At 39.2% G+C, this 72,089-nt stretch overlaps 1 long non-coding RNA gene across 1 annotated transcript; it reads left to right on the top strand.

Moving 5' to 3' along the window:
• Positions 1–30,344: 30,344 nt before the first annotated feature.
• LOC124961885 (uncharacterized) lies at positions 30,345–63,290 on the top strand. Its single transcript, XR_007104355.1, has 5 exons — positions 30,345–30,462; positions 54,224–54,502; positions 55,011–56,719; positions 58,686–58,759; positions 61,923–63,290. It is a non-coding gene; the product is annotated as an uncharacterized LOC124961885 (long non-coding RNA).
• Positions 63,291–72,089: the final 8,799 nt, after the last annotated feature.

The following is a 72,089-nucleotide window of genomic DNA, read 5'->3' as shown; positions in this document are numbered from 1 at the left end:
AAATTGAATAAAGAAACTATAGATCTCAACAACACAATCAGCAATTTAGACTTAACGGACATATATAGAATATACCATCCAACAAAGAACGAATACACTTTCTTCTCAGCAGCACATGGATCCTTCTCTAAAATAGACCATATTTTATGCCACAAAGCTACTGTTAGTAAATACAAGAAGATAGAGATACTACCTTGTACTCTATCAGATCATAATGGATTGAAATTAGAAATAAATGACAGAATAAAAAACAGAAACTTCTCCAATACCTGGAGACTAAATAATACACTATTATATGATGAATGGATAACAGAAGACATCAGGAGGGAAATTAAAAAATTCTTAGAAGTAAACGAGAACAAAGACACATCATATCAAAATCTCTGGGACACTATGAAAGCAGTACTTAGAGGAAGATTTATTTCATGGGGTGCATTCAAAAAAAGAAGTAGAAATCAACAAATAAACGAGTTAACACTACAGCTCAAAGCACTAGAAAAAGAAGAGCAGACCAATACCAAAAGTAGTAGAAGACAGGAAATAGTTAAAATCAGAGCCGAAATCAACGAAATCGAAACAAAAGAAACAATCGGAAAAATTAATAAAATAAATAGTTGGTTCTTTGAAAAAATAAATAAAATTGATAAACCCTTAGCCACACTAACAAAGAGAAAAAGGGAGAAAACTCAAATTACTAAAATTCGGAATGAACAAGGAAACATCACAACAGACACGAGTGAAATACAAAACATAATTAGAAGCTATTTCGAAAATCTATACTCCAACAAAACAGAAAACCTTGAAGACATCAACAAATTTCTAGAGACATATGAACTACCTAAACTGAACGAGGAGGACATACACAACTTAAATAAACCAATTTCAAGCAATGAAATAGAAGAGGTCATCAAAAGCCTACCAACAAAGAAAAGTCCAGGACCAGATGGGTTCTCAGCCGAGTTCTATAAAACCTTTAAAGAAGAGCTCATTCCAATACTCCTCAAACTATTCCATGAAATAGAAGAGGAGGGAACCCTACCAAACTCGTTCTATGAAGCCAATATCACCCTGATACCTAAACCAGACAGAGACACATCAAGGAAAGAAAATTTCAGACCAATATCCTTAATGAACATCGATGCAAAAATTCTCAACAAAATTTTAGCAAATCGCATACAAATATATATTAAAAAGATAGTGCACCACGATCAAGTGGGTTTTATCCCAGGGATGCAAGGTTGGTTCAACATTCGGAAATCAATAAATGTCATTCACCATATCAACAGACTTAAAGTTAAGAATCACATGATTATTTCAATAGATGCAGAAAAAGCATTTGATAAAATACAGCATCCCTTCATGCTCAAAACACTAGAAAAAATTGGGGTAATGGGAACATTCCTAAACATTATAAAGGCCATCTACGCTAAGCCCATGGCTAATATCATTCTAAATGGTGAAAAACTGAAAGCGTTCCCCCTAAAAACTGGAACAAGGCAGGGATGCCCTCTTTCACTGCTTCTATTCAACATCGTCCTTGAGACTCTAGCCAGAGCAATCAGACAAACCAAAGAAATTAAAGGGATACGAATAGGAAAAGAAGAACTCAAACTATCCCTGTTCGCTGATGACATGATTATATATTTAGAGGAACCTGGAAATTCCACCAGAAAACTTTTAGAACTCATAAGTGAATTCAGTAAAGTAGCAGGTTACAAGATCAATGCTCATAAATCCAATGCATTTTTATACATAAGTGATGAATCTTCAGAAAGAGAAATTAGGAAAACTACTGCATTCACAATAGCATCGAAAAAAATAAAATACTTGGGAATCAATCTCACAAAAGAGGTGAAAGACCTCTACAATGAGAACTACAGAACACTAAAGAAAGAAATTCAAGAAAACCTTAGAAGATGGAAAGATCTCCCATGTTCCTGGATAGGCAGAATTAATATCGTCAAAATGGCTATACTACCTAAAGTTCTATACAGATTCAATGCAATTCCAATTAAAATCCCAATGATGTACCTCGCAGAAATAGAGCAAGCAATTATGAAATTCATCTGGAAGAATAAAAAACCTAGAATAGCTAAAGCAATCCTCAGTAGCAAGAGCGAAGCAGGGGGTATTGCAATACCAGATCTTCAACTCTACTACAAAGCAATAGTAACAAAAACGGCATGGTATTGGTACCAAAATAGACAGGTAGATCAATGGTACAGAATAGAGGACATGGACACAAACCCAAATAAATACAATTTTCTCATACTAGACAAAGGTTCCAACAATATGCAATGGAGAAAAGATAGCCTCTTCAACAAATGGTGCTGGGAAAACTGGAAAACTATATGCAATAGAATGAAACTAAACCCCTATCTCTCACCCTACACAAAACTCAACTCAAAATGGATCAAGGACCTCGGAATCAGACCAGAGACCCTGCATCTTATAGAAGAAAAAGTAGGTCCAAATCTTCAACTTGTTGGCTCAGGATCAGATTTCCTTAACAGGACTCCCATAGCACAAGAAATAAAAGCAAGAATCAACAACTGGGATAGATTCAAACTAAAAAGCTTTCTCTCAGCAAAGGAAACTATCAGAAATGTGAAGAGAGAGCCTACAGAGTGGGAGAATATCTTTGCCAACCATACCTCAGATAGAGCGCTAATTTCCAGAATCTATAAAGAACTCAAAAACTCTACACGAAGAATACAAATAATCCAATCAACAAATGGGCTAAGGAAATGAACAGACACTTCACAGAAGAAGATGTACAAGTAATCACCAGATATATGAAAAAATGTTCAACATCCCTAGTAATAAGGGAAATGCAAATCAAAACTACCCTAAGATTTCATCTCACCCCAATTAGAATGGCGATTATCAAGAATACAAGCAACAATAGGTGTTGGCGAGGATGTGGTGAAAAAGGAACACTCATACATTGCTGGTGGGGTTGCAAATTAGTGCAACCACTCTGGAAAGCAGTGTGGAGATTCCTCAGAAAGCTTGGAATGGAAACACCATTTGACCCAGCTATCCCACTCCTTGGCCTATACCCAAAGGACTTAAAATCAGCATACTACAGAGATACAGCCACATCAATGTTCATTGCTGCTCAATTCACCATAGCCAGATTGTGGAACCAACCTAGATGTCCTTCAGTTGATGAATGGATAAAGAAACTGTGGCATATTTATACAATGGAATATTACTCCGCAATGAAGAAGGATAAAATTATGGCATTTGTAGGCAAATGGTCGAAATTGGAGAATATCATGCTAAGTGAGATAAGCCAATCTCAAAAACCTAAAGGACGAATGATCTCGCTGATAAGCGGATGAGGACATATAATGGGGGGTGGGAGGGGCTAGCATTAGGTTTAGGGTTAGGTTTAGAGTTAGGCTAAGGAGAGCAGTAAGAATGAAGGAAAGAAGGACTGTGTAGAGGGAAAAGAGGGGTGGGAGGGGTGGGAGGGGTGGGAGGGGTGGGGGGGAGGGGAAAAATATAATAAACATCATTACCCTATGTAAACGTAAAAATAAATAAATAAATAAATAAATTTAAAAAAAAAAGTATTTCAAAATTTGGAAATATTTGATGAAAAAAAAGTGCTTGTTTCAGAGACCTGGTGGGTTTGTTATCATAGACAATGATAAAGAAGGTTTTACTAAAACAAACACAACCCTTCATATGCAATATTTCTAACTGTAGAAAACATTGCTCAACACCACAGATTAAAGAGAAAAAGAAACCAAAGAGTTGCCTTAAGGTTTACAAAAGATAATTCTTTGTTTCCTAAGTGAGCAGGCTGAATTCCAGGCTGGGTCAAAAACCCAGCACAGGCATTCAAAAACCTATTCAAAAAAGCCACTTGATGACTAAGTCAATCTGAGGCCTGAAATGTCAAACTCTAGACAATTTGTTTAAAAAAATAATAGGTCACTCTGGCCCACAGTTCCAGCAATCCCCAGTACTGGTGCAAGGGACTCCACACAATGCAAGGAGCAGCTGGATGTCCCAGGAGCTAGAAAAATTGGTGAAACGAATTCACCACCACCTCACTGAATGTCCTTTCTCCAACATGTTCCAGCCAGATGTCACAAGTGTTGGGCTGAACATTTTGCGATTGGCCTCCAGAAGGTGTTGTAACTAGCCAACCAACAGTCCCTTGGTCTCTTTTCTGGTCTAGGGTCAGGCTGGCACCATGTGCTCTGAATGGGCAACCAGATGAGTCAACACAGTCACCCATGCAGCCATTTGCCCCTGGCCAGCAGTCGCACGCCCTTTGGCCTGGCCTGAGATGCCCCGGTCAGTGATGTTCCTGGCCAGCATCACTTTATTGCTCCAGGATCCACCAGGTGCCCTGCCTGCAGGCTCTTCAGTCAGAATCCCTGCCCTGGTGTGCCCTGGTTGATGGTGTGGTACAGAGTCCCTCTCATGCAGGCCTGCCTCCCTGGGGATCCTCCCAGTAGGTGTCCTGAGGGGACTGCAGACAATTCCCACCTTCCAGAACTTTAGGATCCCTCCTTCCTTGCACACACCTCATCTCCCGCTTTTGCCACCCATGGGTGTTGGAGCCCATGACACTGGTTCACTTCCGTTTTCCTTGTCCTAAGGAAACAGAGGTGAGGACCCCCCGAAACCCAAAGGAAGGATGGCCAACAAGGAAGCCAAGGAGGAAGATGAAGAGAAAAAGCAGGAATAAGAGGAGGAAAAGGATGAGGACAGTCAGGAAGAAACAGCAGGACAATGACACATCCAGCAAGAGACATCCAGCAGGACAATGGGGAAAGGGTACCACTAGCCATGGGGAAGTAAGTTGCACTAGCCAAGGTCTTGGAGACCCAGGGAGACCTCACTGGGTTGCAGCCCAATCCTGGGCCTCAGGAGGAAAACACCCTCCATGAGAGGGTGCGGTGTCTCCTGGGAACTTGGACCTGGCCACCCTATGGTCCCAAGTTGGCACAGCCCTGCTGCAGGTGTGCTGAGTCTGGGGCAGCCTCATGCAGAGGCAGCAGTGAGCCTGCTCCATGCAGTGTCATGTGTCAGAGAAGTGGGCCAGGGAAAGGCTGGATGGACACCTTCTGCCCCAGGTTCCCAAGGGTCAGACAATGGGGTGCATGGAGAAAAAGTCTTCTTTTGATCCATCTGGGAGCTGTTCTCCATTAACAGTAAATAGATGGAGGTCCACATGAGAGTGAAGCCCATGCCAATGACCATGCTGCTGCCAATACAGAGGAATCTATGTGAGCTGACCTCACTTCCCAAACGTCCTCTTGTTTCTCTGGAGAAAGACTGTGGAAAGCTGCAGAAGAAGGTTCTGAATTCAAAGAAGTGCAGGAACTTGGAGGATGACATAGAGAACTCAGAGTACAGCTGAGGCCATGACAGCCTGAACTGCCACTCGGCCCGGCCCTTCTATCTAACTACCTGTGGTTCCAGCAGGAACCACTGACACTTGCCAGATGCCAGCTATTTCTGCCGCCTCCCAATTGGCAGATCAGGCTGCTGGACCCCGATCCTGTCTGTCTCTTTCCCTTCCCCCACACCAAATAGTGATGGGGGATCCCTAGTTGTCTTCCTTTGCCTCTTCCCACTGGCCCTCATTCTCACATTAGGTCCGGCTTCCAATCAGAGGGTTCTGGCCAGTGAGAGTCAACATCCGACTCATTTGGCAAGAGCTACAGCAACTCCCACTTCCTACCTCCCAACACCTACCCAACACCTATCCCAGAGCCCCTCTCTCTCAAGCTTATGCCCTAAAAAATGGAAACTACAATCCCCATGTACATACATTATCCTACTCTTCCTTTCCCTCCTCCATCTTGAGTTCCTTCCACCAGCAACTCTATTAGAATTTACAAGCCTCTAACTCTGGCAAGGCTCTCTCCCACCACCAGAGCCAATACATCTGGGCTTCAAATCTGGCAGTCAGCTATAGAACTCAAGGTCACTGCCACGGGCACTACTCCATCTTCAAAGGTGGTAATCTTCAGGTCTACCCCAGCTCCAAAGGTACCTGCTGCCTATTCCCCCAGGTGCACCGGCCTAGGCAGCACAGGCAGCCAGCAAAATGACCAATCTCTACCAGCCCACCTACACTTAGGGTCTCCTGCCGCAACGAATCCAATTTTCACATCCCTCTGTCCCAGAAATCACTCCTCAGCCTGCCTCTTGCAGCACATATGGGCAACACGGAAGAGCTTCTGTGCAATGCCCTGCTACTTCTGTTCCCAGTCATGGGCCATGCACTGTCCTCGTTGCCAGTAGGCAGAACCTTTGCACTGCCATCCTCTAATCCTGCCACCAAGAATGCTATGGATGCCACCCCTCCTTCCAAGGTTGTCATCTTCCAGGCTCCTCCTGTCCCCCACACCATTTGAGCCCATATTCCAGGTACTTCTGTTGCTGGGAAGCTCCCACCCAGCATTGGCTTGGTCCCCATCTCCACGAGTTGGCATGCACTATGGGTGCAGGGACTGAGCACACTCTCCACCACCTGAACAACACTGGTTATAGCCTTCAGTTCATAGCTAGGGCTCCTAATGAGCAAAAACTCTTTGGGCACTGGGAACCATAGCAGGGGCTATAGGCTTAACCTCTGCCACGGCTCAACTAGTGATTTGCACAGAGCAAAGCAGCCAGGACTTGGGGATATTAAATTACCAGGGATTCCATTTGGCATGCTGTTCAGACCCAGTCTTGATCACACTGGATCTGAGGCACAGTGGAACACAGAGGAGAGCTTTGTGGGCATTCAGCTTGACCCACCTGACTTGACAGCTAGGCTGGCTGATGGAGCTCTGGGTCATTTTCCCTGGGTTTGGATCTGGCTCAGGTCCTTTTAGCCCGCACCGATTGCCTTGATGATCTTCCTGTTTCTCTGATGATGAATATAAAATTCTATTGTTTCTAATGAATCTCAAATCCTGCATTTTTCTTGCTCTTTGCTGAGACATGGAGAAAGAAGAGGCATGTTTGCAAGGTGACTTGTGGCACCAAACCCCCTGCAAATATTATGTGACCAAGGGACAAAGATGCAAAGTAGCTACATTTAGGACAGCCTGTGCAAATAGATCAGATGGAAGGTCAACCAACTCACAGCAGTGTCTCTATGTGTTTGTTAGAACATATTACTGTTCTTGACTTTTGAAAAATGGTTGTATCAAAATGGAAGGGACCAACCACAAGTTTTATATACTACAAGAATATGGTTTTGTAGGTTTTGTGTGTGTGAATTCCATGAAACCCTTCACACAGTTAAGAAAATGGACCAGTCTCTTACAAAAGGTGCCTCATGCCCCTTCCTGTGTCCTGCCTTCCACCTTTCTCCATGCTTCCTTCCCATGGCCCCAGGCAGGTGCTGATCTAATCTGCTATCACTAGAGGTGTGTCTCTATGCTTTAGAAGTGAATGTCAGTGCATTAAAACAGTATGGCCAGTTTGGCTCCTTTCACCAAACAGAATGATTTGGAGAGGAAGGTACAATTCTGTGTGTATCAAAATCCTGGTCCCTTTTTGGCTGAGATGGGTTCCATAGTTCAGGGATAGGATGGTGAGTTTATTAGCTCAACTCCTGGTGGAGGTCTGTGCTAGAGCTTTTAATGCTCAATGATAAAGTTGGTGTAAATGTTCTTGTGAAAGACTTGGATGAACAAAAAGGCAGAGAAGGATTGTGTCATATGCTCCACAGAGGTGTCACCTTTCAATGTGCACACTTCCTGCCTGCTGGAGGGATGGTACCCCTAACCACTCACAGCAGTTCCAGTCCCTACACTTCTGACCAAAGAGACAGTTGAAAGATAGGCTCTGCCTTAGTTTGACAGGATCTCTCAGTGTTGAAGAGGGACTGTGGAGAAGAAGAACATGATTGGAAAGTCCGGTAATTGGTTCAAAGGTGTGGTTTACTTATATATGTTACTTCCACTGCCTGCAGACACATAGAAGAAATTGGCCAAAGAATGGAGAAGACTAAATGATTGGAAACCTTGCAATTGCCTTCCAAGTGCTTAGAGTAAAACACCTGGGTTGTGGTAGTAGGCCCTCAATGACAATGGAGGGAGGAATGCATGAGTCAATTGTCTGTCGAGAATGTTGTGACGTGACAGTTGTCAGGAAATGTGTATGGATGGCTTCATCCAGACCTTTCCAGGCAATACCATTCCCATTCACCTACTAACAAGTACAGTCTCTTTTTTCCAAATGGTCCACCAAAGAGCACTTTCTCCTGTAAACAATCTCAAGAATAACTCTCAGTGAACTCTGATACGGCAAGAAATGAATGAACAATGATGCAGAACTTTTTGATTTTTTAAATTTCTGGTACTGCTTCATAGTTTAAAAGCCTGTTGTGGGAAGTTTTCTTTTTCACTTCAAACCCACCCCACAGGTAGGGATGATTTCCCCATTGCTTAATACCCTTCCTGAATCCTGAGTGGTTGTTCAAGGAAAGCTGAATGCTGACACCTCTGAATGCTGAGATTGCTCTTCTTCTGCGGAAATGCCAGATTTTGGAATCAATAGGAGTTTTTTAATTTCAAAATGACAGACCAGGGACTGTGTGTTCCTCCAGAAGTCATATTTCTTTTTGTCATTTTAAAATTTGTTCTTTATAATTATACATGACAATAAAATATATTTTGACATATCATAGTTACATGGAGTGTAAATTTCCATTCTTGTGGTTGTACATGATGTGGAGTCACACTGGTCATGTATTCATATATGAACATAGAAAAACTTATGTCCAATTCATCCTACTGTCTTTCCTATTTCCAACCTCCCTCCCTCCCTTCCCTTTCACAATGGACTTCTATTCTTCCTTCCCCCACCATTATGTGTTAGCATCTGCATGTGAGAGAGAACATTTGACCTTTGGTTTTTTGGGACTGGCTGAAATGATACTGCAATAAATCCACAGTCCTACCAAAATGAATAGACTGGGGAAAGCAGGAGATTGTGGAAGTCATCAACCCCTGACAGGTTTCCATCCATTCTTGGAAAATAGTACAGAGAACAGAAAGCTGATGGATAAAATCCTCAAGAACAGACTTGTCTAAGAGAATGCCGCCCTGGAGCAGCCTGAAGAGGTGGCAGAGTGCTCCAGGAGCCACCCCTGGGCAGAGCTGTGCTGCCAGATAAGGGGCCAAGAAAGAACACCATCTGCCCAGCTCTCCCAGAGGTCAGGCAACAAGGTGCAGTGTGAACAGCCTCCTTTAGTTCCATCTGGGAGCAGAGCTCCACACATAGCTGTAGTTGGAGACCCCACAAGAGAAGGAGGCCCATGCCAATGGCCCCGCTGCTGTGGCTGCCAATACAGAGGAATCCACCTTCCCTCCTAAGTACCCTCTTGGTTCTCTGGGCTAAGACTTCAGCATCCTACAAAAGAAGGCTCTGGGTTCAAAGAAGAACAGCAGCTTGGAAGATGACACCATGACACCAAGACCTCAGAGGGTACAGTGAAGAAGGTGGCAAACTACACCACGGTTCAGCCTGTCCCTTCTTCCACACCTGCTACCCCAACCCGTGAAATTTCCCAGATGCCAGCTGTTCCTGCCACTTCTCAATTGGCAGACCAGGTTGCTGAGCCCTACTTCTGTCTGTCTCCCTTCACACACACCCAATAGGTGTGAGGGTTGTCTTCCTTTACCTCCTCCCACTAGCCCTCTTTCTCTTTTTAGTCCCAATGTGGGGATCCTCACCAGGGAGTCAACACCCTACTCATGTGGCAAGAGCTTCAGCACCTCCCATTCCCACCTCCCCACACCTCCTGTCTGAGCCCTTTTCCCTCAAGTCTATGCCCTGCAGAATGGAACCCCAACCCCCCTTGTGTAGATCCTCCTCTTCCTCCTGCTCCTCTCCCCTCTCCCACTCCTCCTCTAGCAAATCTTCCACCAGCAACCCCATGAGCATTGACCACTTCTAAACCTGAGTGTCTCTCCAAACACCAGAGCCAATGCATCTGTGCTCCAAATCCGGCATCCAACTATGGAGCCCAAGGTCACTGCCAGGGGCACTACTCTGCCTTCTAAGGTGGTGATATTCAAATTTCCCCCTGGCCCACAGGAAGTTGCTGCCCTTTCCCCCAGATGCACTGTCCTAGGCAGCATAGGTTGTAGCAAAGGGACCAGACTCCACCAACCCACCTACAACTAGGTTCTTCTGCCCCAACCATGACAATTTTCACCATCCCTCTGTCTGAAGAACCACTCAAATCTGCTTCTGGGAACTTCCATGGATAACAGGGAAGAACCTCTCTGCAATACCCAGGGCTTCTCATGTTCCTGATCATGAATGCTGTGTTGGCCTCCTTGCTAGCAGGCAGAGCCTCTGCACCACCATCTTCCAAGCCTGCCACCAACCCTGCTATGGATACCACCCCTTCTTCCAAGACCATCAACTTCTAGTCTCTTCTTATCCACAACAACCCCTGGGTCCACAGTTCAGGGTGTTTCCTGGTTCTGGGAAGGTCTCACCCAGTAGCAACATTGCCTCAGTCTCATCTCCACCAGTTGGTGTGCACAGTGGGTGCAAGGATGGAGCACACATCTCCACCACCCAAGCAGGACAGGATCCCCCCTCAGTCCATGGCGAGGGCCCTTCATGAGCAGCGACAGCACAATTCTATCTCTTTGGGTGATCTCGGAACTCCAGCACAGTCTATGGATTCAACCTCTGCCATAGCTAAAGTGGTGAATTGAGTAACAAAAGGCAGACAGGACTTGGCAGTATGACATTACCCCAGGTATTGGGTGGCATGCCAATCAAAGGCCAGCTATACTTTTCCCAGAACCCAGCTGCCGTGCACCTGGGCACAGCCACCAAGTCTGGCTAGGTATTTGGTGCCAGGTGGAAATGCTGTGTGGATGGTGCTTCACTCTCTGACAGCATCATGCCCAGCCTGAGGCCTTCTTGGGTCCTGTGGCTCCCAGGAGTGGAGGGAACCTTGGGCCCCAAACTGGAGCCCATCTAGACCACACTGGATCTGAAGCACTTTGTAGTGAATGGCAGGAGGGAGCCTCATGGACACTCGATTTGATCACCCCTCCACATGCTTGAGTGACATGAACCTGAACCATTTCCTCTGGTCTTGGATCTGGCTTGGTTGCCCACTGCTAGTTCCTTTCTCCCTACCCAAATACCTAAATGACCTTCCTCTTTTCCTGATGATGGTCATAAACTCCTGTTGTTTCTAGCTCATGTGTCTCAGTTCCTGAGGCTTCCTTGCTCTTTGACTAGTTGGTGGTGAAAGAAGTAGCATGTTCAATTCACAATAGTTAAGCTATGGACCCAAACCTTGGGTGCCCTTCAGCAGATGAATGGATGAGGAAAATGTGGTACATATACACAAAGGAATATTACTCAGACACAAAAGACAAATGAAATTATGGCATTAGCTGGTAAATGGATGGAATTGGAGAATATCATACTAAGTGAAATAAGCCAATCCCAAAATCTAAAGGCTGAATGTTCTTTGATATGTGGTTGCTAACTCACAAGGGGCATGGTGGGTGTGGAGGGAGAAGGGGAGGTTTATTGGATTGGCCAGGGCAGGGTGGGGGGAAGCAGAGGTTGGGAACAGGAAAGACAGAATGAATCAGACATAACTTTCCTATGTTCACATATACATATACGCCACTGTAAATGTACATCATGTACAAACACAAGAATGGCAAGTTACACTCCATGTATGTATGATATGTCAAAATACATTCTACTGTCATGTGTAACTAAAGAATAAAAGGAAAATGAAAAAAAAAAAGTAGTGGCATGTATATGAGATGTGTGGAACCAGACCTTCTGCTAATATTCTTTGTCCAAGGGAGGAGGACTTGAAATGGCCACCTTTATAACAGCCTGTAGAGATGGGCCAGAGAGGACTTCAACCAACCAACACACAGAAGACTCTGTTCTTGAGTGGTGCACTTTTGTTGAAACACACTGCTGTGCCTGAGGGTTTTTTTCAGGGGTGGGGGGAGGTACCAGGGATTGAACTCAGGGGCACTTGAACACTGAGCCATATCGCCAGTCCTATTTTGTATTTCATTTAGAGACAGTGTCTCATTGAGTTCCTTAGTGCCTCACTTTTGCTGAGGTTGGCTTTGAACTCTTGATCCTCCTGCCTCAGCCTCCGGAGTCAGTGGAATTACAGGCATGTGCCACCACAACTGGCTGTGCCTGAGTTTTGAGAAAAGGTTATATCAAAAGAGAATGGACAGTTCCACAATCTAGCAACTGTCAACTCAGCAGCTATGAACATAGATGTGGCTGCATCACTGTAGTATGCTGAGTTTAAGTCCTTTGGGTTATAAACTGAGGAGTGGGATAGCTGGAACCAACCAAGATGCCCTTCAATTCATGAATGGATAAAGAACTGTGGTATATATACACAATTGTATATTACTCAGCCATAAAGAAGAATAAAATTATGGCATTTGCTGGTAAATGGATGGAGTTGGAGAATATCATGCTAAGTGAAATAGGCCAAGCTCAAAAAACCAAAGGCCAAATGTTTTGTTTGATAAGTGGATGATGGTACATAAGGGGGTGAGTTGTAGGGTGGGGGGCAAGAGAAGAATGGAGGAACTTTGGATGGTGTAGAAGACAATGGGGCAGGAGGGGTGGGGGAAGGAAAGATAGTAGACTGAAACAGAACATATTACCCTATGTGTATGTATGATTACATGAATGGTGTGAATCTACATTATGTACAATCATAGGAATGAAAAGTTGTATCCCATTTATGTACAATGAATCAAAATGCAGTCTGTAAAAATAAAAATCAAAAAAATTGAACAGATGAACCATGAGTTTCATATACTTAAAAGAATATGATTTCAGGTCTTGTGCATGCACATTCCCTTGAAACCCTTTACCCAGTTAAGAAGATAGACCAGCCTTTTACCAGAAAGATTTCTGTGCTCCTCCTGTGCCATGCCTTCCAGCCTTCCTCCATGCCACCTCTCTATGTCCCCAGGCAGGTGACCTCCTTTCCATCACTAGAGATATGTCACTCTGGAAAGGTATGTGAATGAGTTAATAGAATGTGGTCTCTCTGGACCCTTATGTCAAGCATAGAGATTTGGAGAGGAAGCCACAATGTTGAGGGTCAAAAGTCCTTTGTTAGGCTGAGTAGGTTTCCATGGCTCAGGCCTACCATGGTAAGATTTTCAAGACAGGCTTCGTGGATATCTGCATTAGAGTCATCAGGTTTGTTGTTGTTTTTGTTGTTTGTTTTTGGTTTTTACCAGGGATTAAACTCCAGGTTGGTTAACCACTGAGCAGGATTTCCAGCCCTTTTAATTTTTAATTTTGAAACAGTGTCTATGTTGCTCAGGTCCTAAGTTGCTGAGGCTGGCTTTGAATTTGTGATCCCCTGTCTCAGCCACAGGAATGACTGGGTGACAGGCCTGCATCACCTCACCTGGCAGCTCTTCAGTTCTTAAAGGTGAGGCTGTTGTGAACATTCTCATCAAAGACTTTGCATGAATATACAAAGGAAGAGAAGGAGTGTGTCATATGCTAGGTAGAGGCTTCACTTTTAAATGGACAGACGTACTGCCCTCTGAAGGAAGATACCAATAACAGCACAGAAGGTTGTTAGTTCCTCCACTTCCTCCCCAGTGAAGAGCTGACACATAGATTCTGATTGTCTTTTGAATGGGATCTCTTGGGATGTGGAAAGTGACACTGAAGTTTGAATAGGAGATCTCCCAGTGTTGAAGAGGGGACTGTGGGAGAACAAGAACATGGTTGGCCAGCCCGGTATCTGATTCGAAGTCCTGGTGAACTTAAATATGTGACTTCTGCTCTGTGAAGATACACAGTAGAAACTGACAAAAGAAAAGAAGACTGAAGAATTGCAAACATTTCAAATGTCTTCCCAGTACCTGGAGTAAAACATCCTCAATGCCACTGGAAGGAGAATCCATGAGTCCATTTGCCTTCTGAGAATGTTGAGAAGTATCAGTTGTCAGGAAATGTGCATGCAGAACTTCCCAGGCAATGCCATTCCCTTTAGCTTCTGAAAAATACAGTCTTGTTTTCCAATGGGCCACGAAAAGGCAATTTTTCATAAAAACAATCCTCAAAAGAACTTTGAGTGAACTCCGATGTGGCAAGAATAAATAAACAATGCACAGGAATTTTTTTTAATGCTTCATATTTACAAAGCCTGGTGTGGGCTGTTTTCTTCTCTCATCTTTGAAACATACTCTATGAGTAGGGATGATTTCCCCATTTCATAATACTCTTCCTAAATTAAGGAAAGGAAAACTGAAAGTTAATGTCTGTGAATGCTGAGGTGCATTTTCTCCTAGGGAAACACCTGATTCTAAGATCCGTAGGAACTTTTTAATTTCAAGAAAGTAGACCAAGGACACAGACTTACTTTGTGTTCATTCTGAAATCATATTAAATACTCATAAAGTCCTAACAACATGAGTAGACCAGTGAAAGCAAGAGATTGTGGAAGTCATCGACAACAGACAGGTTGTCATCCATTCTTGGAAAACAGTAAGGGGAACAGAGAGCTGATGGACAAGTACTTCAAGAAAAGACTCATCTAAGAAGATGCAGCACACAGCCAGTTGCCTTGGCTGAGCCCTGGTCCTAGTGAAGGGGAGGAGAACTAAAAGGGACTTAGAACAAGGAGACAAAGGTTCTTTCAAGGAAGTGGCTCAGAGAACCTCTCAGTATGTCCCCATATTTTGCATAGGGTGTACCATTGGTGGCTGGCAACAAGATAAGAAAGCCGGGAGTGAAAAGGTCCAGTCATGGGTTTCCACTACGGTTTGATTGTCACTATGGCAATTCCAGATAGTGCTGGTCACCTCCATGTTCCTTTGCTATGATGAGATGCTGCACTTTCAAAATGATCTAATTAAAAGGTATCTAACCTGGTAAGCACAAATTTCTGTTAGTAAAATATTTTTCTCAGTTAATGAGTTAGGTGTTCTTTTTGGAAAATACTTTGCCCTGATGAATTTTACCTCAACTTGGGTGCTTCCTCAAAGGCAAATGATTACAAAATAGTCACATGCTACCAAATACTCTTTGGTCTTACAAGGACTAATAAGAATCTACCACACATGATTGAAAAAAAAGCACTCTGTCCACCTATAACATTTTTTGACAACAAATTCAGCAGTTGGATATTTCTGGGACATTCTTGTCCTGATTTCTTCTTACTGCCAGGAAACCCAATATTCACCAGTTAATGAATTTCATTCTTTGGTTAAAAAAATAAAACAAAACAAAACAAAACCATGGGAATAACCAGACTATAATTTATTGTTTTCAAATGAAGCTCATATGGTGTCATATTTTGCAGGGTTCCTGTTAGAAATCCTTGTCCCAAATTCCCACTGGCTCATTTTTGTTCAAAAAATCTTAATGAAATCTCTTTGAATGATATCAAGTAGTTAGTGTGAAATGCCATAAATGTAGATCATTTCTGCTTCTCTAGAGCTTCTGAAAAGCTGCTAATGAGTCCCCTGATCTCAAACTTGATTGAGGTCTGACAAAAAACTTTTGTGTCTTTCCAATCCCAAGTTTGTTGGAAATGGAAGTTCAAATTTGCTCTGATGTAGCAGGAAAGGAATCTTTTGGGCAGAGAGCCAAAGCAAAATGTTGAAATATATGGAATATATCCAATATCAATTCAAAATGATTTTTAAATACTAAAACCTACATTTGACATATTTTTACTGATCACCATGATTTCTGGTACTGAAATTCCTTCAGGTCACATGTCTGATACATGTCCTCCCAGGAGACCAAACAATACTGTGATGAAGGAAGCAATGGAAACAATGGTTAGACTGAATACAGTCATGTGTAGGGTTTTCTAAATCTTTTTCATTGTGATGAAATCCTAGCTTCTAGGAAAACAGCATATCATTCCCTTGTCCTGACACCCAAGATCATGTCCTCTCTTAGACGTGTCAAATGACATTAAGGAAACAATAATACATGGTGAGGTGTGGGCCCAGTGGCATGCTCACAATGACCATCTTTGCTTGATCTTACTTGAGTCCAACACACTGCTCCCTGTTCAATGTATCCCATGATACATTGGCTTTCTAGACCTCTCCACGGAAGTCCACACCAACTAGCTTCTCATCACTCTGTGGAACAAGACACTGCTGTATTTCATTCTCCACAAACCCCAATGAGTCTTGAATACCATCTTTACACATTTGGATCCCTGGAACTCAACAGAAAAGCAAGCTGTATGTTAGGCTTCAGTTGCAGAGGAATTGATGGAGCTCTGCTAACAAGTGTCAGCCTGCATCTTCTTAAGAAGACTGGAGCCCAGCTTGGCCTTTCTCTGCTTTTGGATGGACCTCCTTTTTGGCAGTGAATATGCTCCTTAGTGACAGGATATGGTGCTCAGGTCTATGAATGGAAGATGGTTAATACAGAATGCATCTGTACCAGGCAGAGGCACCCGGAGGCAGAGCATGAGCTCTGGAGTCACACAGCCTGGGTGTAAGGCCTGGCTGGGCCACTACCAGGTGACTGACCTAAGGAAAGGTGTTTGACTTCATTGTGCTCCTTAAACATGCTGATCTGCACAAACTTCAGTGTTTTCTTTGCTCTTTGATGAGGTGATTCCATAAGAAATTAAACATGTTCTCAAAAGTGCACGGGCAAGGTAACTGTTAAGGGTTACAGGAGGGCAGCGGTGCCAATGGATATTGTGTGCCAACATTTATTATAGGGGTGACATATTCTTTGTAGGAAGGAAGGAATGTTTTGGAACCTTATTCTCTTACCTCACTACCACACATAAACAAAACCATTGTTAAAATTTAACCAGCCTGTTGGAGAGAAAGGCAGATTTATAACTATTTTCTCCAGAGGCTTTCAGAGACTCATTGCACGGTTGCAAAATTATTTTTAATTTCGTTAATGGTAAAGACCCATTGTTTTTCAGATTGTAGGTAATATTTTCTGGAATTTTTGTTGTATTCCCTTCATCCCCTTAAGCAATCTGTTCAGACTGAAATGAGTAATATATTATCAGAAAACACAGCAGAGAAAACACCATGCTTTGGAGCAAAATATCCAGCAATTCCTTTTAGGATGAGCCTTTGCAATCATCCTCCAGAGGATCTTTGTCAAGCACTGGATGGAATTCCGGATGCCCCCGCAGCTCCCCCTTTCTTATTTTGTAAAGTGAAGAGGCCTTATTGAATTTTTATTTTCTTGACTAGTCTGAGGATTACTCGGAGGACGACTGGAAGACAAAGAATTAAAATTAAAATACATACTCCAATCAAGCCATATTATAATATTGTATTTAGGAATGTACTATTAAATATAGTTGTTTTTATATTATGAAACATTTGGGAGGCCAAATTATCTGCTGGAACAACCGAGAGATGAGCCTGACTCAACATTCTTATTTGTAGTTGTAAAGCATTGATATCTGGTGCTATATTAGTATTATTCCAAACTCCTCTAAGGTGAGTTTTAACTTGTTCCCAATTAGTATTATTATCAACCTTTAAAGGAGTAATACAAATCCATTTATAATTAGCATGACATCTAGTGGTCATTTTAGTTTGAATATTTTGACTCTCATTTCCCATAAAAAGAATAGCTTTTTTAAGAGCATTAATTTTAGTTTTTAATTTTTTTATCAATTTGTTCTTGTGCCACTAAAGCCACAGAGACATTATGAGATAAATCATTTACATGTGAAGCGGTATGAATTTCCTGTACAAGCGCTGTGGTCAAGAGAGCTAAGGAAGTGATTATACTGATTAAAGCTGTTATTCCTAGGATCAAAGTTGCAACAAATCTTTTTGGTCTTAAAAGTTCATTAACTGTTTTTAAAATTTCAACACCTGGATCATCATACCAAGATTCTGTAAGATTGACTGGCAATATAACATAATTAGGCTGATGTACAATTAAAAACACCTTTAAATCTTTAGACATGGTTGAATTAATATAATTAGTAAGAACACAATCATGGCAATAAATGTTATAAGCTTTCTTATTTTAGTAATATTGAAATTATTTATGGTAGACATAAGAATAGCATGAGGAGCATTTATACAAGCACGTACTGTAAAGTCATTAGGTTTACTTAACTTAGGTCTTTGTAGTAATACTATATTAGTAGCTGCTAATAGTTTATACAAGTTAGGAAAGTAAGAGAATTTACCATTTATAAGGTCACTCCGATAGATGGGTGTTACCCATCCAGGAGTAAACCATCTATGAATAGGCTCATTGGTAAGAAAAGGGTTAAAATTAAAATGTACTGTTTTATTTCATCTTATCTTTAACCAAAGTTTATAATCAAAATCAGGAGAAGACACAGAATAATCTGTAATAGTAGTAGCAGAGCCTTGTGGCTTAAACTGTAGTGTAGTATGATGAAAACCACATTTAAACCATTTTGGGAAATCCGTTTTTAAATTGAGTAGATTCCAAGAGCTGTCTTTACGACTGTTAAAGTCGTCACACAGTTTAAAAGGAGGCGGTAAAGCCACTGAAATATTTGTATCATTATAATTAGCATATCCAAGTAAGGTTATCTCTAGGGACCATATATCTCTTTCATTGTCTTCTTCTCCTGGAGAATCAGTAATATAAGTCCTATAACTTAAAGGGAGACATCCCAATGGCACATGTAGATTATCTGTACTAAAGCACATTGGTGTCTCTTCGGTAATTTCATGAAAAGTAATTGTAAATGTTATTTTATGTGGTATTAAAGAATCTGTAATCCCTCCAAGTAGTTGAGGCTCATTAGTAAATACCTTAATATTAGATCTGTTCCAAGTAGTTGGATGTAGTAAGGGAGGATTTGGAAAATAGGTCCAGAAAGCTTTCCCTTCATTATCATAAGCATGAATAGGCAGTACCTGAGTCGAAATGAGAGCAATCAATGCAAAAAACAAAGCCTCTGGGGTTTTAGGTTTTTTGGAGTTGTTCACCATGTGTTTAGCAGCGGCAGTCAGGCGTTTCACTTGTCCCCAAGACGGCAGGTCTGAGTTGTGAGTTGCGGATGATTGTGCAAGACGCAACTTTTTTATCTTAAATACTAGTCCGTTTTCGTCCATCTGATTGGGTTGGTAAGGGATCCAATACTTTTTGTTTTTCCTCCTTTAAATAGGGCTCATTGTAGTGACATATTAATCTGTCTGGAATCCACAAAGGTGTTTCTGCATCCTGTGGAAATACACAAGCATAGCCTCGACCGGAGATTAGCAAGACATTAGGTCCTCTCCATTTACCAGATAATAAATCTTTTTATTTTACTAAACTTTGCTTTGACCTTTTACTTTCCCAATGTCTCATCATTGTAGTATTTCCCTCCTTGTCAGTATTTAGATGATTTAAAACAAATAAAGTATGTTGTAAAATATGATGTGGGGAAGAGTATTTAAGTTCTCCCTCTTTTAACTTATTTATTAGTATTTTTAATCTTTGATGGCTCTTTTCTACCATTGTTTGTCCTTGTGGGTTATAAGGAATTTCTGTAAAATGAGATATGTTAAACCTGGAACAAAATCTTTAAATGGTTTTGATGTATAAGCAGGAGCATTATCAGTTTTTAATTTTTTAGGCATTCCTAAAACAGAAAAACAAAGGAATAAATGTTGAATCACCTCCTTGTAGGCTTCCCCAGTTCTGGCTGAGGCCACAATAACATGAGAAAAGGTATCAACTGTAACATGAACATAAGACAATTTTCCAAATTCTGATATATGAGTTACATCCATTTGCCATAAGAAATTAGGTAAAAGTTCTCGAGGATTAACTCCCATCTGTGGAGAAGGAATAAATTTAGGACAAACATGACAATTTTTAACAATAGTTCTAGCTTCTTCTCTAGAAATATGAAATTGTTTTTGTAAGGCAGATGAATTTTGATGATGATTTTTGTGTGATATAATAGCTTCTTCTATAGCTGTTAAAATAAAATTTTTAGTTAAGTGATCAGCATGGGTATTCCCCTGAGCAAGGGGACCAGGTAATCCGGAATGTCCCCGAATATGACCTATAAAGAAATGTGAAGTCTGTTATGAATTAGATATTGAAGTTCTTGTAACCTATGTATAATTTTAGATGAAAAGGAGAGCGTTGCTGTTTCTATGGTTGGAAACAGTTTAACAATGTATAGTGAGTCTGTGCACAAGTTAAAGGGTTGAGCAACAGTTTTGAAAGCATAGATGACTGCTTCTAATTCAGTTCTTTGTGCAGAAGTTTCTTGTGTCCATAGAACTGTGGGTTGAGAATTAATTATTGTAACTGCTTTTCCATTTGATGACCCATCTGTAAATATTAACATAGCATTGTTAATTGGAGTTGAGGAGCACCATTTAGGAAATATTATTTTTGTTTGAAGTAAAAAATGTAGTAAAGGATTATTGGGCAAGTGGAAAGAAATTTTTCCTGTAAAATTTAGAAATGCAATAGCCCATTGATCATCAATTTGTAATAATTGGTCAAATTGTTTTTTTTGTGTAAGGAATAATTATTTTATGTATTTCACAAGCAAACAATTCTTTACTTCTAAATCTAGCCTTTAATACCAAAGAAGCTACCATAGTAGGATAAGACATTAATATTTTTTTTCCTGATACTGGTAAGTGTATCCATTCAAGTGGATCATTTTGCCATAAACAACCTGTTGGAGTATGCTTTGTTTTTAGCACAATAAAAACCCAAGGCAAGTTATAATTAACTTGTTGTAAGTAATGTTTTTGAATTGTAGTTTCAACAACTTGTAAGGCTTGTTTTCCTTTTTTAGTTAATATTCTACTTGAGTTAGGATATGAATCACACTTTAGTATTTCAAACAAAAGTTTTAAATCATTAGTTGAGAGTTTTAAATAAGGTCTAATCCAATTTATATCTCCCAATAATTTTTGAAAATCATTTAACGTTAATAGTTTGTCTTTTTGAATTTGTAACTTTTGAGAGCTGACACAATCTGTTTTTATAGTTCTTCCTAGATAATTATAAGGAGGTTCCTGTTGAATTTTTTAGGAGCCACTATCAGACCCCACCTCTGTAAATCTTTAATTAAATCCTGTAATATTATTTGTAACAAATGGCTTTGAGAATATGTAATCAATATATCATCCATATAGTGAATCATATAGTAGTCTGGATACTTTTGTCTACAATTAATTAAAGCTTGATCTACAAATTTTTGACATAATGTAGGACTATTTTTCATTCCTTGAGGTAATACTTTTTATTGAAATCTTTGATAAGGTCTTTGTAAATTAGGCGATGGTAAACTAAAAGCAAAATGCCGTCTATCTAGTTTAGCTAAAGGAATAGTAAAGAAGCAATCCTGTAAATCAATGACTATAATATGAAAGCCTTTAGGGACAGCCACAGGAGAAGGACATTCTCCACTAGCTGTAGAGTATAAGGGGAAGTAGGTCCTAAATCTTTTATAGTTGCTTTTAGTTTTTTTTTTAACATTTTAAAAGAGAGAGAGGCTCCCAATGAGGCTCTCCTCCCTCATCTATAGCCCATACTACAGGGCAACAAATACTAACATCTCCCTGTTTTTGTGCCTCACTAACAGCACCTAGAAATCCTACCTCTTGGACTTTCCTTTTTATTTTATCTGGGGGTTTAGGAAGGGCCGGCACAATAGGAGCCACCAAAGGTGGATCCTCATTGTGATATCTGAAAGCGGCTTCTTCCAAGTCCTCCTCATCAGACGGGGAGAGCTGATCAGGTAGACCTTTCTCCTTTTTACCATCTTCATCATCGTCTGATTCACTTTTACTTTCACTCGGAGTTTTCTCTGTATATTTTTTAACCGAGGCTGTCAGCAAAGGCTCCTTTTTTGACATTTTGTCTGGTGATCTTACCCTTTTACTTAGCTGCTCACTTTTATGTCTAGGGTCTAAACAGTCCCTAAAAAGATTCCACAATGCAAAAGCATCAGCAGGGACTCTTTCATTGCCATATAATCTATGATATGCATGCATAGCATCACCTACCTTTTTCCAGGTTTTAACATCTAAGTTTCCCTGTTCAGGAAACCAAGAGGCACATTCTTGCACAAAATGAAAAAATCTTTTTAATTGAGCTGTTTCTACATGCGTTCCTCTTTTAGTTAATAAGTGCTTAGTAATATCAATAAATAATGCTCTTTCTTTGCTTTCACTATCTCCCATGGTAGCTGTTCTTTCTATCCCTGCCTATCCTTTCTCGGCCTTCTCTACCGAGGGGTCCGCGGCACCCCAGGCAGGATCCTAGCTGTCTCGAAAAGGAAAGAAATTAATAATAAATGGGGGGTTTACCAGAGGGCCCCACGTTGGGCGCCACTTGCTGGGGTCCAGCCCTAGCAGGAGTCCATGGGTTCCACACCGGTAAACGGGGTGCGGGGAGACAGCGTCGGCGATGGATGGAGAATGAAAGACACAGACTCTAGTTCTGGTGCAATCAATCCCACTTTATTCTGGGGAGGGCTGGGTTTATATACATTTTTCTTCAGGCTATAATGGCAGTCTTGTGGTTAATATTAAAGAAGTTTCCGAAGCATAGGCAGAAAACAACAACCTTACAGATCATTCTTACCTAATCACAATTGTTTTAAGAATATCTAACTACGTTGATGAGCTAATACAATGTTTATTTCCTTAATATCTAAACTCTATGTGACCTAAGACTATTCTTATTATTCTCGCGGTTAAAGTGATAGACAAGTAATCTCATGTGACCATTTCTATTAGGTCTCTCTGGTTAATATCTAAATTGCTGAGTTAAGGGTTACAGGAGGGCAGCGGTGCCAATGGATATTGTGTGCCAACATTTATTATAGGGGTGACATATTCTTTGTAGGAAGGAAGGAATGTTTTGGAACCTTATTCTCTTACCTCACTACCACACATAAACAAAACCATTGTTAAAATTTAACCAGCCTGTTGGAGAGAAAGGCAGATTTATAACTATTTTCTCCAGAGGCTTTCAGAGACTCATTGCACGGTTGCAAAATTATTTTTAATTTCGTTAATGGTAAAGACCCATTGTTTTTCAGATTGTAGGTAATATTTTCTGGAATTTTTGTTGTATTCCCTTCATCCCCTTAAGCAATCTGTTCAGACTGAAATGAGTAATATATTATCAGAAAAACACAGCAGAGAAAACACCATGCTTTGGAGCAAAATATACTTCTGCTAGAAAGGCAGGCTGTTCTGGAATGTGGTTTGCCAGTGTCCCAGGGCAGGCAGTTCACCCTTTTATATTCCTAATGCAGTTTTTCCCTTCACCCTTACTGGAGGAGGTCCGGGGTACAATCCATGCAATTGACTAATTTTAAAATTATAGGGGGCAAAGGGAAAGACTCTAATTAAAATGGCGGCAATTGGTTCCAATTAATGCTGAATGCTATTTTCTGAAAATGCACCACATAAATTTTCATTTCTCACACATTTCCCCCTTTTTCTTTTTATATCATTTGGTTTTTCCTTGGTATTGCCATCCATTCTAGATATATTAACTTTTTCAGGTGGACATCACCCATGGTAATGAGTTCTTCCCTGTGGAGCAGTTCCCACAGTAGCCATTTTAGTGATCAGGAGCACTTGGTAATATCCTTACCAGCTCAGTTGAAGCTTGTCTTGTTTCCAGGTCATAATGAAAATCAAGTTGCCAGGCTGGAAGTGATTAATTGCAAATTCTAGAATGGGAGTCTGAGCAGCAGTTCATAATAATCACGCCAGAAAAAAAAAAAAAAAAAAAAAAACAAAGAAAGAAAATCACAGATAGGTCTCAAATGGACTGAGAACAAACTTGTATATCAGACACTCCTGTATAAAAACCCTTTCTTTATGACCTCCCAATTTTACTTACTTTTGGGAGGACTGACACAAATGTACATCTCAAGTAATAGAACCATAATCTTTTCTTTTAAATGCCCATGAGAAACTGTGCTTTGTATATTCTCTTCTTCTACCAGGTATTTAAGGCCATACCTGGTTTTAAATTGACTTGGTCCTTATAGGATCAGCTGAGATTCCTCCGAGATCACTCTTGGGAATATGTGAGAAACATTTTGACTCATGTATTAGTAGTGCCATCTGCCAGGATGGGTCAGCATCTTGCTAACCACATGTGGCTTCCCTTGGAGGCATCAGGGACATTTCTCTCTTCAGTGGACCTCAGCTTTGCATAATGTCCACTGACTGACTTCCTTTTCTCTAGGATCCTCTCCATCCCACTGATTAGGAGGTCATTTGACTCACTGGAGTTGGCTCCATCTCGTTGTTCCGTAGGTTCTAGCTGTCCTCTGATGGAAAGGGTCAAAATACTGACTACTGTTTTTCTTTTTGGTTCTTTTAACTTGCTTGCCTTTCATTTTCAAGTTTGGGTTTTAAACATCCAGCAGGTCAATTTCACCAAGAATTTTTTTCTTTTTCTTTTATTTGTCCTAATAAGTTATACATGACAGTAGAATGTATTTTGGCACATTGTACACAAAAGGAGCACAGCTTCTCATTCTTCTGGTTGTACATGCTGTAGAATCACACCAGTCCTGTAATCATATATGTATACAAGGTAATTATGTCCAATTCATTATACTATTCTTCCTACCACCATAACCCCTCTGCTCCCTCCCTTCATTCCCCTCTGCCTAATTCAAAGTGCCTCTATTCATCCCTAGCACCACCACCCCCCCTTTTTGTGAATTAGCATCCACATATCAGAAAAAAACATTCAGCCTTTGGTTTTTTGTGTTTGTCTTATTTAGCTTTGCATGATTGTCTCTACTTCTATCCATTTACTGACAAATGCCATAATTTCATTCTTCTTTAAGGCTGAGTAATATTCCATTGTATATATATATACCACATTGTCTTTATCTATTCTTCTATTGAAGGGCACCTAGGTTGGTTCCATAGTTTAGCTATTATGAATGGAGCTGCTATATACATTAATGTGGTTACATCACTATAATATGCTGATTTTAAGTCCTTTGAGTATAAACCAAGGAGTGGGATAACTGGGTCAAATGGCAGTTCAATTCCAAGTTTTCTGAGGACTCTCTATACTGCTTTCCATAATTGTTGCACCAATTTGCAGTCCCACCAGCAATGTATGAGTGAACCTTTTTCTCCACATTCTCACCAACATTTATTGTTGCTTGTATACTTGATCATTGCCATTCTGATTGAAGGGAGATGAAATCTTAGAGTAGTTTTGATTTGCATTGCTCTAATTGCTAGAGATGTTGATCTTTTTTCATGTATTTATTGATCAGTTTTATTTCTTCTGTGAAGTGTCTGTCCAGTTCCTTAGCCCATTTATTGATTGGGTTATTTGTTTTCTCGTTGAGAGTTTTGAGTTCTTTATATATCCTGGAGATTAGTGCTCTATCTGAGGTGCATGTGGAAAAGATTTTCTCCCACTCTGTAGGCCCTCTCTTCATATTATTGATTGTGATTCTTTGCTGAGAAGAAGTTTTTTAGTTTGAATCCGTTCCATTTATTGATTCTTGATTTTACTTCTTGTGCTTTGGGAGTCTTCTTAAGATAGTCAGTTCCTAAACCAACATGGTAAAGATTTGTGTCTACTTTTTCTTCTATTAGTTGTGGGTCTCTGTTCTAGTGCTTAAATCTTTGACCCTATTGAGTTGAGTTTTGTGCAGGGCGAGACATAAGGGTTTAATTTCATTTTGTTACATGAGGATTGTCAATTTTGCCAGCACCATTTGTTGAAGAGGATATCTTTTCTCCAATGAATGTTTTTGGCCCCTTGGTCTAGTATGAGATAACTGTATTTATGTGGGTTTTTCTCTGTGTCTTCTATTCTGTATCCTTGGTCTATGTGTTTGGTTTTTTTGCCAATACCATGCCATTTTTGTTACTATATTTCTGTAGTATAGTTTAAGTTCTGGTATTGTGATGCCTCCTGCTTCTCTTTTCTTGTTTAAGGATTGCTTTGTCTATTCTGGATCTCCTATTTTTCCAAATGAATTTCATGTTTGCTTTTTCTATTTTGATGAGGAGTGTCACTGAGATTTTAATAGGAATGGTATTAAATCTGTATAATGCTTTTGGTAGTATGACCATTTTGACAATATTAATTCTGTCTATCAAAGAGAATGGGATCTTTGATCTTTTAAGGTCTTCTTCAATTTCTTTCTTTAGTGTTTGTCTATAATTTTATAGTTATTTACTTCCATTTAACTGATGCTAATATTAATACTGGAAGGCACCCTTATATCTTATTCTAGGTGATGGCTTATTATCTCAACTTAAATATGGTTGTGCAATGTTATAAGGAATAATTCTTTAAAACACTAACAGGCAAAAGTTATAAAGTTCTATAAGGAAAATACAATGTGAAATTAACAATATTACACACATTCAGTTTGTATAACAGCTTTGAGCTATGAATCATAATATACATAATAACAATATTTTTGCCACACAAAGACACATAATTTCATCAAGTCAATCACATATGTGACCCTTTACAAATTTTACTTTATTTTAAAATCATCTTACAAATTTACATATCTTTTATAATTTACACAAACCTTTACTTAGTTTTGTGTTATATCCCTTGCTTATTTTGAGAACACAGTAATCTTTACAACAAAAATCTATCTTTTGAACACAAATTTAAAGAAGCTTAAGTCCAACCTACTTTGGAGTGATCCTCCCTATTCACTGGATTACAGGTGTGTGCACCATGACATTCTGGAATTGAGCCTTTAAATAGCATTTTTTAAATTTTATTTTTATTGTAAACAAATGGTATACATGTTGTTTCTCTGTACATTGAGTAAAGGCATACCATTGGTGTAATGATACATTTACATAGGGTAATGGTGTTTGATTAATTCTGTTATTTTTTCCCTTCCCCCCACCCTTCCCACACCTCTTTTCCCTCTTTACAGTCCCTCCATCCTCCATTCTTGCCCCTCCCACCCCCATTATGTGTCATCATCCGCTTATCAGTGAGATCATTCTTCCTTTGGTTTTGTGAGATTGGTTTATCTCACTTAGCAAGATATTCTCCAATTTCATCCATTTTCCTCCAAATGCCATAATTTTATTATTCTTTATGGCTGAGTAATATTCCTTTGTATATATATACCACAGTTTAAGTAGCTTTTTAATAAATCCTTTATTATTCTTGATCAACAGAATCGCAGCTTCTGGGATAGGAGATCCTTGTGCCACTACCCTGCCAGCAAAGGAATAAATGTTCCTTCTCCCCTTTCTAATAACCTGTTCTTGCTATTGAATTGGCATCAGGGACAAGAACCAAGCCCTCAGCAACATGGCCACCCAGAACAATGTGTAAGTTAGTAATTGCAAAGACATATTTACTTTTACCAACTTATTTTATTTATTTATTTTTATTGTAAACAAATGGGATACATGTTGTTTCTCTGTACATAGGGTAAAGGCATACCATTTGTGTAATCATAAATTTACATAGGGTAATGTTGGTTGATTCATTCTGTTATTTTTTTCCCTTCCCCCACCCCTCCCACCCCTCTTTTCCCTCTATACAGTCCTTTCTTCCTCCATTCTTGCCCCCCTCCCTAACCCTAACTCTCACCCTAAAACTAACCCCTCCCATGCCCCATTATGTATCATCATCCAGTTATCAGTGAGATCATTCTTCCTTTGGTTTTTTGAGATTGACTTATCTCACTTAGCATGATATTCTCCAATTTCATCCATTTGCCTGCAAATGCCATAATTTTATCATTCTTTATGGCAAAGTAATATTCCATTGTATATATATGCCACAGTTTCTTTGTCCATTCATCAACTGAAGGACATCTAGGTTGGTTCCACAATCTGGCTATGGTGAATTGAGCAGCAATGAACATTGATGTGGCTGTATCTCTGTAGTATACTGATGGTAAGTCCTTTGGGTATAGGCCAAGGAGTGGGATAGCTGGGTCAAATGGTAGTTCCATTTCAAGTTTTCTAAGGAATCTCCATACTGCTTTCCAGAGTGGCTGCACTAATTTGCAACCCCACCAGCAATGTATGAGTGTACCTTTTTCCCCACATCCTCGCCAAAACCTGTTGTTGCTTGTATTCTTGATAATCGCCATTCTAATTGGGGTGAGATGGAATCTTAGGGTGGTTTTGATTTGCATTTCTCTTATTACTAGAGATGTTGAACATTTTTTCATATATCTGTTGATTGCTTGTACATCTTCTTCTGTGAAGTGTCTGTTCATTTCCTTAGCCCATTTGAACTGAAGCTTTCTAGGTCAAATAAATGTGACTTCAAATCATTATATGCATGCATATGATAAGGGAGATTATTATATGTTATGTGCTACAAAGGGTGACTGCATTTAGATATACCATATGTCCATGAAGGATGTATATATGCTAAGGATATTTATATAAACATGTTGGGGGGAAACTGTCAACATTTCATGAAGGGTGTGTCATACTGTAAATCAGAAATTGGAAAACCTTTTTTGGCAAAATCTCAGGTAGTTGCTATTTTCTGCTCTGTGGATAATTGGGTCCTATGGGTGTGGCTACATTCCTCCCAACCTGCATGTATAGGGGCTAGGCAGTTCCTCAGCAGCAGAGTGCTTGGACAGCATACAGGTTGCCCCCAGTTGGATCACCAGCACCACAAAACCCTCTCCCCAACCACAAATCTTTACCTATATAGGCAGTGTGCTGCATTTGGCCCACAGACAGTAGTTTCTTGACCCCTTTCTCTATTGTAATGGTCATATGATTCCTGTTCTTAATTCTGGTTAAGTGATGAATCACATTTGTTGATTTTCCTTAGGTCAAACCATCTGTGCATCTCTGGGAGGAAGTTCACTTGAACATGGTGTATTATCTTCTTACTGGGCTTTTGCATGCATTTTGCATTGAAAATATGAATTTTTGCATCTGTCTTCTTTATCAGGGATTTTGATTTGTAGTTGTCTCTCCTTGGTATGTCTTTGTCAGGTTGTGGTACCAGGTTATGGGTTCATGCAGTGTATCTGGGAGTGTGGCCTCCCTTTGAATTTCCATGGAATAATTTGAGAAAGACTGATGCTATTACTCTTTCAAAGATCTGGTAGAATTCATCTGAAAATCCACAAGTCCTGTCTTTTCTTTGCTGTTAGGCGTTTAAATGTGGTTTCAAACTCATTAGTCAATATTGGTCTGTTTAGGTTTTCTACCTCTTCGTGGCTCAACATGGGCAGGTCATATGTGTCTAGAAATTTGTCAATGTCTTCTAGATTTTCCAGTTTGTTAGTCAACATTTCCACAATAGTTTCTAATGATCCTCTGGATTTCAAAAGCATCTGTGCTATTATCCCCTTTCTCATCTCTGTTGTTGTGGATTCATACTTCTCTCTCTTCCTTTGGTTAGTTTGGCTATGTGTTTACCAATCCTCTTTATCATTTCAAGTATCCAACTCCCTGTTTTTTCATTTCTTCGTAATTTTTCCCAATTTCATTAATTTTTGCTTTTGACCCCTGTCTTCCACTGGTTTTGCAGTTAGTTTTTCCTTTCCTAAGGTGTTGAGGTGTAGTGTATGAATTTACATATTTGGACCTACTTTTTAAAAATGTAGGTACTCAGTGGTAAACACTTTGCACTAATTGTTTTTATACTTTCTCAGTATTGATTGGGGTTGGGGATGTGGCTCAGTTAGGTCAAGTGCTTGCCTGGCAAGCATGAGGCCCTGGGTTCAAATCCCCCAGCACCAAAAAAATAAATAAATAAAAATAAGAACACTCTAGAAATACTGATGAGTTTTATTTCTTCAAAATATATCTTTCTTTTTTGATCCATTCTTTACTTCAAAGAGTATTGTTCAAAATCTTTATGTTCATATGGTTTTAATTATTTTTCTTGGCTGTTGAATTCTAAGTTAATTAAGGTCCAATAGGATGTGCGGGATTATATTGACTTTTTATGTCAGCTGAGACTTAGGTTGTGACATATGAAGAAGAGTTTTGTTGGGTATAGGTTCTTGGCTGGGAATTGTTTTCTTTTAGATCTTGAAATATCCCATTCCAGGCCCTCCTTCATTTTAGGGTTTGAGTTGAGAAGTCAGAAGTGAGCCTTGTTGACTTGCCTATCAGTATGAGTTGGTGTCATGATTTTTGTTTTAGGGATTGGATCCGGTACCCACTAAGCCAAAACCCCAGCACTTCTTAGTTTGGTCTCACTACGTTCCTTAGGGCCTCACTAAAGTGCTGAGTCTGGTCTGGAACTTGCAATCCTCCTGCCTCAGCCTCCCAAGTTACTTGGATAACAGTTGTGTTGCTACCATGTCTGGCAGAATATCCTAATTTTAAAAAACACTTTGAAGTGCTTACTTTCTACTGGTGATACTGAGGGGAAGTTTTGCAATTACCAACTTAAATTCTGTCACTTCACAGGGCAAAAATTGATATGGACAATGAGAGGGACATTGTCGAAGAGATTCTGCACAATCAAATTCTCTATGAAAAAGAGGTGAGTATGGCAACAGGGAAAATGAATTCTCAGGTATTTTCTCTATTCCTCTTCAAATATTTGGAAGTCTGTATTTATATGAATATATATTTTGAAATTTCAGTATATATGTCATGAAAAGTATTGAGGAGATGAGTTTTAATATGTATATGTATGCATTCGACATTTTAATATACTCGTGAGATTGAGTGTACATGTATTTGGGAAGTGGTGGTGGCGTTTTCTAAATAAGATTGAATTCACAATGAGAATTCTGTTCCAGGGATATTGCATATTGAATTATTTGACTTTTCATCATGGAAGGGTTTTACCTCATACTCAATTATGTAGGATTGGGTGGATACAATAAGCTTGGTTTTTACCTGATTTTTTTGAGGACATTAGAGATGTTTCGAAGCTGTCCTGTCTTTTAATATCAGCACTGAGAAATTAGTTGAAATTCTAATTGGCTTACCTCAAAAGGCAACCTCCTGTTTTCTCTTCCAGGTTTTCTAACTTCCATCCTCATTGTGTACATTAGACGTTTTCATATTGATGTATTTTGGAGAGCATTGTATTGCTAAGGTTTAGGCAATTTTCTGATATTTTATTAAAAACCTTGTTCATTCCCTTAGTGTTCCCTTAGTGTTCATGCACTTAGGTGCCTTTGTCTACACCAGGCACTCTTAGATGTGTTCTCTTAATGTTTTCCCAGATTTCTTTTGTATTCTGTGCATGGTATCTTAATGTCTATTCCATGTTGAATGCATTACTTTGCAGATAATAAATTTTACCTTCAGGTCTTGAGAATGTGTCTTCTGTGTGAACTTATCTTCCTTTTCTAGGAATACTTTTTGTTTCTTTCTTAGACTGACTCTCGACTAATTGAAATATTTCTCATTCCGTATTTTTCTCTATAGTTGATTTCTTACTTCTTCTTTCATAGTTCATTGATCATTTTAAATATAAATTTTAAAATTCCTTCTCCAACATTTCCTTCTCATTGTTGTCAGCAAGGTCAGTTGTTGAAATTTCTGGACTGTTAGGGAAGCTTGCTCCCCATTTCCTCTGGTCTTCGTATCTCTCCATATTCTGGGATGATTCTCTCTTTTACTTTTATGCAAGGGATGATTTAGTGAGCTCCTTCCTCTTAAGTGCCCCGGACAAGGCAAATTGTCAGATATTGTTCTCCTGTACCATGTGTATACTTAGCTGTTCCCAGTATCACACTTTGTGATCAGATATTAAACTCTTATTACTACAATCACATCAGATCAGCACAATCTACCAGCAGAACTTTGAGGGGAACATGTAGAGAATGCTTCCATGCTTCCTTTCATCCAGGTATAAATTGTAGTAGTAGTCTGCAATAAGTCAATAAATATGTTATTAAAGATAGTAAAATTACTTTTATAATATAGGTGCTGAAAAGGACAGGAAATAATTTGAAAAGTAAAGCAGAGAAAGAGAAAAGATGGAAAAGTGTAATAGAAATCAAGGTATAAAAAAGGAAAACATGGGAAGGGTGGATGTGAGGCAGTAGCAGCTAACTCAAGAAAAAGAGGGAGTATGAAGAGAAAGTGTAATAAACCTGAGCTAGTAAAACAGAGTTATTTCAAGTAGAGATAACAGTCAGGAGGCCCTCTCTTGTCCTTGGTGTATCTGCATACCTACTATGTTTCTGCTCAGTTATAGGGATGGTGCCTGATTTTCTGTGACTTCACAACCTGTTTAATTTTTTTCTGAAAGGGAGTGTATTTGTGTGAGCTTTCCTGAAGAAGAGCTGTGTGAGTTCTGTGAGTCCAGTGCTCCATGCCTATTTTGATGTGTGTGGGGTGTGTGGTCTAAGTTAGAGGCATATCAGCCTCTTTGCTGTGGTGCTGGGTGTCTCATGGTGGGTACATAAGGATCTGCTGCAGTCAGGTCACAGGTCAGTGGGTTTCTATTAGGGTACACTGGGAGGTAGCTAACACACATGGGGTTCAACTCTATAAGCCACTGTGGTTTTTACTGGCACTATGTATGACCCTGGTTCTCTGCTGACTGCATGGTGTTATCCTCAGGAGATATCTTCTCTGAGTCTGAATGAGAGTTGAGTTAACCGGCAGCTCTGGGACTTAGAACTTTGTATCCTCCTTGTGCTGGTGGGGCACATGCACTATTTTCCAGGTCCCTATGTTTTTCTCACCAGCTCTTTGTTGTTGTTCAGCCCAGGGACCTGAGCCTGGGTGCTTGGAGTGTGTTATGCTGCATCATCTGGCTGCTTCTCTTGGAAGCAGGAGTGCAGGATGCAGGGTTCATGTCTGCCACTGATGGCGTGGAATGCTGAGCACCCACTCCTCTGCACAGGGTCATCTTTCAAATAGCACAGGACGTTGTGGCTGTCCTCAAGTGTGGGACTTGTGTTTGAAGGCTTTTTGTGTGTGATGTGTGGCACAGCAGGCTCCATCCTGGTTGATGTAGAACACAGGGCCACCACCCTGAGTCTGGGGTGGAGCACCAATTTGCCTGTCTGTGTTTGAGCTCCTGTTGCCACTGGTGGTAATATTTTGGAGTCAAGTCGCTTTTGCTGGGACTTGTGTAGAGTTGGTAGAATTGCTTGCTGGATTTCTGCTTCTGTGGAACGCCTGGCTTTGCAATGTCTGTGGGCTGTGGACGTCACAGAAACCTCTACCCTGACTAGGACATCCCTCCATGGATTTTCCAGTCACCATGACTGCGGATAGCATGCCAGTTGATTCCCTCCTATACTGAGCTCCTGCAGAGTTTGGGGAGAGATCTGAGTAGGATTTTTTTTTTAATAATTTTTTTTTATTGTAAACAAATGGGATACATGTTGTTTGTCTATACATGGCGTAAAGGCATACCATTTGTGTAATCATAAATTTACATAGGGTAATGTTGTTTGATTCATTCTGCCATTTTTTCCCTTCCCCCCTCCCCTCCCACCCCTCCCCTCCCTCTATACAGTCCTTCCTTCCTCCATTCCTGCCCCCCTCCCTAAACCCAACTCCAACCCCAACACTAACCCTTCCCACCCCCCATTATGTGTCATCATCCACTTATTAGCGATATCATTCTTCCTTTGGTTTTTTGGGATTGGGTTATCTCACTTAGCATGATATTCTCCAATTTCATCCATTTGCCTGCAAATGCCATAATTTTATCATTCTTTATGGCTGAGTAATATTCCATTGTATATATATATACCACATTTTCTTTATCCATTCACCAATTGAAGGACATTTAGGTTGGTTCCACAATCTGGCTATTGTGAACTGAGCAGCTATGAACATTGATGTGGCTGTATCTCTGTAATATGCTGATTTTAAGTCCTTTGGGTATAGGCCAAGGAGTGGGATAGCTGGTTCAAATGGTGGTTCCATTCCAAGTTTTCTAAGGAATCTCCACACTGCTTTCCAGAATGGCTGCACTAATTTACAGCCCCACCAGCAATGTAAGAGTGTACCTTTCTCCCCACATCGTCGCCAACACTTGTTGTTGCTTGTATTCTTGATAATCGCCATTCTAATTGGGGTGAGATGGAATCTTAGGGTGGTTTTGATTTGCATTTCTCTTATTACTAGAGATGTTGAACACTTTTTCATATGTTTGTTGATTGCTTGTATATCTTCTTCTGTGAAGTGTCTATTCATTTCTTAGCCCATTTGTCAATTGGATTATTTACATTCTTGGTGTAGAGTTTTTTGAGTTCTTTATAGATTCTGGAGATTAGCGCTCTATCTGAAGTATGATTGGCAAAGATTTTCTCCCACTCTGTAGGCTCTTTCTTCGCATTGCTGATAGTTTCCTTTGCTGAGAGAAAGCTTTTTAGTTTGAATCTATCCCAGTTATTAATTCTTGCTTTTATTTCTTGTGCTATGGGAGTCCTGTTGAGGAAGTCTGGTCCTAAGCCGACATGTTGAAGCTCTGGACCTACTTTTTCTTCTATAAGATGCAAGGTCTCTGGTCTGATTCTGAGATCCTTAATCCATTTTGAGTTTAGTTTCGTGCATGGTGAGAGATATGGGTTTAGTTTCATTCTGTTGCATATGGATTTCCAATTCTCCCAGCACCATTTGTTGAAGAGGCTATCTTTTCTCCATTGCATATTTTTGGCACCTTTGTCTAGTATGAGAAAATTGTATTTATTTGGGTTTGTGTCCGTGTCCTCTATTCTGTACCATTGATCCACCTTTCTATTTTGGTACCAATACCATGCCGTTTTTGTTACTATTGTTTTGTAGTAGAGTTGAAGATCTGGTATTGCGATACCCCCTGCTTCACTCTTTCTGCCAAGAATTGCTTTAGCAATTCTGGGTTTTTTATTCTTCCAGATGAATTTCATAATTGCTTGCTCTATTTCTGTAAGGTACATCATTGGGATTTTAATTGGAATTGCATTGAATCTGTATAGCACTTTTGGTAGTATGGCCATTTTGACAATATTAATTCTTCCTATCCAAGAACATGGGAGATCTTTCCATCTTCTAAGGTTTTCTTGAATTTCTTTCTTTAGTGTTCTGTAGTTCTCATTGTAGAGGTCTTTCACCTCTTTTGTGAGATTGATTCCCAAATATTTTATTTTTTTCGAAGCTATTGTGAATGGGGTAGTTTTCCTAATTTCTCTTTCTGAAGATTCATCGCTTAAATATAAAAATGCCTTAGATTTATGTGCATTGATCTTATATCCCGCTACTTTACTGAATTCACTTATGAGATCTAAAAGTTTTCTGGTGGAATTTCCTGGTTCCTCTAAGTATACCATCATATCATCAGCAAATAGGGATAGTTTGAGTTCTTCTTTTCCTATTCGTATCCCTTTAATTTCTTTGGTCTGTCTAATTGCTCTGGCTAGAGTTTCAAGGACGATATTGAATAGAAGTGGTGAAAGAGGGCATCCCTGCCTTGTTCCAGTTTTTAGAGGGAATGCTTTCAGTTTTTCACCATTTAGAATGATATTAGCCATGGGCTTAGCATAGATGGCCTTTACAATGTTAAGGAATGTTCCCACTATCCCTATTTTTTCTAGTGTTTTGAGCATGAAGGGGTGCTGTATTTTATCAAATGCTTTTTCTGCATCTATTGAAATAATCATATGATTCTTGACTTTAAGTCTGTTGATATGGTGAATGACATTTGTCGGGGTACTGCAGACCCCCAGCCCTTTGGCGTGGCCAAGATGGCGCCTGGCAAGGTGCCAAGGAAGTGCTGAGAACAAAACCAGGTACCTCCAGCAGACTAATACTCTCTGCCAACAAGTGGCGTATTTTGAGGAAGTTAATGTGATTGGTCATGGGTCCTCGTGGACACTGCATGATTGCTATATCCACACTATTGTGCTCCATTACTGTCCATGCTTTCCCCTCGTGATCTATAAGCTGATTGGTTGTTGTATGTAATGTAAGGCGCTTGCAGGAGCGGCCCGCCGCTGCTGGCCAGCCAGAAGAAGCAGACTGCGGAAAATAAAGAACTTGCCCTGATCTGGTTTCATGTTTCTCTGCGGGCAGGGGACGCGATAGATGGTGCCGAAACACCCGGGAACGAGAAAAAATATAAGGGTAAGTTCACATAAGTTTTCAAATCAAGAAAAATTAGTTTGAGAGTTCAAAAGGTGAGACGTCTCGAGGTTCGCGGAGCAGCGACAATTCATTACAGGAGGTTCCCCAGCAGAGGGACAATTCATTACAGGAGGTTCCCCAGCAGAGGGACAATTCATTACAGGAGGTTCCCCAGCAGAGGGACAATTCATTACAGGAGGTTCCCCAGCAGAGGGACAATTCATTACAGGAGGTTCCCCAGCAGAGGGACAATTCATTACAGGAGGTTCCCCAGCAGAGGGACAATTCATTACAGGAGGTTCCCCAGCAGAGGGACAATTCATCATAAGAGGTTCCCCAGAGGAGGGACGATTCATCATAAAACGTTCCCCGTGGGAGGGACGATTCAAGTGGTACCAAACTGTGTGCGTGTGTGAGTGAGCGTGTGTGCGTGCGCGCGCCTGTCTTTTGTTTGTGTGTTTAAACTAGTAAACTACCTCGTAGTCATGGGAACGGATCTGTCTAAGATTAGAATGCAGCGGCCTCTTAGAGAACTTTTAAAAAATCACGGAACACCATTGAAGGCAAACACGGCCTTCAAGTTCCTAGATACTGTAAAAAAGGTCTCTCCGTGGTTTTTAGACGAGGGATTATTAAATCTTCCTCAGTGGGAACAGCTAGGAGAGGATTTGCGTGACGCGGAGAGACGTGAGCCTTTGCCAGTGGGAACTCTGGCAATATGGTCACTTGTTAAATCTTGTTTGATGCAGCAAGGTAAATCAAAAAACCCTTTTAGGGATTTAAAGGGGCCTTTAGAAGAAGGAAGTCAGATCTTAGAAGAAATTAAAGAGGAACGATTATGTTCTCAGACTTCAGAGAGAGTGGGAACATAATATAGTAGCCATAGTCCCCACAAGTATTGGGAGATAATTGTTTCATGATTTTCTGCATTCAAACCTAATCTGATTTCTCAACCAGGTAAAAAAAGGGTTAAAAAGTCCTGGGTGATCCTCCCTCCCCCCTGCCTGGCCTTGTCAAAACCTACAATGGAATATAAATTACAGCAGTCCCAGCGGGAAGGAGGAGGGGTAACCTGAAGAAAAAAAAAAAAAAAAGGGGTGTCCGTTTTAAACTTAACTAACTTATTTTCTAGGATTCTTTGTTTGTTTTGTTTTTCTTTAATGCTGTATTTTTGAGCTCATAATTTTGATCCTACATACCTAGGTTAATGATTTTTTTCTTTTTGATCAGTTCTATTTTTTATTCAACTGAAGTTTTTAAACATCTGTTTCATTGCAATGAACATTTACCTATAAAGTTACAAGGCCTTTGATTTTATGTTATCTGTATGTCGTGCTGTCTAATGTCATGTTTTGTCAAAACTGAGCGCTCTTAAAATTAAAATTTAAAAATGGATCCTTTATTCACATGATTTAAAAAGGTTCAATTTAAATTGGGTAAACTAATAAAAGTAAAATATCTTTGAAAATAACTTGCAAGTCTCCAGGTGGTCAAACTAATGAAATGTTAATGTTAAACAATGTCTAATATCAATTGCTTCTAGGACTTTTCTTCAGCAGGAAAGAGGCAACGGATCCTGTTCAGGACACTTGTCTGATATCTTGGTTTTTATAAAATAAATAAATTGGAGTTAACATGTATGGGATTACTCAAATGTGTTTGTAGAGACGTCTGGTTAATTTACAAAGTTAAAATGCTAATTGTTAAATAACATCAAGTACTTTTAACTTCTTAAATTACATGGGGTATCATACTTAAACATTATTGGTGTTTTCATAGGTTGGTAAATAAAAAGGGTTTAAACTTGCTTTGTGTCATCACTAAACTAAAAACAAGGTTATTAGAAGTTATGTCCTAACAAGTGGAATTCTATATATAAAGGGTCCCAAAAGTTTCACCTGTGTTTCAATTAAGAGTACTATAAATAACAAAATATTTAATCTTATTAAAATAGAGTGATTTATCTAAATTCAAAAATTTCATAAGAGTTGTATCAGAATGTGAACAAAAAGGGGTCAACAGATAGGAAAGAAAAAATAAAAGGTTCCGGGTTTAAAAATATATTTAATAGATAAAAAAAAGAAAATGTTTCTGGGTAAAAAAGTCTGTGTGTAAGTAAAGGGCCAGTTTCAACAAGTCTGTGTATAACTAAGTTGGTTGTATGTATGTAAAACAGCTAAAGCTATTTAAGGTTTTTCCTAAGGTAAAATACTAATGTTCTAATATAAGCCAAAGTTTAATCTATATGGTAAAATGACATGGTAACATGGCAAGGATTTCTTAGAAACACTAATTTACTCTTAACTTTGTGTCTCTTAAGTTTTATTCTTTAGAACAATTAGTCTTAAAAATTGGGGTGAATACAATTATGGCTAAACAACTGTTAAAGTATTGTACTGTGTTACAGAGTCTAAATTTTTCTTTAAAAACTAAATTTGGTAAAAAAAAAAAGTGTCAAGGTAATTGTGAAATGGTTTCTAGTTGTATATTAAATGTGTTCATATTTTTCAGGTATACAAGTTTTAAAGCAGGAAATTTATCAAGCTGCTATTCTCCAGATAAACTTGTCTGTAATGGTAATTTTAAGCTTATAAAGAGTAAATTTCATTGGGGATTAATTTCTATCATTTAGTGTTCTATTAGAGGACCTGTTATCAATAGGATATATGTAAAATTGGTTATATTTTACATTGAGATAAAAAATTTCAAATGTAAATGTATTTCTAAACATTAGAGCCTGACTTGTTTAAAGGTTAATTTTGTGAAACATGAAAATATTTTGCCACTTTGACACACAAAAGGAAAGTTAAAAGCTCTCTCAGCCTTTCTTTGATTCATGTTTTAGATACAATGTTAAATTGTGTTAATTATAAAGTTTGTATAGACTCAGGAAACAGTATATGTAAACTACTTAATGATATTTAAGGAAGAAGCAAAGATCAACATCAGAATTAGAACACTTAAGATCTATAAAGAGTCACGCCTTACCTGAGATAAGGCTCTGCCTCCCACCTTACTGCATGTTAGAGTGACTCCAAAATAAGTCAGACTTCAGCTTATTTAAAGTTATAATCAAAAGATTGGTTTTTGTTGTAAAATTGCTATGATCTCAAATAGGAAATATAATGTGGTTCTCAGTCAAAATTCAAGATAGCTATTATACAAGCAGAATATATTTTTACTCTTGCTAATTTCATTTTGTAAAACTGTTACCTGTTAATGTTTTACAAAAGTAGCTGCTTCAAAAACACGCAACCTAGGTAACTTATGATAATAAGCCATCACCTATAGAACAGATAGTGGTAACTTCCAGAACTAATGCAGACTCCAGTTAGATAAAAGGGTAAATAACTGTAAAGTTATGAACATTAAAGTTAAAGCCCAGTACTCTCACTCTATGACTGGTAAAACTGGCTTGCTGGATGATTAAGATCAAACTTAGAGATTGGAATTAAATACAGAAGGCAAGATAGGCCAGTATTTGGATCTTTTGCCCTCAGTCAGCCTGAACCCAGGGAATAAGAGGACTTCTCTAAGGAGTGCTGCAACTCTGGGTCACACAACCTCCTGATCAAGGAGATTGTTGAGACTAGAGGATCCTGGACACCCAGCAAAACAGTAAAAACCAAAATATAGCCATTCTTGGGCATTTAAAAGAAATAACAATTAAATGTAACTTAAGATGTACACTTATGTTAGTCCACTAGAATAAAGACTGGAAGCTACAAATGAAAGAAAGATTCTTCAGCAAATGTGCCTGATAACAATCAAGAGAAACTGCCAGAGTCAGAAGTTTTTAGTCAGTTTAAGGCCTGCAGATCTTCCTAAGCTACACAGGTAGACTTAATCTATGTTTGCTCGTATGATTACCTAGCCCTAAGTAACAGAAATATAGAGCTCTCTACTAAACACAGGTTATACCAATAAAGGGATATTTTACACAATCAGATGACTTAAGTAGCTTAACTATATTTTTTGGGATATCTATGACATTAAGAGTTAAATGTTGTGTTTACATTCCTGATAACCTGGACTATGTTAAAGTTCCCAAATAAAGGCCTTGTCCTTTCCAGGCTTTGCTAGGTCTAGTTATGGGAACAATTTCTCAGTTCTTCCACCTCCTGGTGAAAGATTGACTTCTGTCATTTTCATGATACTCAGTGGCATGTTCCAGATGCTGCAACATTTACTTTGTACTAATTTCATTTCAGTATTCATGTCTTTTTGTTCTTCTATCATAGAAGCACCCACCCCCAGATGACTTTACAACCTGCTCCTCCCCAACCAGACTTTTTAAAAAAGGAACTCCAAACTGCTTGCCCCTCACTGCCCCCTTTCAGCTTCGAAGCAGCCAGAACGACCGACGCCCCCTTTTCCTTAAAGCAGTTGGGAGTTCCTCTAGCTAAAGCGGAGAATGAAGCCAGAATTAAGGACAGGTAGTTAGTGTAGAAATAGGGAATCGGGTCAATTCAAGGAAATGAAGCCATGAAGCCATCTGCCTTTGCAAATGTCAAGGATCTCCGGAGCCCATTGATTACCAAATTTACCTGCCTATAGGGGATGTAGGGTGCGCTCACTTCTCAGGACTTTCAAAATATCAGCTTTCTCCCTGCCGGGAGAAGTCTGTATTATTCCCTTTAAACAATCCAAACTATGGTCCTTACTCAACAGTACCAAATGATTAAGCAAACTGATAACCGAGACAGGATGGACAAATGGATATAAGATTCTATCCATGATAAACAAAAAGGGGGAATAGAGGAGACCTTCAGGTCCCCTAAACATAAACTTTCTCTTTGTCTCTTTGTTTGGGTTTTTTTTTTTTTTTTTTTAACTCTGGGTAATAAGGGTAACCCAGTGCTTTACTGGAGCTGCGGCTCAGTTTGTGTGTTTCCACGGAATAAACTAACTTACAACCTCTTTTTAGTCTCTTAGGAGGAACAGTTCAACTATGTAACAAAACAACTGCTTCTCTCAATTGTACTTCAGATTTGTGCTATCTCTCAATGTTAAAATGCTTCTAGGTTCCTGCTGGCAGACTTAATGTGTGTTCCTACCTTCCTACCAGTCCCAGTCTCTGTTACAGATGATGAATTGCCAGTATTGCTTTCCAGAAATAAGAGGGACTTTGGAATCACCGTAGCAGTCATTACCACCATAGTTGCATCAGCAGCAGCAGCCGCCGCAGCAGCTGTAGCCTTGACGACATCAGTACAGTCAGCAACTAAGCTTAATGAAGTGGTCCAGCAGACAGCTACTGCTTTGTCTACTCAACAAACAGTGCATCAACACCTAAAAGCAGGACTACTTTTGGTAAACCAGCGTGTGGACTTACTTCAAGAACAAATGGACCTTTTACAAGAACTGTTAAGCGTGGGGTGTATTTATCATCTGCCGGGACTGTGCATTACACCTGTAGCTTATCATAATCTTAGTTATGCAGCAAATTTGTCTAAAATCATATCTACTCAGCTACGTGCCAATTGGTCTTATAAATTTGATAATCTTACTGCCATTCTTAGATCACAAATTGTTAGCCTTAATTCTACTAGAGTTAATGTAGCCCCTATATCTAAAATGCAAAATTGGTTATCTTCTTCCTTCAGTTTTGTAAAGCAATGGGCAGGAATGGGAGCATTGTGTGTGTTTATGATCATTGCAATTGTCTTCCTCACACGCTTTATCATGCGTATTCGCCAAGTTCATGCCAGAGATCGCATCATTTTCCATCAAGCCATGATGGCCTTAGAGGCTGGCAGCTCTCCTCAAGTCTGGCTGAGCATGCTGGATCGGTAGTCAATGACGGGTAAGGAAGGAGGTAACCGCGTACCGACCTAAGACAGGAGCTGTAGCATGCTCTGCAGTTATCCGATGACGGGTAAGGACGATGGTTGACCACTCCGCCTAAGACAGACACGATCCCAAGCCAGCATTCTTTTAATAAATAAAAAAGGGGGAGCTGTCGGGGTACTGCAGACCCCAGCCCTTCGGCGTGGCCAAGATGGCGCCTGGCAAGATGCCAAGGAAGTGCTGAGAACAAAACCAGGTACCTCTGATTTCCTGATGTTGAACCAACCTTGCATCCCTGGGATGAAACCCACTTGATCATGATGCACTATCTTTTTAATATGTTTTGTATGCGATTTGCTAAAATTTTGTTGAGAATTTTTGCATCGATGTTCATTAAGGATATTGGTCTGAAATTTTCTTTCCTTGATGTGTCTCTGTCTGGTTTAGGAATCAGGGTAATATTGGCTTCATAGAATGAGTTTGGGAGAATTCCCTCCTCTTCTATTTTCTGGAATACTTTGAGAAGTATTGGAATGAGCTCTTCTTTAAAAGTTTTGTAGAACTCGGCTGAGAACCCATCTGGTCCTGGACTTTTCTTTGTTGGAAGGCTTTTGATGACTTCTTCTATTTCATTACTTGAAATTGGTCTATTTAAATTGTGTATGTCCTCCTCGTTCAGTTTAGGCAGTTCATATGTCTCTAGAAACCTGTTGATGTCTTCGAAATTTTCTATTTTGTTGGAGTATAGATTTTCAAAATAGCTTCTAATTATGTTTTGTATTTCAGTCGTGTCTGTTGTGATATTTCCTTGTTCATTCCGAACTTTAGTGATTTGGGTTTTCTCTCGTCTTCTCTTTGTTAGTGTGGCTAAAGGTTTATCAATTTTGTTTATTTTTTTGAAGAACCAACTATTTATTTTGTCAATTTTTTGTATTGTTTCTTTCGTTTCAATTTCGTTGATTTCAGCTCTCAGTTTAACTATTTCCTGTCTTCTACTACTTTTGGTGTTGGTCTGTTCTTCTTTTTCTAGGGCTTTGAGCTGTAGTGTTAGGTCATTTATTTTTTGAGTTTTACTTCTTTTATTAAATGCACTCCATGAAATAAATCTTCCTCTAAGTACTGCTTTCATAGTGTCCCAGAGATTTTGATATGATGTTTCTTTGTTCTCGTTTACCTCTAAGAATTTTTTAATTTCCTTCCTAATATCTTCTGTTATCCATTCATCATATAATAGCATATTGTTTAATCTCCAGGTGTTGGAGTAGTGTCTGTTTTTTACTCTTTCATTAATTTGTAACTTCAATCCATTATGATCTGATAGAATACAAGGTAGTGTCTTTATCTTCTTGTATTTGCTGACATTAGCTTTGTGGCATAATATATGGTCTATTTTAGAGAAGGATCCATGTGCTGCTGAGAAGAAAGTGTATTCGCTCTTGGTTGGATGGTATATTCTATAAATGTCTGTTAAGTCTAAATTATTGATTGTGTTATTGAGATCTATGGTTTCTTTGTTCAATTTTTGTTTGGAAGATCTGTCCAGTGGTGAGAGAGGCGTGTTAAAATCACCTAGTATTATTGTGTTATGGTCTATTTGGTTTCTAAAATTGAGAAGGATTTGTTTAACATACATGGATGAGCCACTGTTTGGGGCATAGATGTTTATGATTGTTATATCTTGCTGATTTATGCTTCCCTTAAGCAGTATGAAATGTCCTTCTTTATTCCTTCTGACTAACATTGGCTGGAAGTCCACATTATCTGAAATGAGGATGGATACTCCAGCTATTTTGCTGAGTCCATGTGCATGGTATGTTTTTCCCCATCCTTTCACGTTTAGTCTATGGGTATCTCTTTCTATGAGGTGAGTCTGTTGCAGGCAACATATTGTTGGATCTTTCTTTTTAATCCAATCTGCCAGTCTATGTCTTTTGATTGATGAATTCAGGCCATTAACATTCAGGGTTATTATTGAGATATGATTTGTATTCCCAGTCATTTGGGTCATATTTAAAATTTTTGACACATCTTGGTTCCTCCTTTATTTGACAGTTCCTTTAGGATAATTCCTCCCTTTGCTGGTTTGCTTCTTTGTTTTTTATCTCTTCCTCATGAAATATTTTGCTGAGAATGTTCTGTAATGCTGACTTACTTTTTGTAAATTCTTTTAGCTTTTGTTTATCATGGAATGATTTTATTTCATCGTCAAATTTGAAGGTAAGTTTTGCTGGGTATAAGATTCTTGGTTGGCATCCATTTTCTTTCAGAGCTTGAAAAATGTTGTTCCAGGCCCTTCTAGCTTTTAGGGTCTGGATTGAAAAATCTGCTGATATCCGTATTGGCTTCCCCCTGAATGTAATTTGGTTCTTTTCTCTCACAGCCTTTAAAATTCTGTCTTTATTTTGTATGTTAGGTATTTTCATTATAATGTGCCTTGGTGTGGATCTGTTGTAATTTTGTGTATTTGGAGTCCTATAAGCCTCTTGGACTTGATTTTCCATTTCATTCTTCAGATTTGGGAAATTTTCTGATATTATTTCATTGAATAGATTGTTCATTCCTTTGGTTTGTTTCTCTAAGCCTTCCTCAATCCCAATAATTCTCAGATTTGGCCTTTTCATGATATCCCATAGTTCTTGGAGATTCTGTTCATGATTTCTCACTATCTTCTCTGTTTGTTCAACTTTGTTTTCGAGGTTAAATATTTTGTCTTCAATATCTGAAGTTCTGTCTTCCAGGTGTTCTATCCTATTGGTTATGCTTTCTATGGAGTTCTTAATTTGGTTTATTGTTTCCTTCATTTCAAGGATTTCTGTTTGGTTTTTTTTCAATATCTCTAACTCTTTATTGAAATGATCTTTTACTTCCTGAATTTGCTCTGTTAACTGTCGATTGGTGCGATCGTTCAATGCCTGCATCTGCTCTTTCATCTCATCGTTTGCTTCCCTAACCATTTTAATTATGTACATTCTGAACTCCCTTTCTGTCATTTCTTCTGCCATGCTGTCGTTGGATTTTATTGATGTAACATCTAGATTTGTTTGGGGCATTTTCTTCCCTTGTTTTCTCATATTGTTCAGGAATCAGTGGGTCATTAAGATATTGCAGATTTCCTCTATCAACTTATAATGTCCCTGAAGATTGCTAGTATATCCCCTCTTATCCTTCAGTAGCCTGAAGTCTTGGAGGAGGTTGATAATGCAGAGCTCCACGAAGAAGCTGCCTCTCTAGGGGTGGTGACCCTCAGGTGGCGTATATTCCCTGCTAGTGGGCAGAGGTGCCTCCACTTGTTGACCAATGGTCATCCAATGGGGAACTAGACTGCAGGCTGAGGCAAGGCCTGTTTGTGCCTGTGTCTCTGGTTTTACCATCCCTGTGGGAAAACCTCCCCCGGCCGGGAAGAGTCACTCGGTGGGGACGTCTCGCTGGTCAGTTCCCCTCCTAGAGGTTCCCCTCAATCTACAACTACCACCTGGGCTGGGCTGTCTTCCTCTGCAACGATCCCAGGGGCCCGGACCTACGTCCTGGGCCTGGGAGCCTCACCCTTCGCAGGCGAGTCTCCTTAGGCTGCCTCTCCTCAGAGAATCTGCCCGCCGCCCTGGAAACTTCGCTCCGCCCCTAGGCGTGTCTCTGTGCGGCTCTTCCAGCAAGAAGCCACCTAGCTCCTGGGACCCTGCTCTGCACCAATCGCCTGGCTATGCAGCCCCTCCTCTGAGCCACCACCTGGAGCCCCGTACAATAGCTCCGAGACCCAGAGACCTGCCACACACCTCCTCCTCCGGACAGTGGCCCGGTTTCCGACACAGTCACTAGGAGCCCAAACAACTCACTTCGGGTCTCCTCCTCCCGCCAACCACCCGTAGCCCTAGGCAGTCACTCCAAGTCCAAGTGACCCGCCCTGTTCCTCCTCCTCCTCCTTGGGGTAGCCCCCCGGGTGTTCAGGAGCGGTGGCTCCGAGACCAGGTGACTCACCACGCTCCTCCTCCAGGCAGGCCACCGGTGTTCAGGAGCAGTCGCTTTTAGTCCAATCAACTCACCACTCGCCTCCTCCTCTGGCAACCACCTGTGGCTCTGATGCAGTCACTCCTAGACCAAGCGTCCCACCGCTCTCCTCCTCCAGGCAGGCCACCAGTGTTCTGGAGCAGTTGTTCTGAGTTCAAACAGCTCGGCACGCAGCTCCTCCTCTGGCAACTGCCTGTGGCTCTGATGCAGTCACTCCTAGGCCAAGCGTCCCACCACGCTCCTCCTCTTCCTCTGGGCAGTCCCCCGGTGTTCAGGAGCGCTCGCTCTGAGTTCAAACAGCTCACCACGCAGCTCCTCCTCTGGCAACTGCTTGTGGCTCTGATGCAGTCACTCCTAGACCAAGCGACCTGCCGGGCTTCTCCTCTTCCTCCGGGCAACCCCCCGGTGTTCAGAAGCGGTCGTTCTGGGTCTAAACAGCTCGCCACGCAGCTCCTCCTCAGGCAGCTGCCCGGAGCCTCAGTGGTTGCTCGAGTCCAAGCGCTGTGCTGAGCTGCCTCCTCTACGATGATCCCAGTTGTCCGAGTTTACCGCTCCAGCGGGGGGAGGGGCGTCTCGCCAAGCAACTCTACTTCACAAATTCCCTGCGTTCCGGGGCTACCGCCCCATCCGGGATGCCTCCCCAACAGGAGAGACTCACCCGGCGGCTTTGAGTTGGTCCCAAGTCTCTCACTATCTCCTCTTTTGAATCTTGCGTCCTGGAGCAATGTGAAATGCAGCCGCCCTCTAGTCCGCCATCTTGGCCCGCCCCTGAGTAGGATTTAATAATCCTTTTGTTTTATGTCTTGAGATTTATTAGTCTTTATAAGGAAATCAGAGTCTTCACCACTATGTTGGAATGTGGAACTTAAATATAGTCCCAGCAATTGCAAAGTTCCTCTCTTAATTCCTAGGTCTTTCATCCACTTTGAATTGAATTTTGTGTGGGATGAAAGATCTAATTTCATTCTTTTCTTTGAGTGGACAAATATGGTATAATCTTTACATCTACAAATATTATTGAGGGAAAAATAAGTTATAAAACTATGGACAGAATAATATAAACATATGAAGAAAAAGTTATCTCTAAAACATACAAATATGTATAATTTAGAATTACATTTTTGGTATACTATATATGAAGAAACATATACTTTCATATACAAAACATATATGAAGACCTAGACATAGAGGAGGTAAATTACCACAAGATTCGTAGTTATCATTCAGTGTGTGGGGGTCAAGAAGGGAATGCACACATGGGGGCACAAAAGGGACAAAAAAATTTTCAACCTGTTCTATACTTTAAGGTGCACAGAAGGACTGCTTTTGTTTTCCTTATCTAACTGTACATATGAGATAGATTCACTTCTGTTTATGCTAATTAGAAATGTAAAATCAAAGAAAAATGGGTCTCACTTAAAAGGAAAGGCATCAAATTGCTTTTCACCCAGATAAAGGTACGCAAATGGGCAGTAGAACAATTCATGATTGCCCAAAGGTGGAATAGGATAAATACACTTATACTCAAAATTTCTAACAATGACATGAGTAATTAATGTTTGAAATGTGATATACAACAATATTCTGAGAGAAAGAGTCCCCCACCCAAACTGTATTCTATTGTCTCCAGTGGATGGCATTAACTGAATAAATTGAGATGTTAATTAAGAGAACCCATCAACTCAAAATGTCCATCTCTTTGAGAGCTATATTTCTCACAAAAGATTATTGTCATGGGTACTTTATTGTTTTTAAAGAAATATAACCTTTTATGAGATTTGATTTACACATAATGTCTTTCATATTCTCAGTACAATTCAGAATGTCACAAAATATTATGTCATGTAACTGTCACCACAAAACATGCAACATTTTCCTTACTCTTCAAAGATTTCAACCTGTTCATTTGCCATCAATTCCCACATTTCCTTCTAGGCCCAGGCAAGCATTGATTTTATTTTTATAAATAGTTTTTCTTGTTCAAGAATGTATCAACAAATCATAAAGTATGTATGCTCCGTGTCTAATTTCTTTCACTTGGAACATTTTTAAGATCCATTCATGCCGTTGCAGTTATCAGTGGTTAATTTCTTTTCATTACTGTTCATAAATTGCTTATACAGATATACCAAAATTTGGTTATTGTCCTGTTTGTGGAAATTTGAGATCTTTCCAGTTCAAGCTTGTATGTAGAAAGCCATAAACATTTGTGTACAAGTTTCTGTGTCCATCAATGTTTTTAGATCCCTGGGGTAAATATCTTGGGTAGCTCAATATTTAACAGTATGTTCATGCCTGTGTTCTAAAATTGTTGTGCTATTTTACATTCTCATTAGCAATAGCAGAGAATTCTGTCTGCTCTCTACATCTTTTCCTAGTCTCCTTGTAGATTTAATTTGCATTTCCCTGGTGATTAGTAATTCTGACCATATTTTTTTTCAAAATTTTTTAATTTTTTAAATTTTTTTAATCCATTCTACCTAAATGAGGTCCAACTTTTCATTTCTCTGGTTGTAAACAAAGTAGTCACATGGTTTGTGTCATCATACATGCACATAGGGTAATGATGTTTGTCTCATTTCACCATCTTTCCCTTCCCCACCCCCTCCTCACCCCTCATTTCCCTCTACACAGTCCATCCTTCCTCCATTCTTCCCTTACTCCCTCTGCCCCATTATGTATCATCATCCACTTATCAGGGAAAACATTTGGCATTTGTCTTTTGAGGATTAGCTTATCTCCTCAGCATGATATTCTCCAACTCCATCCATTTACCTGCAAATACTGTCATCTTATTCTTTATGGCTGAATAATTTTTATCCATTCATATACTGAAGGGAATCTAGGTTGGTTCCACAATCTACCTATTGTGAATTAAGCTGCTATAAACATTGATGTGGCTGTGTCACTGTATTATACTGATTTCAAGTCCTTTGTGTATAAGCCCAAGGAGTGGGGTAGGTGGGTCAAATGGTGTTCCATTCCCAGTTTTCTGAGGAATCTCCATACTGCTTTCCAGAGTGGCTGCACCAATTTGCAGTTCCACCAGCAATGTATGAGTGTACCTTTCCCCCACATCCTTGCCAAGACCTTTCGTTGCTTTTATTCTTCATAATAGCCATTGTAATTGGAGTGAGATGAAATCTTAGGTAGTTTTGATTTGCATTTCTCTTGTTACTAGAGATGTTTTACATTTTTTCATATATCTGTTGATCACTTGTATATCTTCTGTGAAGTCATTAGCCTATTTATCGATGGTCATTTTTATTCTTGGTGTAAAGTTTTTTAAGTTCTTTATAAATTATGGAAATTAGTGCTATATCTGAAGTGCATGTGGAAAAGATTTTCTCCCACTCTGTAACTCTTTTCACATTTTTGATTGTATCCTTTGCTGAGATAAAGCTTTTTAGTTTGAACCCACCTCATTTATTGATTCTTGCTTTTATATCTTACCACAGAACACTAAAGAAATTAAAGAAACCCTTAGAAAACAGAATGATCTCCCTTGTCCTTGAATAGGCAAAATTAATATTGTCAAAATAGCCATACTACTGAAAGTGCTGTACAGATTCAGTGCAATTCAAATTAAAATCCCAATGACATACCTAGTAGAAATAGAGAAAGTACTCATGAAATTCATTTGGAAGAATAAGAGACCCAGAATAGCCAAAGCAGTCCTTAGCAGGAAGAGTGATGCAGGAGGTATCACAATACCAGACCTTCAGCAATATTACAGAGCCATAGTAACAAAAATGGCATGCTACTGGCACCAAACTAGACAGATAGAGCAGTGGTACAGAATAGAGGACACAGAGATAAATCTACATGCACACAGTTATCACAGACTAGACAAAGGTGGGAAAAGCATACAGTGGAGAAAGATAGTCACTTCAACAAATTGTGCTGGTGAATCTGGAAATTCATATGCAATAAAATGAAATTAAACCCCTATCTCTCACCTGGTACAAAACTCAACTCAAAATGGATCAAGGACCTAGGAATTAGACCAGATACCCTGCACCAAATAGAAGGAGAAAGTAGGCCCAAATGAAGATTTGGTCCATGTTGGCTTAGGACCAGACTTTCATAACAAGATTGACCATATTTTCAATAGCCATTCATGTGTCTGTGACTGCCAATCCAAATCCTTTACCCTTCTTTGTTGAGTTGTCTTATTACTGAGTTTAAATATTTTTTCTTGATGTGACTCCTTTGTCAGACATAGGCTACATAAGTATTGTCTCTTACTCTGAGCTTGTTTTTTCTTTCATTACACTGCATTCCAAAGAAAGTTTTTCATTTTTTTCCATTTGTTTTTAGATAGCATTCACTAGGTAAATATGTCATCACTTAGAGAGAAAAATATTTCAGGGTGTAGCCCTTAAAAATCAGGTATTGTTCAGGCCACCTGTGAAAGATAAAATCAAAATAGTAATTTGAATTTCAAAGTGTAGAATACACTGGCTATGCTCTGTAGTGACTTTGTGGTATAATATAATTTTGAGAAGACTTCTGCATTCAAAGGAGTTCAAAGTAAGATCTATGAGATTGTGCATTCAATTCATTTACATTCAAAGACACTACATTTGCTTCATGGCTGTAATGATTGAAACACATTCTCTAATTTTCTCCTCTTTGAGGAAACAAAAGGAAGATTTAATAGTAGGTTGATTAATGAATATTCAAAGCTGCCCCTCTCTCTTAGAATCAGCCAAAGAAAATCACATAAAAATATTTGACTTGGATAAATAAAAAATATATTTCCAGTTTTTCATAAACAGTGGTGCTTCTCATCATAAATTTTTTGCTTCTCATTTTTCCTTTACTCTTAACTTGATAGCAGTGTTTTCTAATGTGGTACAGATGTTTACTTGTATTTGCACATGCCTGAGTGTGCATGTGCATGGAAAGAAGTATCCTGAATCCAAACTTGTCATGTAGGAGGAATTTTTTTTCTGTTTGCTACAACCTAGGCAAATCAGTACATGTAATAAAAAGCAAAGAATCACAAAAAGAGTTGCATGATTATCTCAGGTACAGAAGCAGTGTGTGATAAGAATCCACATGAGCTTCATGAAAGAATATCTTGAAGAAAGTAGGCATAGAGGAATGAGCATCAACATAATAAACACTGCACCCAACAGACTTATAGCCAACATGATACTGAAGGTGCACAAATTGAGAGTATTTCCTCTACAATGAGAAACAGAATGGGGTGTCCACTCTGCACACTACTATTCAACTTATAGCTCCAGAGTTTAGAGAAATAAATGTAATGCAGTTGGGAAAGTAGTCACAAGTGCCCGACTTGCAGGTTAAATTTTTCCATACTTGGAAAACCAAAGAGACTCCACCAAAATACTTAGAATTGATAAGCAAATTCAACAAACAGCAGGATACACAGTGAATAGCTTTTCTGTAAACCAAAAATGAACTCCCTTAGCAACAAATAAGGAAAACCATCCCATTCACATTAACATAAAAAAAGAAATAAATGAATTACCAAGGAATAATCTTAACTAAGAGGTGAAAGATATCTAGGATGAAAATTGGAAAACACTGGAGAGAAATAAAGAAGACACTGAACTTGGACAGAACTCCCATGTGCATGACTTGTGAGGCGGACAATGTACAAGAGACAGTTGTATCAAAGTCAAAATGAATTACAGATTCCATGCAATCTTCCACAAAGCATCAATGTCATGTTCCCCTGACCTGGAGAAAACAATGCTCAAAAAAACTTTAGACCACAAAGGACCCTGAAGAGTTCAAGCCATCTAGAACAAAATTACTACGAGAGAGGCATCACAACACCTGACTGACTTCACATTATATTGCACAAATATGCTAAAAACCAGAAAGCATGTGGCATTAAAAAAATCACACTGGGCAGTGGAATAGAAGAATGGAGCCAGAAATAGACTCCTACATACACAGATATGGAATAAAGGTGCTGAAAACTTTAGCTGGCTGAAAAAGAGCTTTGTGAACAAATGGTGCTGGGAATCTGGTCAGGTAAATTGAAGTAACTGGAACAATTATACTTTTATCTCACTTTGAAAAAACTCAAGACAAAAGGCATCAGAGATATTAAAGGAAGACTGAAGACTTTGAAATTTTGCAACAGTTTTTGAAGCGTACTCCAATGGCTCAGGAAATAACTCAGGAAGAGTTTATAAAGTGGGAGTACATCAATTGAAAACTTCTGCACAACAAAGTTCTGTGTTGGATCTCACGGAGTGAAGAGAAGACTCAGAATGGGAGAAAATACTTCCCAGGTAATCATCTCTTGATGATTACTATCCAGAATATATGAAATACGGAAAACAACTTAAATCAAATGAACAAGTAATCCAATAAAAAAACTGGGGGTATGATCTGAGTAGACACTTCTCCCAAGAAGAATTACAAATGTACAATAAATTCATGAAGGAAGGCTCCAGTATCTTTATCCTCAGGGAAATGTCACTCAAAATTAGGTTGATTCCCTCTCACCCCAGTCAGAATAGCTCTTTTTGAAAAAGCCAAAAACTTTGGAGACAATGGAATTCGGACACTGTTGGTATAAATATCAAGTGGTACAACCACTGTGCAAAATTATAGGTGATTCCTGAAAAAATCAAAATGGGAATGACTCTGTGATTCAGCTGTAGCACTTCCAAATGGACACCTGAAGAAAGAAATTCAGCATACAAAGGAGATCCCTGCAATACTTTCACTATTGTGCCACTGTTCACATTAGCCAAGTAAAGAAATGAGACCAGGAGACAGAGAAAAACAAATGGATAAGAATGAGTGGAACATATGCACCCATGGAGTATTATGCAGCCTTAAAAGTAGATGAAATTGTGTCATTTTCAAGCCTGTGGTTAAACTCAAGATTATTGTGAGAAAAATAGGAAGATAAAGGAAGGAAATGATTGAATGTTTATCCTCATCTGTGGAAGTTCAAAGGATGATAGAAAATAGAAAGGTGACCTAAAAGTAGAAGTAGTATTATGGAATGGGAATGAGACTAGGGGAAGTGGAAGAGGGAGTAGAAGGGATGGTGGTTATGATTAGCACAGTTTATATGCATGTACAGAAATGTTAAGAGTGAGTCATTAACTTGTAAAATGAATGTGTTTCTAATTATTATAGAAGGTCTTTTTTAAAAAGTTTTTATACCCTTGAAGACCTTGAAGGGAATTTGAGGCAACATCTCATTTTTTTTGAAGGCTTAACAAGGGGTTTTAGAGTCACAATGTCAGCTTCAACTGCAGACCATGCTCCAAGAAGTTCCTGGATTTGATCTTATCCTAGAATGCTTTTCTTGGGCAATATTTGGCAAATTGACAAGTAGAGTGGATGCCAATGGGAAACAGGCCCTTGAATTCCGTAAATGCTAGGTTCTTTAAATTTTATACTCTCTCTTCCCCTTAGCTCTGACTCCAGTGGTACTTCCTGCTGCTCCATAGCGGGGGGCCCCCTTTTCTCCACATTACGATATCATTTAGATCACAGACCTTGAAACTCTTCCTGTCAGTCTAGTTAAGGACCTCCCAAATTCCTCTGAGTTCCATTGAATGCCTTTTGATTTTATTTAATCAAAATTATTTGGCTTCCTCTTAATTCTAGTCCGAAGGTATCCTAAAGATGGTTGTATATTTTGTAATAGAATGTCAGCAAGTAAGTATTTCTAACAATACCGCTATCAGTGTTGCTGTATGATGAACCACTTGAAAATACATTCTTTGAAAGCAGTGATTATTTTGCTCACGATCTGCAGTTTAGGCATGGGTGAGTGAGGTCAGTCAAAGTCTTCTCTTCTAGAAATTGTGTGAGTGCAAGTTGGTTTTGGGGACTAGATCCATCTATCATCTCCTAAATCCACACGTCTCTCTGTTGAAGCTGCTCTGGTCTGGTCCATCAGCATGGTTGTCACCTAGAACATGTTATAGGAGGTCTCCCTGAGCTCAGAATATGGTTTATGATGTTTGAATCCATATTTACAAAAATGATTAGCTGAGAGTGTTCTGTCCAGATTCATGGGAACCATTTATTGGTGCAGGTCTGAATAAGTCAGTGGGATGTCCATAAAATGACTTTAGAAAGTAAGAGAAGTGAAGATGGACTTAAGAGGCAAAGGTCTTCCACTAAGAGGTGACATTCAGTTTTGGATGAAGAAAAATCAAAACCAGTCCTAGAAAAATAAAGGTCCATGGTCAACTGTGATGGGTTGTGAAAAAGTGATGCATGTTAGGAACTGGTTTCTGTGCCTGCGTATGGTTTTCACTTTACTTATTTTCAGAGTGATTGACTGGAACACATTTTCAGAGAATAGATTACATTGTATTTCATTGCAACTGAGTGCAAGTCAAACTTTGTTATTCGATTTTTGTGAGACTGTTCTCAGACTACTATGTTCACACATTATTTTATTTATGCAGCTGGATGATCTTAAGGAACAACTGCAATATTCATCGTCACAGTGTACTTATCTAAATGTGGAAAATCAATTCCTGAGACAGGAGGTTCTGTCTTTGGAAGAATTAAAAATCACATTTCAAAAACTGGAGGAAGAGAAAAACCAATTGGAGGAAAAATTGTCAACCCTTCAATCTAGAGAAAATGATTCAGTGGAAATTGATCCAAGAGGACAGTACGAAGCAGCAAATGAAAAGACAGGGAGGGAGAAAACATTGGAGGAAACGGTTCAATCCTTACAGGTGAATTTTTCTGTGATGTGCTTTATTTCATTCACTGCAAAGTATATCTTGGATGCCTGTGTGGTATGTGGTTCCTCTATTCCCTTACAGAAATTTGTTTTCAAGGTGTCTAGAAAACAAGAGGTCATGGGTTTTCCCTGGAAAATAGTGCTGAGCTCATCATTACTAGAACTAAATTGATCCTTCAGAAAAATGATTTTCTTTCAAGAAAATCATTGGTGGCATAAAGCAAGAATAGTACGAGGAAAAGGAAGGAGAGTGATATATAGGATAGGTATTTGCTGACAACCTTATGTTGTTAAAATTTTGAACCAATTGTGTTATTCTCTGACTCATCTGATCACAAAGTGATTCACAGCTGAGGATGTAACTCAGGTAGAGTACTTACTTGCCTATCAGGAGCAAGGAAGGACATGTGTTTGATCCCAAGCACCACACAATATAACAACATAAATGAAACTTTTGTATGATACTTATGTCTAAAATATATCCTTTTAAATGGCTGTAGACAAAGATCTACTTACACCAATTAAGAGAACATCACGATGCGTCCATGAGAAGTGAGATGAAGCTGAACATTCAAGAAATGAAGGCCAAACTTTTTGACATGAACAATCAAGTTTACGCTTATAAAATGGAGCTGGAGCAGTATAAGCAGCTCTATTTAGACGAAATGGACAGGAGAATGTCATTGTCTGATGAACTTAGCATGTGAGTGAAATTAGTATCATAGGAAATACATTAAGCTTATATATTTGTCTCTAAAGAATAACATTTCATGAGTCACAGTCATGAGATGATTAGAACATACAACTCGAAAGACTAAGTTGGAAACATATTGGTGGTAAATAAACTGACTTTTAGAATATGAGTGCAGGGCACTTTCTATATCTCCCCCCTTTTGGGGCTTATGTCATTTCCATCTTTTCCCAGTAATGTAGTTTTATTGCTAAAGTGATCACTTAATCTTTAAGTATTTATCTAATGTCACATTTAACATCTTACGAGTGACATGGTTACAAATTCTCTTAATAGCATTCCATCCAAAAAATCTCTCAGTAAATAACTACATGAGAAAGATTATAACTGAAACCCAAAGAGTTGCTATCTGTAATCCTCCTCCTCTGGGTGCATTCCGGTACTTGGTCAATGAATTTTCCTTGTTTGAGATCTTTTCTATTATCCCTAGAGGGTCACTGGAGACGATCTGTCCTTTTGAGTTTTTCAAGTCTACATAAACTCATACTTGTGATACAGGAAATGGTTAACACACGATGAAGAAAAGAATACATCGCAAAGTGGTTGAAACAAATTCCTTGGCCCAGTGAAAGGGTCTGAGTGGAAGACAAAGGGTTGGTCCCCCGTCCAGTGCCGTGCTAACGATGTTTTAAGCTAACTGTCTTCCAGGCTGCTTGAGTTCTTGTGACCACCAAGTGAGTTATCTGGTTCTCCCCTGGAGGATGCTGCTGTGAATTATTCTGGAGGACGCAGTGCTCATTTCCTTCCATCTGATGTGTGGACTCTGCAGATCGTGAGAGCATGTGTTGACAATGCCTTTGGGGGTACATCTTCAAAGGCCCATAAACTGTTTTCACTAAACACAAGTATTACTGCCTTGACTTTTTGAGTATTGTATATGCATATATTTAGGCAGCATATCATGGTGTTTTAATGTACATAGTATTAGAATAGACCATTAGAATCACCTAAATTGGCATATGCATCATCTCACAGTTACCCTGTGAGCAGTGTACTGCTAACAGCATCTTGCAGGGTCTTAAGAGTGGAGAACTTCCAGAGGGCAGAGGTGTCACCTGTTGACCACACTTCATTGATAGTTATTTCTCCCTCCCCCTCTGTTTGAGCTGTGAGTTAGTTTGAACTATTAGTTTTTCCCCCTAGGAATATATGTAGCTCATTCGAGCAATTTGAAACTTAAAATTAACTGTACGCGGTAGGTCTGCTCTGACACGTTTAGGATTGAAACATTGTTGAGTGGAAAACTCCATTTACTCTCATGGTACTTTCTGAAGAATGCACTTCATTTAGGGAAAATGAGAAACTAATGATTTTGTTTTCCAATCTTTGCAGGATGAAGGAAAGGCTAACGGAAGTTAGTAACGAACTTGCAAGATGTTGTAATGTTCAGGAAACATCAATGATCCTAATGCACACCACCCATGTTGAAATAACAGCATGCAGAACTGTGGCTGTCAGGTGAGTGGCATTCTCTATTTTCCTTCAGGTCTCAGGTGTGTGATAGAATTCTTTTTGTTTCATTTCATAAATTACAGAGTCATTCCATTGACTTGTGCTTGTGAAGTGAAGGTCACAATAATCCATGTGAAAGAAGAAAGAAAACAGAAATTTGTCAGGTGTGCCCATATACTGTGTAAAAAGATAGAGAAGGGTGGGTTTTAGGGTGAGATGTTACAAAACCAGAGACTTGTAAAGATTTATAGCTATGATTCCAGAAAGCAGAATATTCCCAATAGTATGAGTAGAGAATTTGTTTACCATCTCCTTTTTTTGCAAGGTTAATCGTTCTGGACTACTTCCCTTATGAAGTGCTATCTTAAAATCATTGTGTTGTAATGTTAAGGAAAATGAGTATAATGATTATTGTTCTAGTCTGTGATTTCAACCCCACTGTTTTTTAAAGCAGTTCTTCTCCATGTTCATAGCATGAAGTATTTATTTCATCTCTTAGCATTACCTGAAATTTACTCCTGTCATTTAGCAACTTTTTTGTATTACTAGGTTACCACATATAGGTTTTGTTCATTGGTACTATAAGGATGTACATTATTGAATAATTCAGGGATGCTCTGTTTTATTGATGGGGAGGTATTTTAGAGATTTTTGGTGCCTTATTGATTTTTATGATAATAGTAAAAATAAAAATTAGCAGGAAGATATATCTCTCATAGTTTTATTGTACATAGAATTGTTTTCTGATAATACACTGTTTTGAAAATGGTTACGTAAAGTTGAGAACTGAACCCGGGGTGTTGTATGCACAGGCTGACACCGATATACATGTCATACTGTGATAACTCAAATCTTTAAAAAAGTACTCCAATTTCATGAAAGAGAACATTTGATGGCTTAAGTAATTTTATGTTCCAGTGCTTTGTGCCTAACAGTTTAGAAGAAAAAAAGCAGTACAGATGAAGTCAATGTTTAACTCCTGTTCTTTGTGCTGGGGAGGGAGCACAGGTCCTCCAGCTGGGTAGTGAGGCTCTCAAGTGCTGAGACACAACCCAGGCCCATGAGTACATTTGATAGTCATCATTTTTGGAATGGCATTACACACACTCACAAAAATTTTGGTGTTTCATTTCAGTAATTTTTTCCTTATTCTCAAATATTATTTTTGGTTCGTATTTTCTACCCTAAACGTGACAAAGTAGGTGCAACACAGTCAAAGCCAGATGCCACAAACTACCAATTTTCATGATGAAACATTGTATACAACACACTATTGATTGGTACTTTTCCTCAACTGAGCAGACTGGTTTGCATCTCCAAGGCAGTGCCTGTCTTATCTGAATTGTAATTCTTACCACATTATCCTAGCATAATGCTTATTACTCAGACATCAAAGATTGATCTGAAAAGCTTTCTATTCTCCAAGTGAAATGCTCTGTCTTCCTTCTGTCTTGTATAAGTTAGAGGTAATTCTCAACTTCCTCCAATTCTTTTCATTTTCATTGAGTATTGTCACAAGTTGTTTAAATATACACATCATTCTTTGGGTTCTTGTTCCACAAACTGTTCCTTGGGCCTGTGGGATAAAATACATATATTTTATAATTATATACTAACTGGTGTAGAGTTCTTTCATGCATAAGCCATTTGCAGTTTAACATTGAAATTCACACATGACAAACTTCCTTAATTTGATTATACCTGAGTGTATATTTATTTTCTTATAACAATTGAGTGCTCCAGAAAAAGAGGCAACGATATCAAATTTTTCTTTATACCATGAAGAGTTACAAAATATATGGAAAATATATGGAAATTTTTTTGAAGGAATGCTTTTCCAACACATCATTTAGAGTAAGATCCAGTGGACGTTCAGTGTACCCTCTTGAAGTGAGTGAGATCATATTTGTATTTGTTATGCCTTACTCTTGTTGATTTCACTATATTTCTGTTTTTAACATCTCCCTTTCAGCTCTACCTCTCTTTCAAGTGAGCAGTATTTTGAAGAAGAAACATCATAAAGTCAAGTGAGAAGAAAACCTTTCTGTAAGTCTCTACAATCAACCATCCATTTGCTGGGTTGTGGTGTGGTGTGGTAGGCAGGAAAGGACACTTTATTCCCTCCCACCCCCCATCAGAAGCCAAAAGGCAGATGGATAGAGACCAGCCTCCTAGCTGCACTGCTCAAACCTAATACTTAAGAGGAAGACAGGCTTAGCCATGAAGCCACAGTGGGCTTCCAGATGCTCCATCTCAGATTGGACACTTACTCAATTTCCAGTGGAAAAAGCCACTACTTGACTGGTGTCCCAGAAACAGGTTGCTCCCTTCAGACATGGGAGCAGAGCCACACATTACCATAAGCAGATACATCTTTCAAAGAGAGATGGAGAGGCAAGCCAGGGCATTCAGTGTGATTCATCCGCCACTAGGTAAATCTCTCCTCTCATGAAGAAGGTGGAGAGTCCAAGTCCTTACATGGAAGCTTGAGGCCAGGGAAATGAATTTTCTGCTACCATTTCTGCCTGGATTTAAATTATGCTTGAAATGAGGGCCTTGTCTGTGTGTATCTGAAAACATGACTAGAAGTATGGTAGATGGTAAAGAGAAATTTGTTTTGTGCTTTGAATTTTGCTATCATTGATTTCACCACATGGATAATTCCTTTGTGGATTCCTTTTGGAAACTAAGTCTTACCTTGAATACATAAAGAAGTTGTTTAAAAAGAGAGCTTTCTCATTTTAATCTTGTATGGTTCAACAATAGGGGTTCATCCTTCAACAGATACCTTAAAGTATCTGTGCTTGATAAATAGGGAATAAATGATCACTGCTACTAGAGTTCATGGTATTTATTTGTATTCCTTTATTTTATTCATAATATTAAAGCATCTTACATTGGAGAGTTACCCTTGTATATGTCATGACTGAACATTTTGATCCTCAAGACAAAGTTTTGCATATACATTTTCTTGCAACTATGTTTAAAAATCCTTTTTCTTCACTGAGTATGTTAGTGACACCCTGGAACTCCAGGCTCACTAACAGTCTAGAACCATTTGTCTTTGTGACCTCTCAAGTTATCATCTCCCTGAATATCCATTGGCTCTTTTATATTTTTTTTATTCACACTTTTTTTTATTGTAAACAAATGTGGGGTACAACTTGTTTCTCTGGTTGTACTTGAAGTAGAGGCATACCATTTGTGTAATCATACACTTACATAGGGAAATGTTGTTTGATTTATTGTTATTTTTTCTACCCCTCCACCCCTCCATCCCCTCCCACCCCCTTTTCCCTCTATACAGTTCCTCCTTCCTCTCTTCTTCCCCCTCTCCCCCATTATGTGTCATCATCCACTTATCAGCAGGATCATTCATTCTTTGGTTTTTTTGAGATTGGCTTATCTCACTTAGCATATTCTTCAATTTCATCCATTTGCCTGCAAATGCCATAATTTTATTATTCTTTATGACAGAGTAATATTCCATTGTATAAATATACCACAGTTTCTTTATCCATTCATCAATTGAGAGGTATCTAAGTTGGCTCCACAATCTGGCTATTGTGAATTGAGCAGCTACGAACATTGATGTGACTGCATCTCTGTAGTATGCTGATTTTATGTCCTTTGGGTATAGGCCAAGGAATGGGATAGCTGGGTGAAATGGTGGTTCCATTCCAAGTTTTCTAAGGAATCTCCACACTGCTTTCCAGAGTGGCTACACTAATTTGCAACCCCACCAGCAATGTATGAGTGTACCTTTTTCTCCACATCCTCGCCAACACCTGTTGTTGCTTGTATTCTTGATAATCGCCATACTAATAGGGGTGAGATGGAATCTTAGGGTAGGTTTGATTTGCATTTCTCTTATTACTAGAGATGTTGAACATTTTTTTATATATCTGTTGGTTGATTGTAGATCATCTGTGAAGTGTCTGTTCATTTCCTTAGCCCATTTGTTGATTGGGTTATTTGTATTCTTGGTGTAGAGTTTTTTGAGTTCTTTTTAGATTCTGGAAATTAGCACTCTATCTGAAGTATGAATGACAAAGATTTTCTCCCACTCTGTAGGCTCTCTCTTCACATTGCTGATAGTTTCCTTTGCTGAGAGAAAGTTTTTTAGTTTGAATCTATCCCAGTTATTGATTCTTTTATTTCTTGTGCTGTTGGAGTCCTGTTAAGGAAGTCTGATCCTCAGCAGACATGTTGAAGATTTGGACCTACTTTTTCTTCTATAAGATGCAGGGTCTCTTGTCAGATTCCAAGTTCACAGAAATAGACCAATCATGAAATTCGTCTGGAAGAATAAGAAACCCAGAATAGCTAAAGCAATCCTTAGCAGGAAATGTGAAGCAGGAGGTATCGCAACACCAGAACTTCAACTATACTACAAAGCAATAGTAAAACAAAATGGCATGGTATTGGTACCAAAATAGACAGACAGATCAATGGTACAGAACAGAGTACATGGATACAAACCCAAATAAATGTTTCTCATACTAGACAAAGTTGCCAAAAACATGCAAAGGAGAAAAGATAACCTCTTCAACAAATGGTGCTGGGAAAACTAGAAAACTATATGCAGCAGAATGAAACTAAACCCCTATCTCTCACCCTGCACAAAATTCAACTCCATTGGCTCTTGGATGAAAAGAGATGCTGAGCAAAATGCTTTCTTACAGCTTAATCATTCTGACATTCTGAGTAGTGCTGTATTTCAAATGTGGAGTCTCATTTTAAGTGTTTATTCTTTAAGATTTAATGCTTGTTTTTTCTTTTTATAGGTAATATTTAAATCTACAAAACAAGAACTTTTAAATCTGGGATATAAGTTTAAGATCATATGCACAAAACCATCTGTTTTCTTGTTATATAATGAGCCTATTGGAAATTCACATTTGTGGTAGCATTTTATTTGGCTTCCTCTAGAGATCCTTCTAGTGGGCCTTAGTAAGATCAACCTTTCAAAATGGGAAGATTGTGCTCACATATTCTATTCTGAGTATATATAAATTTAATATCATTTGGGAACTCCAGGGTGAGTTTATCAATTATAGAAGCTGCATTTTGCTGATAAGTATGCGTGTGATGCTTAATTACTTGAAGAAAAGAATAAAATTAGGACTTGAAACAATTCATGAAAGTGGACATTTGAAAACTTGTCACAGTGGCACAAATTTAATTGCCCTTTTGTTTTTGCTTTTAGGAGACAGTAAAGAAACCCATCTTGCAGGATGATATTGAAGATTGGTCTTCTGATTATATAAGATGATTATTTTATAAAAGACTTTCTAGTGTATAAGACACAGCAGTGTCCAACTGTGTATAGTAGCCAGTTAGTTTTCTTCGTTTTTACTTTGTTATCTGTGTTATAGCTCAATATGGATTTGTGTTTATACAAATTTTATTTGTATTTCATGTTAAACCTGAAATATGTGCTTGCTTATGTGAAAAAAAGAGGCACTATGACTTTGATACCTTTCTAAATTAACAAATAAAACAGTGCTTTCAGTGTTTTGATAGCATGAGAATGAAGTTCAGCAGTTTGCTAAAAATGTTTATTCCTTTTAACAACGTTGAGTATCCCTTACGCTTGTGTGTTTTTCACTACTCATGCTTTGGTGAGATCTTTATTTAACAGAATAGGACAGTGATGAATGTTGGGAGACATTTTTCTCATTTTTCCTGCCTAATCTGTTCTAGAAACTGTATTAAACCATTCCAGAGGGAAAACTTCTGAATTTCTGTTAAAGAAATAGTTTGATTCAATGGGATAGCAAAAATTGGATGAAAGGGACTTTCAAATACTCTCTTCATGTTTTTAAATTGCCCTGATGAGACAAACCACTCTACGCTGCCACCAAGCAGGAGGAAACTACAGCCTTCAGTGCCCAGGACCTGCAGATAGGCTCTTGGGTGTCCCTTGGCAGAGCAGCCCCTCCCTTAGCTTGTCCCCACTCCCTGCTTACTCCAGGGTTGAGGGTGTGTATAGGTCAGTGTAGATTTCATAGTTAGCACTTAATAGATCAATTAGAATTGCCCATTGAATCAAAATTATCTTAGTAGCTCTTCATATTACGTGTCTATTCTATTATCTAAATAGTGTGTATAGCTCAGTGTAGATTTTGTTAGCATTTAATAGATCAATTAGAATTATCCATTGAATCAAAATTATCTTAGTAGCTTTCCATATTACATGTCTATTCTGTTACTAACTATAACCAGTTCTAGGCTCTGAAACTCTTCTTTTAAGGCCACACTTTAAAATGATACTCCCAGAGTTAGATCTCCCTTTTAAATTTAGCATTACTAATAATATTTTTATTCCTTACACTGTGACAGGTGTTGCAATGAGGTCTAGTCAGAGAACTGAAACCAAGGTAGTTTGTAAACACAGTGGAGCAAATTTAATGTATTAATGTATCATTTTCTGAAATAATCTATAAATAGGAAATGTCCCCTTTTTGGTTAATATGTTTTATGTTAAATACATTTTGTTAAATATGTTTTGCTCATTTCATCAAATGAGAAATAGGACAATATAAACATTCTTAGTGAAATAAACATCCTTATTTATGCTCTCTAACATGGCTCCATGGTCTCATTCCTTCTGCTGTTGCTGCATGTCGTCCACCTGCGTGTGGTGTTAGAAAACAAAGGTGTCCTCCAATTCTGTTCTGTGGCACCAAAATGCACACTCCTGCATTTTGTAGTAGAGTCAAGCCAATGCACTTCGTCATTTGTCTCCTGACTTGTGCCAGTTTAACATGTTGTCATTTACTATGCCAAGGGACTACCTTTTATCCTCAGGAATACTCCAAATAACTTCTCCTAGAATAAAAAATGTTTTACCTGTTTGGATTCTCATGAATTAATTCATCTTCTCCTCTTACCACTTACCCTCCTCAGCCCCTTGCTCTGGTTTCTCCCCACCTTCACCACTTACAATTCCTTAAGAGTTCTCCTTGCCTCTGGCTGTTTGCATGTGCTTCTTTGTTCTTCTGACTACTGTCTCCTTACCCTTGCGGTATCCACATACACATCACCTCCACCAAAAAAGGCTGCAATATTGATGGGGAAATGGTTTCCAGGTTTCATCTGAGTGTTCCAGTTCTGCTCTTTTCAGATATTTCCATAATGTCTATGACTTTGTGAAATTTGCTGTTAGGACACTTCTTATGTTGTAATATGGATTCTTGATCAGTGGACCCTAACCTCCCCGTAGTCACTCCAGCACCTGTCACACTGCCTTTGCACATGCTTGTTGAATTAATGTACTAAGAATGAGGAACCAGAAACTCAGATACAGAGCAAGAATGGTGACAAATCCAGTGTGCAAACACAGGCAAATTATTTTTAATCAAAATATTGCATTTTTTTCAAACACTCATGTTTTTCATTCTTCTTCTTTCACCTTTATCATTGCCTTGCAGAGGTGGACTTAGGGAAGCAGGAGAGAAGGTGCCTCTGAGGCTCTGGCCTCTGCCAAGAGGACATTTTTGGTGTGTGGATAGAGAACCAGGAGCCCTTGGGATCCTCCCCTGGCCTGAGGCTGCAGTTGCTGTGCGTTGGGCAGGGGAGGTCTTACAGGTCCAACTCCAGCAGATACACCAGCTGGTATCTGGATATTGCTCACAATATCCGGAAAGCTGTAAGGTGGGGTAATGTGGTCAAAGGTCAGCATTTGCACACTCCTGGCAAGAGTGGCATGAACAACAGAGATGGGAGAAAGGCAACAGGCCTAGACCTAGAGGCAAGGGGCCTGAAATGCTAGCAGGGGGGATGTGGGAGAAGCAAGCAACTTCTAGGCTGTGCCCAGCAGAGGACACACACAGGGTGGGTCTCCCCTCACCAAGGTACTTGGCTTTAGTGCCTTTAGAACAGCCTGATTCGTAGGAGATAAAAAGCTTGGAAGGGGCTAGTGCCTAGCCCATCTTGATGAACCAAATAAAAACTGGGTTCCCACCTACTGATCATTCACCTGATAGGGCACTTTATTGATACTTGAAAGTATGCTACCTAGTAAAGTGAAGTGCACACAGCATCTCTCCATGTCCTCATTTACAAAATCATGTTCTATATATAGCAGAAAAGTATCTGAAAAAATATTTTCTATAATACAGCAAGCTCATGACTATAATTTCCATGATTAAAACCAGTATCTATTAGAGTACACCCATGTATATATGTTGTTCACTGGAATTTACAAGATCTCTGGGAAGCTTGTATTTGTTTATGTAAAATTTGCTTCCCATCTACTTAATTATGGGCTTCCTTTTCTGTCCTCAGTTGATTCTCTTTTAATATTCAGATGCTTTTTTCAGGACTGACCAATGGGGCCCTTCACCACTTCAGAACATCCCAGTCCTTTTTGAGACAGGGCCTTGGTAATTTTCCCAGGCTGCCTGGAACTTGGCAACCTCCTGCATCAGCATCCCAGTGTCTGGGATCACAGATCTGTGCCACCATGGCCACAAGCTACCTGACTTTTTATATCACAAATCCAAAGTGCTTGATGAAATACAGACTGAAATTTTCAGTAGGGGAAAGGAGAAAAGTGCCAGAGGTAATCACAAAGGTTTTGTTAGCAAAACCTTTGGTAACAGGACCTGAGAAGCAGGTTGGCCATTGTGTTTCTGTCTTCTTTTTGGGAAATGGAGGATTGAACCCAGGAACTGGCATGCTAAATCCATATGTGGAGCTGCACCCTCAGGATAAGGGCAAGAATTCTGAAGTTCAGTTTACCAAAATAAAAATCAAAATACCCTCTATACCAGGAAAATTTAGCTAAATCAAAGTGCTTTCAAAATATTTAGTGTTGGGCTGAGATTGTGGCTTGGTGGTGGAGCATTTGCCTTGCATGCATGAAGCACTGTGCTCAATCCTCAGCACCACATGCAAAACTAAATTAAAAAATAATTATAAAAATCCACTTTTAGAAAAATTTACAAGGTAGAGCAGCAGTGGAAGGCTATATTGCTGCAATCTGCATGATGGTTCATGAAACCAAATGAGGGGCGCTGGATTAGAAAAGACAGACACAAAAAAATCTGGGACCCAGTGGGTATTAGTCTGGAGGAGTGTAATGACCATGAATCAGCTCAGTACATTTATTATATAGGATATGTCATTGAAGGATATATTGTGAGAAAATTTCTTCAAAACAAGCAGAGTGAAGGTCATATGTTCGAGTATTATTATTATTACTATCATTATTATTATTATTGGCTTGTGCCCATAATTTTCTAGCACCAGGAAGCTGGTATTGGAACTTCAAGGTCAAGAACTTGATAGCTCCAAAACTTCCTTTTGAACAGGGTGCCACCATCGCAATGGGGCGATCTTAAACAGCACCTTAGCACTGAATGCTCCTGGGTGAGGCATCACCTCATGTCACAGGACGTGCAAGAACCATAATTCAGTCACCTCTCCTGTCATCTCCCCCCTTTTTTTAATGTTTTCAGTGCAAGTGATGTGCTATTATTTGATGTTCTCAGATTTCTTCTCAGAAGACACAGCATCCTATTGTTATAACACAATAATTAGTAGTAAACACATGATTCCAAAAATGTGACATATTGAATGTTTTAACATATCTTCAGGATTAGAATCATTTAAATCATTAAGTATTTGTTCAGTAGGATCCACAAGATCATTCCTGCCTTCCTGAATATCCTGGGTGATATGATGTAACTCCATAAGATCTAAACTATCATCATTTCTCTGACCAATGTCCATTAAATGATTTTTAACCAATCCCATTGGGAAGTGTAATTTGCAGCTGCAACACATTTATAGAAAGTAGGACAATGAAGCTTTTGTCTAAACTTAAGTGTGGCAAGTTCATATACTAATGACTGTAGCTTACAAAGCATTTAATTTAATCTCGAGCTTTTCACCAACATTTTCCTGATTTTGTAGGGCTTTGGAAGTATTTTGAGCTAAATTATTAAGAAAATGAGCATTTTTGAATGCTTTTGGATAAGGATATCACAATGTCATGGCAGAGACAGAAACAGATATCAAAATGACTACTTCAAGTGCAATACGATCAGTAATAGCACACTGGGATCTATTTAGCTGGGCATGTCACACTCGAACTCCAGCATCAAAATACCAGGAATCTGAAATGTTAGCTGGGATTAAAACAAAGGAGGGTTGAGATAACACAGGCACTCCTTATCCTCTATTATACCTAGTAATGCAATTAGATTACATCCACAGCAAGTCACTTGATATTTTCTCCAGTTCTTTTCACTTTTCTATTTCTAGAAATTAAAACACAAGGAGATTGAACACAGGCTTGCAGGAAATAGCATGAAGCCACTTTACAGCTCCTAAGCAGTAAAGGGAGGTTATTTAGGGAGATGCTGGTATAATTAATGAAATCTAAGGCAGCTATCAAATGCCATGGGTCTTTTTGCATGCCGCCACCACTGAAAGTCAGCACATTACTAACAAATCCTCCAGGAGTCATAGATCCCTGACATGGTTGTCTCATCAATTCTGTGAGAAAAATCCAAAATATATCCACTTCTTCCAGGGACCTTATGTCACGGGGCAAAATGTTAGCACATTCCATGCACTTAGGGAATGTACTCAATTCTGTCGTATGACTAGGGCAATAAGCTACTGGTGGATGCTCCATAGGAAACACGGTTTTGTCATTGGAGAGTCCCATTTTTGTAACTGTCTGGACATACCATTTTAAGTCCCAGGGGCCAGTGAAATTGACACCCCTGGTTCCCCCATAATGCTCTTTTCCTCTGTGTTTACCTTTAAACAGCCAACCTGTGTATAGGGGACCAACATACAGATAAACTTCCCTATATCATGTATAATTAAGTCCAGTTGAATGAAAAGTTGTAATAGCTTTATCTGAAAATCTTCCATCATTTGAGTATCATTAGTAAATACTGGAATGGATTCTCCAGTCCACACAGCTGGTGTACTAAATGTGGATCTGGGAATTAAGTCCAGTAAGTTTCCCCATAAACCTACTTGACAGCTTAGAAAAGTCATCATAGCCACAAACTTGGTGGCTAGGGACTTAGTGCCTCCCTGCTGTTTGATTATCTGCTCCATGTGATGTGTCAGATTCTTCAGTTGTCCCCACATTGGCGGTTTGGCATTCTGGGGATGTGGAATTTTCTCTGCATTCTTCCTCTTCTTTCTCAGCTGCTTCTTCCCAGTAGTGATCAGGATCAGCACCTCCACTCAACCTTCAGTCTTCTGAACTGTGGTTCCAGATCCTCCATGGTGGTGATGAACAGCACGCTCAGGTACCCAGCTAGGATGTGGTGCACCTTCTGGAAGGACTCAACCATGGTCTCTAACCCACATTATTTCTGTAATGGGTCCATTCCATTGTCCTGTTTGTAAGTCTCTCCACCAGACTTGGCCTGAGCTGTTTGCTATAGTGGAAGACATGTGTCAGTCAGCAGCAGTGTGACCTTCAGCATCACAATATAAAAAAATACAAAACAAAAAGAGCATGATTCAAATGATTTTGTGGGTTTCTACTTCCCCCTTTCTGTTTTTGTAATTGTAACTTAAGAGACAAGTGAGCCCGTTCTACAATGGCTTGGCCTTGAGGATTATAAGAAATGTCTTCAGTGATCAAATGATATTGATCACAAAACCATTGAAAAGAACCAGTATAGCTGGACCATCATCAGTTTTAATTGTAGAGGGTGGTCCAGCTCTGCAAAAGCAGCTAAATGCTGAGAAATGACTCCATGCATATTTCCTCCTGTTCCAGCAGTGGCAAAAATGAAATGAGAAGTGTCAATAACAACACGAACATAACACTCTGCCAAATTTAGGGATGTGATTTACATCCATCTGCCACAACTGATTAAGCCACAAACCACATGATTAACCACAGTAGGTAAAACTGGAGTGTGTATTACACAGTGAGGACATTGATGAAAAATTTGGTGAGACTGTTCTTGGGTAATATGAAATTCCTTGAATAAGCTGGAGCATTCTGATGGTGTAATGTATGAGAGGTTTGAACACAGTCATAAGGAGACAACTTCTGACAAGCTGCAACAAGAACAGCCATAGCAGTGCCCTTGGTTAAGGGGCCCGGAAGTTAGGAGTGAACGCTGACGTGTCCAATAAAACAAGGATGTTGACTCATTTGAATTGATTTTTGTAAAGTGTGGAATAAGTGAAATAACTCTTCTAACTGCATATATCCAGTGGTGGCTGATTCAATATGCATAGTGGCTCCTACTGTAGAGTCACCACCACTGTAGGCATTAACTGACTTATTAGCAAAATACAGTCAAGCACAAATGAGAGCAGAGGTATACGGAGTCTGCACCAGTTTAGTACAAGCTGGAGCCATCAGTAAGCACTGTGACTGCCTCACCTATCGGCTGAGTGCCTACAATTTTGGGGAAGATAAATGAGGTTATAATTGCAAACCAAATAAGTTTATCATGAGGGTAATGATTTTTTACTTGACCAAGAAAATTAGAAAAAAACTACTTGACAATCACATGAGGATTGCCAAGTCTAATTTTGTTGTTGAACTGAAAAAGTTATCACAATAAAAGAAGGCTCAGCTTCCACCAATTGCATGACTCAATTTCTGCCTTTAATAATAAACTGAGTGACAAAATCATAAAATGGGGTCAAGGTTTTGGAGGAGAGTGCGCAAGATTGAGGCACTCAATAACTCCTGAAGACAGTCATATAGCCCCTTTAGGGGTAAGAGATTTAGGAAATATCAACACATATACAGGCTCCTATGAATTAATTATAGTAAACTGTGCAGTCTTAAGAGCAGTTTTGACCTTTACAAATGCAGCCCTTGCTTCTGCTGTGAGCTGTCCAGGAAAGACCAGAGAGGGATCTCCACATCAAATATCAAATAAAAGGCCAAAAATCCGCAGTGGACAATTTTGTAGGCCACACTGTATCCAGTTAATATCCCCAGCAACTTTTTTTTTAATTGTAAACAAATGGGATACATGTTGTTTCTCTATTTGTACATGGAGTCAAGGCATACCATTTGTGTAATCATAAATTTATATAGGGTAATGTTGGATTCATACTGTTATTTTTTCCCTTCCCCCCACCCCTCCCACCCCTCTTTTCCTTCTATACAGTCCTTCCTTCCTCCATTCTTACCACCCTCCTTATCCCTAACCCTAAACCTAACCCTAAAGCTAACCCCTCCCACCCCCCATTATATGTCCTCATCCGCTTATCAGCGAGATCATTCATCCTTTAGTTTTTTGAGATTGGCTTATCTCACTTAGCATGATATTCTCCAATTTCATCCATTTGCCTGCAAATGCCATAATTTTATCAATCTTCATGGCGGAGTAATATTCCATTGTACATATAATGCCACAGTTTATCCATTCATCAACTGAAGGGCATCTAGGTTGGTTCCACAATCTGGCTATGGTGAATTGAGCAGCAATGAACATTGATGTGGCTGTATCTCTGTAGTATGCTGATTTTAAGTCCTTTGGGTATAGGCCAAGGAGTGGGATAGCTGGGTCAAACAGTGGTTCCATTCCAAGCTTTCTGAGGAATCTCCATACTGCTTTCCAGAGTGGCTGCACTAATTTGCAACCCCACCAGCAATGTATGAGTGTACCTTTTTCCCCACATCCTCGCCAACACCTATTGTTGCTTGTGTTCTTGATAATCGCCAGCAACTTTTGAAAATCATTGAGAGTATAAAAAGCATCAGTTCAATTTGTAAGTTCTGTGGACAAATCATGTGTCCTTCAGTTAAGTTGCCTAAATACCAAAAAGAAGAAAATGTTTGTACTTTTTCAGGTTCTATGCTCAAACCCACTGTGGTAAGAGAGGTTTCCAAATATGCAAAACATTTTAAAGCATATCTGAATTAGGATGTGCCAAAAATTATGTCATCCATGTAATGAATAAATACGCATCAGGATCTTGCTCTTGCAGCAGAGCAATGGCTTGATCTACAAAGTCTGACCTGAGCTGGTCCTATTAGCCATTGCCTGTGGCAAAACCTTCCAACAGTATCTTTTAACTGGCTCTTTAAAGTTAATGACTGGAACACTAAATGCAAAGCACTTACAATTAGCTGGATGTAAAGGTATAAGGAAAAACAATCCCTTAAGTCTATTATGATTAAATAATAATCAAAAGGAATAGCTGTAGGAAAAGGAAGTCCAGGATATAATGCATCCACTAATTCCATGGTCTGATTAATTGCTCAGAGATCTTGTTACAATCTCTATTTACCAGACTTTTTTTGTTTTGTTTTGTTTTGGGTGCTGGGGATCGAACCCAGGGCCTTGTGCTTACAAGCCAAGCACTCTACCGACTGAGCTATCTCCCCAGCCCCTACCAGACTTTTTAATCACAAAGCCAGGACTATTCCATAGGCTTAAAGTAGATTCAATATGACCAGATTGAAGCTGTTCTTGGACTAGTATGTGAACCACTTGAAGCTTTTCCCCTGTGAGCGACCACTGGTGAAGCCAGGCAGGATCATCTGCCAGCCAACTGATTTTTTCTGCTGTCCTCTGGGTGGGAGAAGAGATCAATGCCCCAACAGAAAAGGATGATCAGGCATATACCCTAATCCATGCTGTCCTTGTTGAGAGGATTGTGCACAGGTGAACACCTTCCTTGTTGGTTTTCCCAAACCCCTAGTGGGGATAAATTCTTGAATGTGTGATATCTAGCCTTTGTCGATAATAACTCGCAATATTCTTTGGTAGTGCCCCAAAACTTGACATGAACTGGTTTGTTAAGTTTGTATAGAAATGTGGAACTTCAAAATTATCAGTGAACTTCTTCAGCTCTGTTTCATTAAACCTATTGGTCTAAAATGCTTTTTGATTGATTATTTTACTTAAGTCTGATTTTATAACCTCAAACATCCATGTTCTTATTGAATTGTGCAGATAGATATTCAATATATTGACTTATTTACTATACAGTATGCAAAAAAATCAGTCATTAATATCACCATCATTCTCATCAGAAGATTATAGATATCATTATCTTTAATGACAAACTGTCAAATTACTGGTGGCTATAAAAATTATTCAAAATTCTAATATTTTTCTGAAAGTTTGGAATTCTTATTGCATATACTGTTGGTTGCTTTCCTTGAAGTGACAAGCTCATTTTATTAAAATTTGAAAAGTTTTCTCCTAAATAAATACTCACGTTGGACTAACCAGTCTTTCTTTTAATTAAAAAGTGTTCCATGAAATACGGTGGTCAATGGTGCTCAGTTCAGTTGCACAAGTGCTTTTATCTCAAAATAGTCTTTGTGCAGCAGGAGTACTTTATGCAAGCTTCTCAGTCACAGTAAATGGTAAAAGATACCTATTTGAGTTAATGTTTAATAAAACTA

The sequence above is a fragment of the Sciurus carolinensis genome, chromosome 12, assembly GCF_902686445.1.
Source record: "Sciurus carolinensis chromosome 12, mSciCar1.2, whole genome shotgun sequence".
In the NCBI taxonomy this organism is placed as follows: domain Eukaryota; kingdom Metazoa; phylum Chordata; class Mammalia; order Rodentia; family Sciuridae; genus Sciurus; species Sciurus carolinensis.
The sequence above is the reverse complement of the archived record's forward strand: the minus strand, read 5'-3'. Positions and strand labels throughout refer to the sequence as shown.